This window comes from Grampus griseus (assembly GCF_964374135.1).
Source record: "Grampus griseus genome assembly, chromosome: 15".
Classification (NCBI taxonomy): Eukaryota; Metazoa; Chordata; class Mammalia; order Artiodactyla; family Delphinidae; genus Grampus; species Grampus griseus.
The window spans coordinates 59359228-59430166 of record NC_139009.1 but is presented as its reverse complement, the minus strand read 5'-3'; the positions used below and the strand labels follow the sequence as shown (position 1 = coordinate 59430166).

The following is a 70939-nucleotide window of genomic DNA, read 5'->3' as shown; positions in this document are numbered from 1 at the left end:
AAAGGAGAGAGACAATCTTCTTGTGGTGTTCAGAGAAGGCTTAATGAAAGATGTGGTGTTTTTGATGGCTAGTGAAAAATAGGAGAGTTGCAACAGGCTGAGATGACATGGGCAGTGTTGGGAATTCCCTGGTGATCCAGTGGTTAGGACTCCGCGCTTTCACTGCTGTGGCCTGGGTTCAGTCCCTGGTCGGGGAACTGAGATCCCGCAAACTGTGCGGCATGGCCAAAAAAAAAAAGAGATGACCTGGGAAGTGTTGTATTCATTGAGACATTAGTTGCAAGCTGGGAGCGGTCCCTGGAACCTGAAGGTAAGACTGCTTGAGATATTTATCAACTTAAAAAAATCATGTTTAAAAATCAAGAGTTACAAAAAAGCGTAACAGCTTAAATTCCCTACCCCAGTCTTTAGTCACTCAGGCATTCTTCTCAGAGGCATTCAGTAGTGTTAGTTTCTTGTGTAGCCTTCCAGGGGTGTCCTGTACATATACAGGTAAATGCACACACACCCACACATCCACTGTCTTTACATAAACGGCATCATACCGTACTGTTTTGTACCCTGCTTGTTCACTTATCATATTTTGAAGATGGTTCTGTATCAGTACGTGTAGAGCTGCCATGAGCTTACTGGAGGAACACTGAAAGCATTCCCCCTGTAGCCAAGGACAGGACTGTGATTTTTGAAGTGAACCTGGAACTGCTCCTTCAAACCCTGCCATTAAAAAGCTTCAAAGAAGGACTTCCCTGGTATCCCAGTGGGTAAGACTCCATGCTCCCAATGCAGAGGGACTGGGTTCGATCCCTGATCAGGGAACTAGATCCCACATGCATGCCTCAACTATGAGCCCGCATACCACAACTAAAAGATCCTGCATGCTGCAACAAATGAGCCTGCATGCCACAACGAAGATCTCTCGTGCCGCAACTAAGACCCGGCACAGCCAAAAAAATAATAAATAAATAAAATAAATTAAAAAAAAAAGCTTCAAAGAGGTGGAGGTGTCAGTTTAACTTTGGGCAGACTGTTTATTTTTGGCTGCGTTGGGTCTTCATTGCTGCGAGCAGGCTCAGTAGTTGTGGCGCACGGGCTTAGTTGCCCTGCGGCATGTGGGATCTTCCAGACCAGGGATGGAACCCGTGTCCCCTGCATTGGCAGGTGGATTCTTAAGCACTGTGCCACCAGGAAAGTCCTGGGCAGACTATTATTTTAATTTCCATTTGCTCTGCCCCCACCCTGTTGCTTTGGGACACCATTGTTTGCTCCCTTGGTCTTTAAAAATGGCCCATAAGTCTTGGGCAGGTGTCCATGGGGGTACTATTAGGGCAGAACACAGCCCTTGCTGGGGTAATTGGGAAAATCATTGGCCACTGACTGGACTCCTGCATTTATCCTCTATTTCTCCTCCTTCATACCCCCGGGTCTCCAGGGAGACCACCTCTGCCCAATGCTGCTTCTCCATGGGGTCTGAAGTTCAAGGCTTGACTTGAGAAGTTGCCTGGTGGGGTGATAGAAAACAGGTGTGATTATCTGTGGTTCTGGTGCTCAGAACTCAGGGCTCACCCCACTCCTTCTTTTTGTGCTCACAGGGCTGACAAGGTCTAGGGTCTGAGCAACAGTCCTTCCCTCACACTCACTATCAGATGGAGTAGTTGGAATTCTGAGGGGAACATGAGCTCACAGGCCAAAACAACCTGAGGAGAACAACTATCTTAAAAGAAAATAACAAACGAGACAATACATCTTTTGAAGAATTATAATAGATGGACAACCAATAATTCAAAATAAGCTTGATAAATATACTTAAGGAGACAAGGGAAGATATTAGTAACATGAAGTAAGAATAAAGAATTGTAAAAAAGCAAGAGGAAATATTAAGCGTGAACAATAGAATAATTGAAACAAAGAACACAAGAGATGGGATAAATAGTAGAACAGTCACAGCTGACAAACAATGAGTGAGTTGGAAGATCAAATTAAGAAAGCCTCCTAGAAGGAAGCTGTGAGGGATAAATAGGAAATTTGGAATAAAAGAGGTGTGGCAGTAGAAATACAAGTGCCAGGATCCAGACAACAGGAGTCATAGAGAGAAAACTAAATATGCAGAAGAGGAAATCTTTGAAAAACTAATAGAAATGTTTCTTCAAATGTTAAAAAGATGAACAACCTCAGTTTGAAAGGGTTTACAGAGTATCCCTGGAGTAACAGCAGGAGTGTTAAGGAAGAACTCAGTCCTAGATACGTTATAGTGAAATTTAGGAATATAAAGACAGAAAATTCTGAAAGCTTCCACAGAGTAAGAGCAGATGATCTCCAAACAAGTCAGGTTGACATTAGATTTCTCAATAGTAACACCAGATACAAACAACAATCAAGCAGTATTCCTAAAATATTGAAGGGAAAGAATTTTTTAAATTAATTAATTAATTTGGCTGCGCTGGGTCTTAGCTGCGGCATGTGGGCACTTCCTCGTGGCATGCACGTGGGATCTAGTTTCCTGACCAGGGATAGAACCTGGGTCCCCTGCATTGGGAGTGCAGAGCTGTAACGACTGGACCACCAGGAAAGTCCAAGGGAAAGAACTTTGAAATTAGAATTTTATATGTAGGCAGATTGTCATTCAAGTATCAGGGCATGGGCTTCCCTGGTGGCACAGTGGTTAAGAATCCACCTGCCAATGCAGGGGACACGGGTTCAAGCCCTGGTCCGGGAAGATCCCACATGCCACGGAGCAACTAAACCTGTGTGCCACAACTACTGAGCCTGTGCTCTAGAGCCCACATGCCACAGCTACTGACCCCATGTGCTGCAACTACTGAAGCCCGCACGCCTAGAGCCCGTGCTCCGCAACAGGAGAAACCATCACAATGAGAAGCCCGTGCACCTCAAGGAAGAGCAACCCCCGCTCGACACAACTAAAGAAAGCCCGGGCTCAGCAACGAAGACCCAATGCAGCTAAAAATAAATAAATAAATTTATTAAAAAAATATATATCAGGGCATAATAAATATTTTTCTCAGTATATGCTGTAGAATGACCTATACTGAAAACACTTTTGGAGAAACAATTCAAAAAAGGAGAAACAAACCTAACTATATGTTTTTTAAAACAGATACACCTTATAGAGAACAAACTAGTGATTACCAGTCGGGAGAGGGAATGGGAGAGGGGCAAGATATAGATAGGGGATTAAGAGGTACAAACTCTTATGTATAAAATATTTTTATTTTTTACTTTATTTTATTTTATTTTTGGCTACGCTGTGTGGCTTGTGGGATCTTGGTTCCCTGACTGGAATCAAACCCATGCCCCCTGTAGTGGAAATGCAGAGTCCTAACCACTGGACATCTAGGGAATTACCATATTATGTATAAAATAAATAAGCTACAAGGATTGTACCACACAGGGAATATAGCCAGTATTTTGTAGTAACTATTAATGGAATATAACACTTAAAAATTGTGAATCACTATGTTGTATACCTGTAAGTTATGTAATATTGTACATCAACTAGACTTCAACAAAAAAAGAAAAAAAACCCCAGACACACCTAAAGCGTAAAGACACAGACAAACTGAAAGTAAAGAGATGGAAAATGATATATCAGGCAAACAACGAACAGCTGGTGTGGCCATATTAATATCCTACCAAAAGGACTTTTAGACAACAAGCATCATTAGGGATAGAGAGGGACACTGAAAATGACAAAAACATTCACCAAGAAGATATAACAGTTCTAAACATGTATGCACTTAATAACATAGCTTCTGGTGATAGAGAAAAAAACTGATGGAATTACAGGAAGAAATGTGCAAATTCATCATCCCTATTGGGGGTTTCAGCACACTTCTAAATTATTGATAGGCCAAACATTAAAAATCATGTCTCTGTGGCAGATCTAAAACCACAGTCAGATCCCAAGCTTTATGCAAATCTGGACATATAGTTTCTAGCTTTCACTCCCAGCAACATAGGGGAGAACATAGCAGGAATAGAAATGGACATTGAAAACCAGTAAATAACATATGGCACATTAATTATTTATATTAATATGAATAAGTAAAAATTATTCACAGCTGAGTCACAATGTGTATTTTCCTTCCCTGTACTACTTAAAAATTAATAATTGCTTTCTCTTTTTTGTTTGTTTAGTTCTCTATGTACTTTAAAATATTCAACCTGTCAACTCTCCAAAACTCCTCTTAAAAACTTCAGAGAAATCTATCAGTTTCATCACCTTGAAGATATTGCTTCTGGGCTGGTCAGATTCCCCAGAGAGGGTTCTCCCAGTCTCCTGCTTTGAGGGAAAGCCCAGGTTTGCCAGCAGGCTGGGAGCTAGTAGGAGAAGACATCTGGACATGGAATTGGAGGCCTCAACATTTGGCAAACCAACTCAACTTTCCTTGGTTCCACTAATTACAGCTGAAAGAAGTTCGAATTTTCATAAAAGAGATCTACCAAAGGTTGAAGGAGAATAACAAAACAACAACAACAAAAAGACAAAAAAAAAAAAAAAAAAAAAAGGAAAGAAAAGAAAAGAAAAGAGAAGAAAAGAAAGACAGGAAGGAGAGACTTCCCTAGTGGTCCAGTGGGTAAGATTCCGCGCTCCCAGTGCCTGGGGCCTGGGTTTGATCCCTGGTCAGGGAACTAGATCCTGCATACATGTCACAACAGTGAGTTTGCATAATGCAACTAGGTCTGCATGCCTCAATTTAAAAAAAAAAAAAAAAGATCACTCATGCCCCAATGAAGATCCCTCGTGCCACAACTAAGACCTGGTGCAGCAAAATAAATAAATAAATATTAAAAGAAAGAGAGAGAGAGAGGGAGGGAGGGAGGGAGGGAGGAAGGAAGGAAGGAAGAAAGAAAGAGGAAGAAAGAAAGAAAGAAGGAAGGAAGAAAGGAAGGAAGGAAGGAAGGAGAGAAAGAAAGAAAGAAAAAGAAAGAAAGAAAAAGGGGTGGAGGGATAATTGGGAGATTGGGACTGACATATACATACTGCCATATATAAAATAGATAACTAGTAAGAACCTACTGTATAGCACAGGGAACTCTACTCATTACTCTGTAATGGCCTATATGGGAATAGAATCTAGAAAGGAGTGGATATATGTATATGTATAACTGATTCACTTTGCTGTACACCTGAAACTAACACAACATTGTAAATCAACTATACTCCAATAAAAATTATTTAAAAAATAAAAAAGAAGAGATCCTTCCCTTATAAAAATAAAAAGTATATATATATATATATATATATATATATATATATATATATATATACCAAAAAAAAGAAAATGAAAGAAAGAAAAAAAGAAAGAAGGAAGGAAAAATGCATTCTATAAAAATAGCCAGGTTCTAAAGGTCAGGCTTTTGGCCCTAACCAGACCCCTGGGTTCTTTCCTGGTTCACAGCTTCCTTCCCAGGATTACCACACTCCCACCCAGAGAAGGCTGATTTATAATTTTAACTCTGACTGGTTGACTGTGGCTGCCTCGTGTACTGTGCTGGGCACTCTTTTATTTTAGCCTTTTTTTCTGCATTTTTGAGCAAATACAAAAATAGAGAAAATAGTATAATGTCCTCACCCATGCACCCATTACCCAGCGTCAACAATTGACCAATCTTATTTGATCTACACCCCTATGGTTTTTCCTCAAATTGTTTTAAAGCAAATCCCAGATATTATATAATTTCTACTGTAAATACTTCAGTATGTATCTCTAAGAAGTAAGAACTCTTTAGAAAAACCACAATAATTATAACTACTATTAGTACTAATTCTTAACATCATCAAGTATCTAGTCACTGTTCACATCTTTTGTGTTATCTCATATGTGTCTTTCTATAGGTAGCTTGCTTTAATCAGCTTGCAAATGAACTCCACATATTCTGTTTGTTTGATACATGTTTAGGGACCTTGGTGTCTCCATTTTACATTAATGAATTAACTAATGAAGTCACTAATTAATTATTTCCATAAATATTTGACTATAGCATAATGATTAAGAGTAGACTCTGGAGCGAGACTGCCTGTGTTGGAATACTGGATTTGTCACTTAATAGCTTTTTTTTTTTAAAGATTTTTTGATGTGGACCTAAAAGAATAAATAAATAAATAAAAATATTAAATTTATTATTTATTTAATTTAAAAATATTTTATAATTTATTTATTTATATTTATAATTTATTTTTAAAATAGTAAATGTATTATTTTATTATAAATAAAATTTAGTTATTTTATTTACATTTATTTTTGGCTGCATTGGGTCTTCGTTGCTGCACTCAGGCTTTCTCTAGTTACGGTGAGTGGGGGCTACTCTTCCTTGTGGTGCACGGGCTTCTCTTTGCGGTGGCTTCTCTTGTTGCGGAGCACAGGCTCTAAGCGCGTGGGCTTCAGTAGCTGTGGCTCACGGGCTATAGAGCGCAGGATCAGTCGTTGTGGTGCACGGGCTTAGTTGCTCTGCAGCATGTGGGATCTTTCCGGACCAGGGCTCGAACCCGTGTCCCCTGCATTGGCAGGCGGATTCATAACCACTGCCCTGGGAAGCTCTGATGTGGACCATTTTTAAAGTCTTTATTGAATTTGTTACAATATTGCTTCTGTTTTATGTTTTGGTTTTTGGGCCCCGAGGCATGTGGGATCTTAGCTCACCGACCAGGGATAGAACTCACACCCCCTACATTGGAAGGCGAAGTCTTAACCACTGGACCACCAGGGAAGTCCCTAGCTTTGTTACTTTGAATAAGTTACCCCCTTTCTCTGCACCTGTTTCTACATCTAAAAAATGGGAATAATACTAACCACTTCACAGGGCTGTTATGAAGAGTAAATGAGTTAAAGCAAGTAAAATGCTGAGGACAGCACCTGACATAGGCTGGGCACTCACAGTGTGTTATTTGTTGTTGCATCCAGTTCTGAGCTAGGGGCAGAAGCTGCGTGGTGAACATGACCCAGTGCCTGACGAAACACACGTGGTACAGTAGGACCAGGGCTGTGCTGAGGGTGGCCTGGGGAGCTGGGAGAGCCCCAAGGGGAATCTTCCGTGACGAGGATCAGGAACATCTAAGAGAGGAATTCGCATCCAAACTGAGACTTGGAGGAGCCAGTGAGGTGGTGAAGGCGGGCAGTGAGGTTAGTCTGGAAGGCTAAGAGGCGTTTCAGCCACAGGGAACATCACGTGCAGAGACCTGGGCATGGGCAGCGTGAGCGTGTTTGGTCCAGTTAAGCTTGGAGCCTGCGGAAGAGAAGTACAGAGCAGGTGGACAGTTAGTTGTTATAGGCTAAGGCAGAGAGGAAGGCAAAAGCAGTTTACAGAGGGAGTGGGGTCCTGGCTAAGGAGCTTGCGCTTTCTCCCAGGGACTGTGTGTGTGTGTGTGTGTGTGTGTGTGTGTGTGTGTGTGTATTGAAGGTTGTGAGGTAAGGAGCAGGATTTGACCTGTTCTGGCTGCGGTGTAGGGAGTGGATAGAAGGCAGGGCTGGAGGCCTGGAGACCTGGACCACGTGCCATGATCCAGGAAGTGGTGGCCTGACCGTGTGGATGAAGAGAAGTGAGTGGATCCATTGTGTGAAGCAGGTAGAATTGTTAGATTGTCGAGGGAAGTGGAGGAGTTTTAGTGAGTTGAATAATGTCCCCACCAAATTCATGACCACCCAGGACCTCAGCATGTGACCTTCGTTGGAAACAGGGTCTTTGCAGATGTAATTAAGTCAAGGATCAAGACAAGATCATCCTGGATTTAGGTTGGGCCCTAAACCCAAGGAGAGTCTTTCTATAAGAGAAAACAACACACAGAGACTCAGAGAAGAAGGCCATGAGAAGACAGAGGCAGAGATTGAAGTGATGTTGCCACGAGCTGAGGACCACGTGTAGCCACAAGATGCTGGAATAGGTAAGGAAGGATCCTCCCCCATAGCCTTTGGAGGGAGTGGCCCTGCCAACACCTTGATTTCAGACTTCTGGGCTCCAGAACTGTGAGGGAAAAAGATTCTGTTGTTTTAAGTTAAGCCACCCAGTTTGTGGTACTTTTTCCCAGCAGCCCTAGGAAACTAGGAGCCCTAGGAGTCAAGGGTGATACTCAGGTTTCTGGTTTAGGTGACTTGGGGACATAAAGACAGGGGCAGACTTGGGGGCCAGGGAGGGGATAGGAACTGTGGTGGACAGATGAGGTCTGGTTCAGGTTTTACTGCCTTTGAAGGCTCTGTGTGATAAGCAAGTGAAGGGGAGTCTGGCTGACTGATTTAGGTTGAGAGAGAATTGGGGAGTGAGGAGGGAAGGAAGGTTACCCAGGGAGAATTTGTGTGGAGAGCAGGGAAGAGCATCAAGATTAGACCTACAAGGAAGACCGACACTAGATGAAAGGTAGAAGAAAAGGAGCTCAGGAAGATTTCTGAGTAGGAGCAGCCAGGGAAATAGGAAAAAACCAGGAGCATGTGGGACCACAAAATCCAAGGGCACTGGGAGTTTGAAGGGGGTGGGGTTTGTATGGAATGGTGCAAAGAGGTAAGAAAAGACAAAGAGAGGAAAGTGCCTATTGGATTTGGAAAGTGTCTTATTTCAGGCATCTATAACAGAAAACCACAGACTGGGCAGCTTAAACAGCAAACATTTATTTCTCACAGTTTTGAAGTTTGGGAGGCTGAGACCAGGGTACCAGCACAGTTGGGTTCTGCAAAGGCTCTCTTCCTGGTTTACAGACAACTGTTGTTTCTTTGTACCCTCACATGGTGGAGAGGGAAGTCATCTCTCATGTTTCTTCTTATAAGGGCACTAATCCCATTCATGAGGGCTCCACCCTCATGATCTAATTACCTCCCAAAGCCCCCACCTGCTAATACCATAACAGTGGGGTTAGGATTTCAACATATGAATTTTGGGGGATGTAAACATTCAGACTATAAGAAAAACAAAATGGTCATTTCACCATGACCTTGATAAGAACAACTTTGGTGGAGCAAGGATGTGTGCAGTCCCACTGCCGCCTGACTCCTGTTTTTGGGAACTGCCTCACAACAGGGGACCCTGGTGTTTCTAGAGGTTCTAGACTCTCAGGACCTAACTTGTCAGGGCTTGGTGTATGCAACAGTTTGGGGGAAAGAGGCCACCTCCACTCTGTCCCAAAGACCACGACTGATCCTCTGTGTCTGCTCCGTGGGGATAAGGCCCGCAGCTGTCTGTCTTCCATGAAGCCAGCACCTGTCTCTCTGTTCAAAGAATCTGGCAACTTTATCCATTTACTGAAGTCTTTATCCATTTACTGGCCTAGGGAGGAAGGGGTAGGGATAGGATTACTAGTATTACTGGCCACATTTATTGAGGGGGTCTGGAAATCCCTGGAAAGCCAGGATTCCATCGTATCTATCACTCCGTCCTACAGAATTGCAAGGAGGACCAGATTCACACCCATAGTAAAAATATTACTCTAAGCAGCACAGTCCTGCTGTGCCCAGCCAAAGGTAATAGTGCCATCTACGGGTCACTGGAGGCGAGAGCATCCATGTAATTGTAATAACACAAAGGGAATAGCAGCGGCAGGGCCCTCAGGAACAGGATTCCATGTTCTTCCTGCTGACTAATGAGAAGTGAACTCTACAGTGACATGATCTTTGTTTAATGACCAGACGTGTATAAGAAACACAAGAGATGGATGGACCAATATGTGAGCCTGAGTGTGAATTAAGGAGGGGGAAAGATAAAGCTTGTGGATGTCTGTGTCTCCAAAAGCAGAGCTAAAGGCTTCCTTTCCAGAACATGACCAAAAACAAAAAACAAGAAAACCTGGTGGAAATGGGGTTTGTAGTTGTGTGAGCAGAGGCAGTGGATCACAGCTTAGGGACAAGTTTAGGGCTGGATGCAATCAAATACAGCCCGGGAAGTCAAGTCTGTGTGTCTCAGTTACTTAATAATACCCAACACTTGCTTACCGAGTGCCAGCCTTCCTCAAAACTTGTATTAACTCATTAACTCTCAGAACAATCCTATGAGATAGATGCTATCTTAGCTCCCATTATATAGAAGGGAACTGAGGCACAGGGAGGTTAGGTAACTTGCCCAAAGATACACAGCATGAGGAAACCAAGATTGCAGCTCCAGCACTGTCCTGTGTTTCTGACATCTGCACCAACACCTGCTGTACATCCTTCTACGTGCACTACGTGTTCCCTGCCTTTCCAAATGCAGCATGAGGCTCATAAAGTAAGCATTTATTCGTGGTTTTGATTAAAGTGTTCATCACCACAATAGCACTAATACAGCCCCGGGTTCAGAGGCTGCTGAGAGGTGGGCCTCAGCTGCCAGGTCATTTGGGGTTCTCGAGTCTACTTTTTGAAGACTTTACCCAGTGAGGGATGGAAAGTTATGGAAGAATTTTAAGCAGGGGAGTGCCATGGTCCGATTTAAGTTTTAGAAACGGATTTAGGTCTTCTCCAAGGGTGATGGACATGGAGACTTAGCAATGACTGTGAATCCGGAGCCCCTCCCTACAGGTGTGTTCTCCTGGCCTGGCTTCTGGGCACAGGTTTGAGGGGGTGGTCTGTGAGTGAGAAGCATGGGGAACCCAGGTGAGTTGTGGTCAGATATCTTCTCTCTCGTTCTCTGCTCTCTGCCCTCAATGCCTCCCAAGGTGACTGTGTCCTGTCAGAGTGCTCCAGAAGACAGCATCACCTGTCTGCCCTTGCCTCTGGCCTTTGCCCTTACTCCATCTTGTTTCACTGGAAGAAGGACTAGGTGCTCGGTGAGTGGGGCCTGGGGACTCTGGTGACGTTCTGCTCAATGGAGATGCAACATTCGACATGTGCATTGCCCTGGTGCCGCTGACTGGGGGGGCAGGGGGCGGGGGCTATGCCTGCTGGATGGAGCAGACCCAGCTGGCAATGGGTACCCTGGTGAGCGCCTTACCTCCTAGTCCTGCGGGCACCCCACCCAGCCCTTTCCGAGAGTGCGGAGCCCCAGGCAAATCATCCTGCTGGTTTTTCTAATCTTGGGATGGGAACTAGGTTGGGGGACCCTTCAGAACAGGTCAGTCCAGGGCTCAGCAGACAAGGAGGGAACCACACTCTGGAGGGGAAGTCTGATCAGGTCTCCCCACTCCTTCCTCAAAGCACTGCCAAGGCATGGTCCTCCCCTGGGGTGCCTTGGGACACAGCTTTTCTTTCTCGGCGCTTCTCTGCTTTGGCAGCTGTCTGCTCCCCTGCAGCTCTGGGGAAGCCCACTGGGGAAGATCTGGCCCTTGTGCTTAAGCATCTTAGCAGCTGCCGTTCTCCTGCTGGCTTCATCTGGCGATGTGGAGGAAGAGGAAGGAAGGGGTGCTGAGAAAGGGGAAGATTGTGAGCAGGGAGATGCTGCTGAACTCAAGAAAGACCCGGCAGCAGCTGGGGCTGAATTTGGAGCAAAGGGTCTTTTGTAGGTTTCCTTGAGAGGTTGATTCTTCTCCCCATCCAGAGTGTAGAGCCCCAGTTGGGGGTGGGTGGGAACCGTCTGATCTGAGCTCTATAGTCAAGTGCTTGTGCTCTCCTGGGGGATATACACTCCCTACATCTGGGTCCATACTGCCCCCAGCATAGCCACAGCAATACTCTGCTGGCCCCGGCCTGCAGGGGCCCCCAGTGGCAGAGGGCTAGATGAGATGACCCATAGGTCCTTTCTGGAATGATCATCTTCTTTCTTCTTTCTCTTTCTCATTTTGTTTGCAGCATGAATTTGAAACAAATGAGGCCTCCAAGAAAGAGGAGGAGGTGTCCTGATTCGGCAGAAAAATTTGAGTCACAGATTGGTGAGAAGCTCATAGCAACCTTCAGAGAAATTTCATGCCCTTGAAGGTTTCTGCAAGAACCCTTTTACCCCTTTCTTGTCCTTAACCTCCACTCTGCTAGACCCGCCCCATGGCGAGCATGAAAATGAGCCTGTCAGATCTCCAACTCCGGGGAGTGTAATTGATGGAGGTCCTCAGCTGCTGCGCTCTGAAATCCATCACCTCCTGGGTGTTGAGGCCACACTTCTGACAGTGTTCTCACAGTCAAAGGCAGAGTGCAGTGGGGACACTAAGGCAGGATACCAAGGGGATGCCTGGGGGATGTAAGACTCCTTTGATGGGTCACTGGCTCCAGTACTCCCCATTGGCCTTGCCAAAAACTCCTTGGATGACGATCACACTGGGATGATTCCACCCAACCTCCTCTCTTCTCTACTTCACTGGGGTCTGACGGCTCCCCAGCCTCTTCTAGCCCTTCCAGATTTCCCCCACAGGCATTTCCCCTAATACATTTATTGCATGCTTCATTCTGTATTGACATTTACTTCTCGGAGGACTCAGACTAACACACTCCCTTTGGTTAAGAATGGGAACCCCCTTTTGGCCTCTTCCTTTCCGGGTGCCCATCCAGATCCCCACCTTCATTGAGCTGTTGGCAGTGAGGGGTGACAGGGATCAGGGGAGGCCTTTGAGGTGCTTGGTACCCCAGAGCAGAGGCCCGCCCTCTTTCACCTCCTTAACCAGGCGGCTGGTCTGTGGTGGCCGTGGCCCTGGATGGCCTCAGCAGTGTATGAAGGACGTGGATGTCTGTCTGCACACACTGTCCGCCTCATTCCCTGCCCTTTGACCTCAGTCATTCTCCCAAACTGCCTCCTTTGGGTGGTAGGTAAATGAGACAGGCAGGAGCTGTCAACGGTGTCTGTACCCCTTCCGCAGGCCTTCCTTCTCCACTGTCAGCCTCCCTTTTGGTGGCCTCACAGGAGAGATGGGGTTCAAATAGCCTCTAAATTTAGGAAAGCAGAGAACTGCAAAGGATAAAACATTGGCCACAAGAATAAAAGCCCGGATAGGTAACGGGGAGCCTTCACTAGGTTCCTTTATTTACTTATTTTAATTTTTAACACATTTATTGAATGTCTACTGTGGTAGACACTGCTAGTCATTTTTATGAATCTCCACAGTGAAGCCTGACAGGTCGTGCAGGTAGGTACTATTGATTATTAACCCTGTCCGGCTGGGATGATTTGCTCTGAGGTCATAAAGCTGGGAAAGAGTGGAGCCAAGATCTGAACAAAGGTTGTCTGACTTCAGAGCTGGTTATTCATTTAACATATTTATTGGAATGGCTTATATTGTTCTAAGCACTTGAGATGCAACAGAAAGCAAAACAGGTGAAGATCCTTGACCCCATGGAGCTTATAGTCGAAGCCGTATTATGCTTCCCCAACTGTCTTTGCCAGGAAAATCGTTGATTTCAGACGCAGGCTGGGTTTGAACTCTTGCGCTGTCACATATTATCTGTTATCCTGGGCAAACCACTGTGACTCTTTTCTCCAGTTTCCTTACCCATTTAAAGGGGGCTAAGCGGGTCCAGCTAAGAGAGGTTGTTTTGGATAGATGAGGCCATGTAATAATTTGTGGTAGGCTCTAGATGCAAAAGAGGACACACCCTAAACAGTACATAGGACTGAAAGGTGACTTTCATGACAAAGTACACCTGGGGCACAGGGCTGGAAGTGGGGGTAGGGCACATGTCAGACTGTCGTGTGGTGGCAGTAGTGGTGAGGGCCTTGGCCACGCCAGGGGCCGGGCTGGCCACACGGAATACTTCCTGCCACTGCTGCCTGGTGGTCGCCTAGCTGGTGTGTCCCCATGGATGCTATCATCTCTTTCATTTCTCCCCGAGGCTTCCTCTGCTGTCTTGACAGGCATCTTGGAAGGACCTTCACTTTCTAGCTTGGCTAAGATATATTTAAAACCCTTGATAATACTGACTATGTTAATTTGAGCAGTTTGACTCTGATGTGCCTTTCTTCATGTAGATTTCTTCATGTTTCTTTTGCTTGGGGTTTGTTGAACTTGGATCTGCAGGTTATAGTTTTCTTTAAGTTTGGAAAGGTCTCAGCTATTTTTCTTCAAAAAATTTTCTGTCCCTTCTCTCCTCAGGAAATCCAATTGGCTGCTTAAAGTCCGATAACTACTGATGCCCTTTTCATTTCTTAAAGTCTCTTTTCTCTCTGTATTTCATTTGCGATTCCGTTGCTATGCCTTCAGGTTTACTAATCTTTTCTTCTGCAATGTCCCATCTTTTGTTAATCTCATCCCATGTCTTTTTTTTTTTTTTTTTAGATCTTAGACATTAGTGTTTTCATCTCTAGGAGTTTGATTTGGGTCTTCTTTAAAAACTTCCATGCCTCTACTTCTTTTTTTCTTTTTTCTTTTGGCCATGCTATGTGGCTTGTGGGATCTTAGTTCCCTGACCAGGGATGTAACCTGGGTGTGCCCCCTGCAGTGGAAGCGCAGTGTCCTAACCACTGGACCACCAGGTAATTCCCTCTACTTCATTTTTTAAACATATGGAATACAGTTATATGTCTGTTTTAATGTCTTTCTCTGCTAATTCTAAGGGCTATATCAACTCTGGGTTGATTTCAGGGGACTGATTATTCTCATTATGGGTCTGTTTTTTCTTCCTCTCTGCACACCTGGTAATTTTGTGGGTTTTTTTGCGGTACGCGGGCCTCTCGCCATCGCGGCCTCTCCTGCCGCGGAGCACAGGCTCCGGACGCGCAGGCTCAGTGGCCATGGCTCACGGGCCCAGCCGCTCTGCGGCACGTGGGATCCTCCCGTACTGGGGCACGAACCCACGTCCCCTGCATCGGCAGGCGGACTCTCAACCGCTGTGCCACCAGGGAAGCCCCCTGGTAATTTTTGATTAGATTCCGGATATTATGAATTTTTCCTTTTCGGACACTGGATAGTTTTGCATATTTGTGAATCTTCTTTACTTTATTCTGGGGGTGCAGTAAGGTTACTGGGTAACAGGTCCTTTCAGATTTAGCTCTTACGGATTGTGAGGCAGGTCCAGAGAAGTGCCCAGTCTAGGGCTAGGAATCCTCTACAGCTGAGACAAGGCCTTCCTGAGAACTCTACCCCGGGCCCCGTGAATTACAGTTTTTCCATCTGGCTGATGGAAACAGGCACTATTCCAGGCTTTGTGTGAACGCCCACACTACTCCTTCTAATTCTCTTGCGCGGTCCTCTCCCTGGCCTCGTGTGCTTCTCTCACACACATGCATGATTAGTCCTCTTCTGGAAGCTGCAGGGGGCCCTCTTTAGGTCTCAGGAGCTCTGTATCTGAGCAGCTGTCTTCTCTTGGGTGCTCTGTCCTATGTACTCTGGCTGCCTCAGTCTCCCCGGACTCTCAGCTCTGTCTCTTCAACCCAGGGAGTCTGCCTGGCTCTGCCTGTTCTTCCTCCCTGTGCTGTGGAAACTCTCAAGAGAGTAGACTGGGGCGATCTTAGGGCTCACTTCACTTGTTTCCTTCATCTCACACATCACATCCTTCATTGCCTGATGTCCAGTGTTTTAAAGACCATTGTTTCCTGAATGTTCTCCGCCCCTCTCCCCGCCTCCACCAGGCGGGAGAGTAAACATTATCTCTGTTACCCTGTCTTGGCCAGCAGTAGAAGACTTCATTCAACCACTTTAGTTTTGAACTGGGCCAAGCCAAATTCCTGGATGGCTAAAGGCACCATTAGAAGATCCCGGTCCATCTCAGTGGATTTGGGCCCAGCCCCTGTTCCCAGGGTCACACAGTAAAGGCATCGTCCTGTGCAACCAGCTAGGTGTGGTTGGTATCACAGATATGTGATAGGTCTGGTTCATGGTCCCACAATGGAGACCTTAAGGATACACCCAGGGCCAACACTGGCAGGAAACCATCTCTCTGCTTAATAATGGGGCATCTTCTTGGTCTTGGTGAGGGGTTCCCAGAACATGGGCTTCTGGATAGAGTTGCTTCCTAGTTTCTATGTCCTCTATCAAGACATGTTTGCCCCAGGGCTCAGGTATCACTGTCAGAAGACAATAAACACTTGGCCCCAGGAGCTCTGGAACACTTATTGGCCCAGAAAATTCTTTGGTTCCAGCCAGGAGGGTTCAGGATATGAGCAGCTTCAGGGCTGTGAAGCCCAGGGGACACCTGGAGGCCAGGCTAGGCCATGGCTGGTGTACACATGCTGGGTTCCTGGTTCAGTCAGCACTCAATGCCCTGCCCATGAGGGGCTGTCAAATTGCACTCGCAGTTTTTTTTTAAAAAAAGAAATCCATAACTTGAATCTAATCATGAGGAAACAATCTGACACACCCAGAATTGGGGGCATTCTATAAGCGACTGGCCTGGACTTCCTACAATGTCAATGGCATGAAAGATAAAAAGAGGTGTGTGTGAGTGACTGTGGAGGTGGTGAGGCTGTTGTAGGTTACAGGAAACTACAGAGCCATGACAGTCAAACACAATGTACCAATCTTAATTGGATCTTAGAGTCGGGAAACCCCCCCAGCTACAAGGGACTGTTTTTTAAGAGGACATTTATGTACAGCTTAGATATTGCAGCCATGTTAAATTCCTTGGGTGTGGCAATGATATTATGATTATGTAGAGAATGTCCTTGTTTTTAGGATATAAATGCTGAAATATTAAATACTACTAGAAAGCTGCAATTTACTTTCAGATGGTTCAGCAAGGAGAAAATATACATACATACATACATACATATGTGTACATATCTGCAATTGCAAGTGCAAAAGGCCGAGGAAGAAACAGGTCTGGCATATTTCCAAACATAAAGAGGCCCGGGGGAATGAATGGGGAGAGATGAGAATGCAGAGACAGACAGGTGCCAGATCTTGAAGGGTTTTGTTAAAGATTTTTTATTTTCTTTTAAGGATAATGAGAATCAAGGAAGAATCCCTTTGAAGCAAGGGACTTGGTCAGATTTATGTTTTTTTTTGTTGTTTTTTTTGCGGTACGCAGGCCTCTCATTGTTGTGGCCTCTCCCGTTGCGGAGCACAGGCTCCGGACGCGCAGGCTCAGCGGCCGTGGCTCACGGGCCCAGCCGCTCCGCGGCATGTGGGATCCTCCCGGACCGGGGCACGAACCCGTGTCCCCTGCATCAGCAGGCAGACTCCCAACCACCGCACCACAAGGGAAGCCCCCAGATTTATGTTTTAAAATCCCATGATGCAGCTTATTTCTTCCCATATACCCGGCAAATGTCCCCAGGCCCCTGGAGTTGCCACACCCATGGAAAGGATTTTTATTCCTTGTAGCATGTAGCTGTTCCCCCACCCATCTCTCTGGTAGCCAAACATGGGGCCTTTGTGGTCCCTGTGGTTCTTGTCCCTGGGAAAGTACCCAAGAATCAGGGGGTTTCCCTGTCAGTCACTGTCTCCTGAGAAGGGGACCATACGTCACACCAAGAAAAGGGAACCCTGCCCATATCAGGCAGTTATGGTTGTGGAGGCAGCCAGGTCTCCTGTGGCCAGGGAAGAGGAATGGTTCATTCTGGAATTTACAGAGAGAACTTACAACAAGCAATAGCACTTTCTTGGTGGAAATTGGTATAAATGGACAAATAAGTTCTTGGAATAGAGGATCTCCAAGAGGAACAGGGACTCGTTTCTACCATTTTATACTGAGTTTTTGCATCTTTTCCCCACTCTGAGTCTCCCTGATGGCATTTGACAGTACCCCTGACATTCTGTCCCAAACCTACATCGGAATCTCCTCCTCTCCTTCCTGTAGAGCAAGCTTGGAAAAAACCACATAATTGGATAGATTGGGACCATAGTTGGAAAATACTACTTGTCCCTTAGTGATGTGCTGGCATTTGGACCTTATTGGCTCTCAAGAGCCTATCGTGTGCATATCTTCCCAACTCTGCATTCAGTGACATCATGATGGTAACTTGAAATTGGCTAATATAGGGATGTTTACACAACGGTAATTAGCAAATATTACAAAAGAGGGTTTCCCTCTAGACCCAGAGGACCAGCTGTTAAACATCTATGAGCACATCCCTGCATATTCCATTTACTTGAAATTCTCTTCTACCTTTCTTTTCCCCCATACTGAGGTTTCTCAGCACTTTCTTTTTCTCCTGGACTAGTGAACTTAACCTTGAGAATAGGTTTAACCTTGAGGATGGTGCTCATAAAAAAGATCTTGTAAACTTAAGGAGAAAATATTCCCTCCCGTAAAACTAGAGGAAAGCGGACCTATTGAAAGTGAGTTCTGATAAAGAGGTATATTGAGAATACTCACAAAGAGCATTAGTTTTATTCTCCTGCCAGTGGGAAGACTTGTTGAAAGTGCATAATCCTGCTCTGTTTTCATATAACAAAGGAGTCTTTTAAGATGCCTGGACTTCAGAGATTGTTATGTACTGTGAAGTGTAGCCTTTAACCCTTAAAAGTCCATAATTCTGATTGGTTGTCGCTCAATAGTTTGATGCCCTGATAACAATATTTACACTGATATATATATATTTTTTCTGAGTGTATAACTTGCAAGTTTTTAAGTTGGTCCAGAAAAGAGCCTTTGGTATTTCCTTGCCTACCTCCATGCATGCTAAATTCCTTATTCAAAGGGTCTGAGAGCATATGAAATTTACAGGATCACTTTGGATCATAGGGCTACTACAGTATGTGGTCTCAGGGCTGCCTGTCCATTTCCTTGTCTTTGATGAATTTCCTCTTTCATTCTCCTCTATGCTATTGTAAATACTCGGTCTGCCTTTCAGTTCCCCATATGCAGTTCCAAGCAGATAACTCTTTCTTAGTTCCAGCAAATGATCTTTTCCTCCTACTTCATCAAACAACCATAAAAGAGTGAGAGATAAATAGTCACAGAGAACCTTACAGACGGTTTTCTAGGAGCTGACTAGCTAACCAAACCCACTTCCACCCAACCGAAATGAAAAGAACAAAATGAATAAAAGTAGCCAAAAGTCACACCAGCAGCGCTGAGACAAGTAATGCCAAGAACTTTGAAAAATGGTATCTGGAGGCAACTATCTGGACTCTAAAATTGAATGAGATTATATAACCCAACATGATTCTACTGGAGAGTGATGGTAGGGCAAAAGGAAGCCACACAACATTCTGAAAAATTTTATTAATCCTTCCACACACTATAGCAAACCCATTATCCAGTCCTGTTAATTCTGTTCCTAGATATATCTGGAATTCTCTCAATTTCTTTGTATATCCATATTTTTAATATAAAGGAAAGTTACTCATGTGGATTATTTTTGTGCATATGATTATTGAACTCTCTTGTCAATGTAGATAAATCTTCCAGATGCTTCTTTCATATTTCATAGGTAAAAAAAATGTCATATGCAAATAATAACTTTGTCTTCTCTTAAAAAATAGTTGGGACTTACCTTAAAACTGAAAAATGTTGACTGACAGATATAAAGGAAATAGAGAAACTTCATGTGCATCTAGGTATGAAGACTATTTTTTTTTTTTTTTTTTGCGGTACGCGGGCCTCTCACTGTTGTGGCCTCTCCTGTTGCAGAGCACAGGCTCCGGATGCGCAGGCTCAGCGGCCATGGCTCACGGGCCCAGCCGCTCCGCGGCATGTGGGATCTTCCCGGATCGGGGCACGAACCCGTGTCCCCTGCATCAGCAGGCGGACTCTCAACCACTGCGCCACCAGGGAAGCCCTGTAGACTATTTTTAAGGACACCAAATCTTCCCAAATTATTTTACAGCTTTACTAAAATTACTGAATTTACTAAAATTGAGCTTTACTTACACTCTTTTATTTATTTATTTATTTTTGGCTGCATTGAGTCCTTGTTGCTGCACGCGGGCTTTCTCTAGTTGTGGCGAGCGGGGGCTACTCTTCGTTGCAGTATGTGGGCTTCTCATTGCGGTGGTTTCTCTTGTTGTGGAACACGGGCTCTATACACACGGGCTTCAGTAGCTGTGGCACGCAGCCTCAGTAGTGGTGGCTCACGGGTTTAGCTGCCCCGCAGCATGCAGGATCTTCCCCGACCAGAGATCAAACCTGTGTCCCCTGCACTGGCAGGCGGATTCTTAACCACTGTGCCACCGTGGAAGTCTACACTTTTTTTTTTTTTACTTACACTCTTAATAGGACTCTGTTTTTGTAACTTGCCAAAAGTTAATTTGAAAGAACAAGTTAAGGATGGCTAAGAAAATTTTAATTAATAAAAAGTTTAAAAAAGGGGACCTGTCATATTTTAAGATATTTTGTAAAGCAGTTATTAGTTTGGTAATATTGACAGAATTCAAAGATGACTGAAACAAAATAGACTCTTAACAGACGCCAGAATAAAACACTTTATAAATGTCAAACAAAGGAAACATCTGAAATTAATGCGGAAGGTACAGATTATTCAACAGAATGGTGCTGAAATTCTCTGCTTAGCATGGACACCTGTGAAGGGGCTGATGAGTCTTTGTGAGATTAAACCGGGAAGGTGGCAAGACTTCAGAGCAAACTAGAACTTGGAAATCTGAGGAAACTGCAGTCTCTCTGAATCTTCCTTTCATGGCTTTAGGCCGGGGTTTCTCAGAGTGAGAAGTGTCATCCATCATGTAAGCATAAAAGAAAAGCAGTAACGGAAACCTCTGATATAAACAATGTTAAACAGCTTTTCTATTTTTTTGTGCTGCACGGCTTGTGGGATACTAGTTCTCCGACCAGGGATCAAACTCAGGCCGTCGGCAGTGAAAGCACGGAGTCCTACCCACTGGACCACCAGGGAATTCCCTAAACAGCTTTTCTTAGCGTAAGATGTCTCAGAATCTTTAATATGCTCACAGTTACCATGAATCTCTAAGAAGGCACACAGCATGGAATATTTACCAAACTTATTTAATCTTGGAACCCTTTTTGGGCAGAGCATATTTCTGGACTAGTGTCCCATGCAACACACTTTGGGAAAACGGTGTCAGTCAATAGGAAAGGAGCTATCTTGGTGGATCTGTCACTCAGGGTTCTTGATTGGAATTACAAGCCCATGTCGGCATAGTTTAAGCATAAAAAGAATTTATTGGGAAGGGAACCCCTTGCTCTCAGACTCAAGGGGAAGACTTGGAAAATGGGGCAGGATCAGGGAAGGTTGGCCATCAGAGAAGACTCCGGAGATGTCCCTTGAAGAACCTCCGATATCTCCGAGACTGTGCATTACTGTCTCAGTCACGCAGCGGTGGCATCTGATTCACTCTGGTGAGAAGTTCTGGGCGTGTTTTTGATTTTCTGGGCACGTGTTCTGTGTTCCATGTGTGTGACCGACAGGCGGTAGGCCACTCAAGGCCCCGTGCACACACCTGCAACCCTAGGGCACTTAGGCTACAGAGTCTTGAGGTTTGTTTTTTGGCCACAAGGTGGCTCACATCTCTTTTCCATTTCTGGTTCAAGACTCTTAACTCTGGACCAATGCTGCCAGACATTTTCACTCAACAATCAGCCTGCACTCCAGCACGCCAGCCAGCTCCGTTGTGGCGACCCGCAGCCCCAGTGTCTTGGGACTGGACATACCAACATGACCAATACGCGGTCCTACACAAACAGCCTTAGAGCATCTCTATGAAGGCACCTCATGGGTTGATTATAACAATCTCAGACTTCTAGAAGTTTGGGCTTTTAAGGAATCACTTAGCTTTTTTTGGTGATTTTTTTTCCCTACTGTTAGATGAGAGGAACTATTTGGATTTGAGGTTAGTGATAATGAACCAGGTTATGACCTAGATTCATTTTGTATACCTAATCATTATGCTGAGGATTTGGAAAAGGTGTTTATTCCTCATGGACTAATTATGGACAGGACTGAATGGCTTGCTTGAGCTGTAATGAAGGAAATGGGAGGACATCACATCGTGGCCCTCTGTGTGCTCAAGGGGGGCTATAAATTCTTTGTTGACCTGCTGGATTACATCAAAGCCCTGAACAGAAATAGTGATAGATCCATTCCTGTGACTGTAGACTTTATCAGACTGAAAAGCTACTGTAGTGACCAGCCAACAGGCGACATAAAAGTAATTGATGGAGATGATCTCTTAACTTTCACTGGAAAAGATGTCTTGATTGTTGAAGATATAATTGACACTGGCAAAACAATGCAAACCTTGCTTTCCTTGGTCAAGCAGCGTAATCCAAAGATGGTCAAGGTTGCAAACTTGCTGGTGAAAAGGACCCCTCGAAGTGTTGGATATAGGCTGACTTTGTTGGATTTGAAATTCCAGACAAGCTTGTTGTAGGATATGCTCTTGACTATAATGAATACTTCAGGGATTTGAATCATGTTTTTGTCATTAGTGAAACTGGAAAAGCAAAATACGAAGCCTAAGATGAGAGTTCAAGTTTGGAAACGTCTGGAGTCCCACTGAAATCACCAGTAAAGTTGTCAAATGTTCTAGGTCTGTGGCCAGCTGCTTAGTAGAGCTTATTGCATGTACTTTCTAAGAATTTTATCTGTTTTGTATTTTAGCAATGTCAGTTGTTGCATTCCAGAACTCTTTATTTGCTCTATGAGCCTAGTCATAGGCTCAGTTCCCTTTGGGTGGATTGTTGTTGTGTGTTTTCTTAGCACATGACAATGGTTTAATATGCTTAATATTTCAAGCATGCTTACAAATGAAGACAATCATAATAATAAACTCCATCCACAAAGGACAATAACACACGTCAGAGAAAACATGTGAAGTCTTCAGTAATCTCACTAGCTATCAAGAAAATGCAATATAAAAATTGGCTATAATATGGGTACAAAAGAAAAAAAGAATTACTCACTCCCACTGTTGATGAGGGTCCAGGAGAAATGATTTGTTCTATTATATACAAACCTTTCGAGAGCATAATCGTCCAAACTTATCACAAAATCTATTTTTTTTAAAAAAATACATGTTTTGGTCCAGCAATTATGCTTATAGGAATTTATCCTAAGGAAATAATGATGGATACAACACAGAGATATTGCTGAAAGATATTCATTGTGAGGTTGTTTATAGTGATGAGGAACTGAAAGCATCCTAATTGTTTACTAATAAAGACTTGGTTACATAAATTGTTATAGCTATATAATACAATAGAATACTAGGGTTCCATTAGAAGTAATAATATAGACTTTTTTATGGGAAAGAAAATAGTCAACAATAATTTATATAATCAGTATATTTAGCATGGTGAATCACATCAAAACCATATGTATTTTATTTTTTTTTACAGTTGTCATATATTCTTTTTTAATTGATTCACAATGTTGTGTTAGTTTCAGGTATACAGCAAGGTGATTCAGTTATACATATATAGATATTTTTCAGGTTCTTTTCAATATAGGTTATTACAAGATACTGAATATAGTTCCCTGCACTATACAGTAGGTCCTTGTTTATGCAGCCAAGTTTTGGATGAGCCTGAGAAGAAAGCCTGGGGGCGCAGGTGGATGAAAGAAGCTGTGATTCTTGCCCCATGTTGGGTCTGTGGTTTCTAGAGCTCTGGGGACTTCTAACGGTTAACTAGCCTTCAGTAAGTGGTTTACTGAATGAGCGGGACTAGTTAGACAGTAACCTTATGATTGCCCTTCAAACTTGCTTTCGTTTCTTGTTCTTTTTCACCCTGGATGGAACCTCAGGCAGGTGTTATAGCTTTTCTAGTCACTTTAATATAATAAAAAAATCGAGTCAAAAAACCACAAAAGGGCAAATGCCCATCAGATTTGAGTTTCTCTCCTTCCCCAGTATGAGATGTTGGGGGGAGGGCTTGGCTTTTATCTTGTTCCCTTCCTTTCTCTCTTCTTCATTCTACCCACCCCACTCCTAAATTGTAGCTTGCTACAGGTGTCAGAAAGGTCTTCCTTGATGGGAACAGTTGAAATCTGGTATTCATGCCTCTGGACGCAGCATATTGTAAATGTCAATTCATTTTCCTGGGCATGTATTTGGGGGGTTTCAGGAGACCTGCATTGCCCAGGTCTCTCAATGGCCTTCCTCTTGCACAGGCTGTCTGCTTATGGCCTGACCTCAGCGCCTGCTTTCTGAGTCCATATTGGCTCAGTCCCTCTCAATCAATTAAGAAGAGTTTCCTGCAGGCAGAGGATGCAGGGCAGGGGGCGGGGGTGGAAGGGAACGGTGGAGGTAGGTCTGGTCCATTGACACACATTTTTTTCCCCATCAAACTCTGGAAGAGATTTCATCTTTATATTTTGCTTTTCTTCCCCACTCTGCTGTCCCAACGCAGTAGTTAGCTAAAGCTTCTTGCCTTAGATTTTCTCCCCTTCTTCTTTTTTTAAAAAAATTTTATTTATTTTTGGTTGCATTGGGTCTTCGTTGCTGCACATAGCTTTCTCTAGTTGCAGCAAGCGGGTGCTACTCCTCGTTGCAGTGTTTGGGCTTCTCATTGCTGGTTCTTCTCTTGTTGCAGAGCATGGGCTCTAGGCGCATGGGTTTCAGTAGTTGCAGCATGCGGGCTCAGTAGTTGTGGCACGTGGGCCCTAGAGTGCGCGGGTTTCAGTTGTTGCGGTGTGGGCTCTAGAGCACAGGCTCAGTAGTTATGGCCCACGGGCTTAGTTGCTCCGCGGCATTTGGTATCTTCATGCACCAGGGCTCGAACCCATGTTCCCTGCATTGGCAGATGGATTCTTAACTAGTGTGCCACCAGGGAAGTCCCTCCCCTTCTTTTAAAATAGATTATTTTTTAGAGCAGTTTTAGGTTTACCGCAAAATTGAGCAGAAAGTATGGAGCGTTCTCACATACTCCCTGCCTCTAGAGGGCGCCTCCAGCCTGTTCCACTCTCAACACACCCCACCAGAGCGGTGCATTCGTTACAATCGATGAGCCTGCTCGACGCATCGTTATCACTCAAAGTCCATAGTTCACAATAGTGTGAGCTCCTGTTGTCGTACATTTTATGGGTTTTGACAAATGTGTAATGACATGTATCCACTATTACTGTATCACACAGAGTAGTTTCACTGCCCTAAAAATCCTGTGCTTCACCTATTCATCCCTCCCTCCCCCATAACCCCTGGCAACCACTGGTCTTTTTACTGTATCCATAGTTTTGTCTTTTCCAGAATACCATAGAATTGGAACCATACAGTATGTAGCCTTTTCACATTGGCTTCTTTCACTTAATGATTTACTTTTAAGTTTCCTCCCTCTCCTTTCATGGCTTGATGGCTCATTTATTTTTATTTTTTGAATCCAAGGATAAATTGATTTTATTAAAAAAAATTTTTATTGAAGTACAGTTGATTTACAATGTGTATTAGTTTCAAGTATACAGCAAAGAGATATATATTCTTTTGCAGATTCTTTTCCATTATAGGTGATTACAAGATATTGAACATAATTCCTTGTACTATATACTAGGTCCTTGTTGTTTGTCTCTTTTATAGTAATATGTGTCTGTTAATCCCAAGCTCCTAATTTATCCCTCCCCCACCTTTCCCCTTTGGTAACCGTAAATTTGTTTTCTACATCTGTGAAAATAACAGACAGAAATTTTTTTTTTTTTTTTTTTTGCAGTACGCAGACCTCTCAGTGTTGTGGCCTCTCCCGTTGCGGAGCACAGGCTCCGGACGCGCAGGCTCAGCGGCCATGGCTCACGGGCCCAGCTGCTCCGCGGCATGTGGGATCTTCCTGGACCGGGGCACGAACCCGTGTCCCCTGCATCGGCAGGCGGACTCTCAACCACTGCGCCACCAGGGAAGCCCTCTACCCATTTTTTTAACCAAGTTGATTTTGTTATTGGTGTTGAGTTGTATAAGTTCTCTATATTTTTTGGATATTAACCCCTTATCAGATATATCATTTGCAAATGGTTGGTTGTCTTTTCATTTTGTTGATGGTTTCCTTTGCTGTGCAGAAGATTTTTCGTTTGTTGTAGTTCCATTTGCTTATTTTTGCTTTTGTTTCCCTTGCCTGAGGAGACACATCCAGAAAGATATTGTTAAGACTGATGTCAAAAAGAGTGTACTGCCTATGTTTTCTTCTAGGAGTTTTATGGCTTACATTCAAGTCTTTAATCCACTTTGGGTTGATTTTTATGTATAGTGTGAGATAGTGGTCTAGTTTCATTTTTTTTTGCATGTGGCTGTCCAGTTTCCCCAACATCATTTATTGAAGAGACTATTCTTTCTCTTGTATATTCTTTGCTTGTCTGTATAAATTAATTGTCCATATATGTGTGGGTTTATTTCTGGGCTCTCAGTTGTTTCACTGACCTATGTATCTGTTTTTCTTTCAGTACCATGATAGCTCATTTCTTTTTAGTGCTGAATAATATTCCATTGTTTAGAAGTAACACAGTTTGTTTATCCTACTATTTATTTATTTTTTAATTTTATAAAAAGACTTTTGGCTGCATTGGGTCTTCGTTGCTGCTTGTAGGCTTTGTCTAGTTGCAGCGAGCGGAGGCCACTCTTCATTGCGGTGCATGGGCTTCTCATTGCGGTGGCCTCTCCTGTTGCAGAACATGGGCTCTAGGCACGCGGGCCTCAGCAGTTGCAGCACACAGGCTCAGCGGCTGCGGCATGTGGGCCCTAGAGCCTGCCAGCTTCAGTAGTTGCAGCGTGTGGGCTCAGTAGTTGGGGCACACGTGCTCAGCAGTTGTGGCTCGCAGGCTTAGTTGTTCTGAGGCATGTAGGATCCTACCAGACCAGGGATTGAACCCATGACCCCTGCATTGGCAGGCGGACTCTCAACTACTGTGCCACCAGGGAAGTCCCATCCTACTATTTATTTATTATCACCGACTGAAGGCCTTAGACCTTTCATTCATGTGTCAAGTACCAGCCTGTTTATCTCTCAAACTTCAGGGATATATACCAAAATTTCTGTTAAGGCTACCCTAACTTAATATGGTGAGGAAGTGTGGTAGGTACAATAATGGCCACAAAGATGTCCACATCGTAATCCCAGAACCTGGAAGAACATTAAGTTACATGGCAAAGTGGAATTAAGGCTGCTAGTAAGCTGGCTTTAAGAATTCCCTGATGGTCCAGTGGTTAGGACTTGGTGCTTTCACTGCCGAGGGTGTGGGCTCAGTCCCAGGTCAGAGAACTAAGATCCCACAAGCCTTGTGACACGGCTAAATAAATAAATAAGCTTGCTTTAAGATACGGAAACTATCCTGGATTATCTGGGTGGGCCCAATGTAAGAGGCCTTAAAAGTGGAAGCAGGAAGCAGAAGACTCAATGTCAGAGTAATGGGTTGTGTTAAAAACTCAACCTGTGGACACTGGCTCTGAGCCAAGCGAAGTGGGGGGTGAGAAGGGGGCGTAGTTTCCCAAAGGAAGGGGACTCTTCGTATCAGAAATGGAGATGGGAATGATGCTGGGGAAAAGATACAGGAGCTGTCCCATTCAATACTTATATAAATATATACACAGTTATAGTTAGGTATAGCTATGGATATAGATGTAAATATATATATACATACATGTAGATAGGAAGAATGAACTGTGTGTACAGCTTTTTTTTTCTGTATGGTAGATACTTTTTTTTTTCTTTTCACTCGCCTGGATTTTTTTCTATAATGAATATCATTAATAAAGAAATAAAAGATACAAAAGGAAACTACGCATACTTTTCCCGAGAGCCCTGTGTTACTTTCCTGCCATGAGTTTGCCCTCTCACTAAGGACACAGGCAAGGGCTCTTTGACCCTGATAGTTCAGAGCAGCCTCCTCTGCCTGGCACACAGTGATCTTTCCATGCAGCCAGGTGGCCCCCCATATCCATACCACATTATTTACGATCGCCCCAGACGTAACTGCCTGTTCACTGAGGTCTAGCCCATTGTCACTGTGCCAGAGAAACATTGCCCTCACACAATGTTCTAAAAAAGAGGAACTCATTCCCAGGGTCAAGAGAGAGCTGGGGAGGCCCCCTGTAGTCTTGGGAAAGTCTTCCCTTCTCCCTGGGATGATGGATGCCGTGTTTTCCCAAGAGAAGCACTGTTTCTGAGGGCAGGGTCCATGGTTTTCTTTCTCTTTGCAGCTGGTGCAGAGCAGGCATTCTAGAGGAAAGGATGGTTGAAGGGCCCCACCTACCATTTCTTTCTTCTTGGTTTCTCTGCCCTATCCCCTGTTCCCAGGGCACACATCCAGAGAGTGGCATGGAATCCTTTGGTTATCTGGGACCTGCTGGTCAAATACTGCATCACATTATATACAGGAGTCCCCTATGAATCAGTCTGACCAGCTGTCGTAACTCTCTCCTTTCTCATCTCATTCTCCCCTCCCCTCCCTTCCTCCCAGCCTCCTCCAACCCCTCTCCCTGGTTTGTTGTCTACTTTAGTTTCCTCTGTGCCTTGGATGGAGGGACTCAGATCACCACTCCTTGGAGATGACCCCCAGCACTGCTGGGGCATTTCAAACAGTGGTCTGTTTTCCACTCCCATTGATTATGCCTATGGTCTACCTCCAAGCATAAGGAGAGTCCCAACCAGAGAAGGGGAGAGCGGCCAAACTGTTTCCTTCCTCCATCCTTATCCAGAGGAGGCCTTAGAACCCCAGGAGCATGGCAGTGGGGCAACAGAAACATGAGCACTGACTTCCCTCTCTCTCATCACAGCAGTGATTTTTGGTCACTCTAGATCTGGCCCAAAGTTCCTCCTCTGTTTGGAAGAGCGGGGATCTCCTAAATGTCTGGGAGAATCGCCCTCCTTCCTGGCTGGAAAGTGAGGCTGAGGCACCCACCTCCCACTTGGTCTTTTCCGGGAGACTGCTCAGGAAATACCTGCGGATAAGCATGGCCAGAGGAAAATAGCTCATGACCCTGCAAAGTGGGAAATGAAACTCCTCATGGTCAGGACTTTTACAGAAACCATCTCCGAAACCCCAGAGGGCCCACAGGATTGCGGTTGCTTCTTGCCTATCTCCCTCATGCTGGATCAGCCTTTTGTACAGCTATCAGCAGAACACTCACCTGAAGCCTCCATTTCCATCACTTGGAGTAAATGCCCTCCAAGCCCAGTCCCATCTTACGCAGTGAGTCCCGTCCCAGCTTGGCGAGGCTTCCAGATCCTTTCCTGGGACCACTGGGAGGGCACATGGGCATTCTACCAATCACTCATGCTACATAACAGAAGAGGTTGGGGAAAGTCAACTTTTCAACAGAGAGGGAAGGGGACAGACATTCCAAGGTGTTATGTGGCAGCTGCTCTCCCTCAGATGCCTCAGGAGGAGACCAGGACCCCAGTGGTACTTTCTACCAAGAATCCAAAGTAACTTGGATCCTGGGGATTCTCCATCCCCAGGCCCTGGGACGTGGATGTGAGGCCAGGAACCAGGAGCAGAAGGGCTGACGTGATCCTGGGATTAGGCTGGGTAACAAGCCTGAGAGCCCAGAAACAGAACATTCTGACTCCTTCTGAGCCCTGGTAGAACCAAGGCTCTTCAACTAGGTGAGTGGCTTGAAGAGAACAGGCGTGGTTATAAATGTTCAGAGACTGGCAGTGAATTAGGAGTGAGGCCTTCAGTTTGTGGGGTTAGCTAACGTCAAAGCTCAGAGCAGACGGCGGGCCTGGACGTTATGTGGGTAGGGAGGAAATGAGACAGGATGAGAGGAACACCACCCTTGTGATCCAGCTTCCTTCCCAACACTTGGAAAGGGTGGTGTGGAGTCTTCTCTGGTTTCCCTCAACCAGTCAGAGAAACAGCTCTAGTCTGAGGCCTATTCAGCCTGGAGAGGGGAGCAGCAATGGGTCTGTAATCACAATGAACTGGTCAGAGAGGGAGCTGGGATCCTCTCCAATATCAAAGGCAGTAGAAGCCTCTGCAAGTAAAGGTAGTGATCTCCTTGGCCCTGACCATTTAGCCTCCAGCCTTGGTCCCTGACACCAACCTGTCATCCAGCTCCATGGCTCAGGGTCAGGGAAGCCCGGTCAGGTTTCTAGTCCTGTGGCCAGAGTTGTTATGCATTTTTGGGTAAGGTTTAAAACCACACTTGCCTCATGCCTTTACTATGGGAATGAATGAGAACTGCTGGAGGCCACAGAAAGATGCAGTAGCTTCCAGAAGACAGATTCCAGTCCACAGGCTGGAATCTCAGAGTTGAGTCATGACCAGCCATCAATTATTCTATTCATTTCTCTTTCATCTATTCATCCATCTTCCATCCATCCATCCATCCATTTTCCATCCATCCATTTTCCATCCATCCATCTTCCATCTATCTATCCACTCATCCATCCATCCATCAATCCATCCAATTAACTGGACTGACTTCCTTCTTCTTCTCCTTTTCTCCCTCTCTTCCTCTCTTTCCTACCTTCCAAGAAATATTTGTTTAGAATCTGTTATATACCAGGTTTCTCAGATGTGGCAGATTTCTTCAAAGTGTCAGAAGCTTCCCAGGAGAAAACTTAGTCCCTCATGGAGCCCCAAATCAGCTCCTCTCTGCCCTAAGCATCTCCCATGAATGAAAGAGCAGCTCCTGGTCTGATATTGCTGGGCCTCCCACATTGTCTGAGACCCTCACAAATGCAGGAAGCAGAGAGGAGAAGCCAAATCGTACATTTAGTTTGAATCTCCAAGCCCCATTTTATAGAGGGATATTCTATCATCTAAGATGCCCTAAACAGAAGTAGAATATTTTTTTGCAGTGGTCTGCTTACTGGTCTCCCTGCTTCCAGATTCCCCACACCCTGATCTCTGCCCCTCACCACGATCAGGCTGATTTTTCTTCAGTGTTCCTGTCCTTGTCTCTCTCCTGCCTAAAGTCCTTCACTGGCTCCACATCACCTATAAGCCAGAGTTCAAGCTCTTTAACACGACCCAAAAGGATCTTTATGATCTGACCCCAGGTGCCTCCTTAGCCCAGGCCCTCCCTGCTCAGGTCATATATTGATACTCTATACTCCAACAGTGCCAAACTACCTATAATTTGCCAGGCACTCCATACTTTCCAATATGTTAATCCCTCTACCCGGAACTTCTTAAAATTACTCCAGTCTCTGTATTTCCCTTGAACTGTGCATATTCTTCTATCGTTATGCTTATCACCCTGTATTGTAATTTATATGCTCAGGTCTGCTTTCTTGCCAGATGGTGAGCTCTTTGAGTACAAGGACTGTGAGTTCTTCAGCTTTGTGTCTCAGTCCTAGCACAGTGCCTGGTATCTAGAAGGCATTCAATATGTATCTGTGGGGTGAATGGAAGGCAGGATGGAAGATGGATGAGAGCCGTCTTAGAAAAAGCTTAGCCTGAGGACAAGGTAGTTAAAGTGCCCATGTAATAGACCCCCTGGAGAAGATGACAAATGGCCTCTTCCTGAAAGCTCAGGCCCTTGAGGAGAGAACCGAGCTGTAGCCTAGGTGCTTAAGCCAGAATGGGGAACTTTGGGATAACACAATGACTTCTGGGGGTCACTTCCCTTTTCCTCTAGATAAAAGGACTTTGGGGAGAGAGCTGGCCGGGAGCACCTGTGCCAGGAGGGTTACGGTGCAGAATCTGCTCAGGGCTCTGTGCCCAAACCCACAGTTTGCTGGTCCAACAAACGCTCTCCTCTTCTTCCTGCAGAGCCTCCTCCCAAGACGCGTCCATCTCTGGTTCTGGGAAGACTTCTCACAGTCCGTGCTGCAGTCATCTTCCTGATGCTGGTCCTGGTCGCCTCCGTCCTGCTGCAGGCCATTCTCTGTAAGTCCTCAGCTTCCACCTGGGCTCCATCCTTCTCCATGGCCAGTCGGCTCCCTCTCTCCCCCGCTCTCTGGTGGTCTCTCCTGCCTCTGGCTTTTTCATTTGTCTTGTTTCCCCTCTTTCCATGTGCAGTCAGAGAGTCCCCTCCCACCTCCACACCCCCGCCGTCCCCCGTAAGATCAGCTGCTGCTCCTTCCTTTACAATTCTGGGGAGATTTTCCTGACGGGGATCAGCATGCTTGTGCTCTAGGACACGCTCTTTAGTCCCCAAGAAATGTTCGCCCATCTTCATCCTGTGTCATTTCCTCCTTCCTCTCTGAGTTTCGTGTCCCTTTGATCGAGAGCCTTGTGGGTAGCCCCCAACAGTGAGCATGATGTTTCCTGACCCCACAAGGGATGGTGTCCCAACTGTATCCTCAGCCCTAACTGACTAGATGGAGAACCTGGCCAACAGGTTAGGGTTAGGGTTAGGGTTAGTGTTAGGGATCACTGCCCCCCCACCACAGGACCCCTTCTCTTCACTCTCCTGCTCCCACAAAGGTCATGTCAAGGGAGACTTCCTACTTCTTCACTGGATGTGTGATGTATCTTTCTCCCTCTTCTGGCTTTGCCAAGCCTCATGGCCTCTGCTTCTTCTTCCTCTCATTAGGTCTCCAGAAAGCAGGTGGAGGGAACATCTGCACTCTCCCTTCAAGGCCTCGGGACATATTTGGTCTTGGACTTGGACTTGGTCTTGGACTTGAGCAGAGTCTCCTCTGCTTTGAGCCCACTTGGCTTATTTTTGGTTTCCTCTGTGGCCTGTGGCCTGAACAGAGTGTGACAGGGGGTGGGACAGGGGAAGAGAAGAAGTGGTTTCGTAATTCTCCCTTTTTGTATTCTCTGGAGAAGAGATCACCTCCAGATTAGAAGTCTGCATAGGCTCTCCCTTCCATAGCCGCGAGGGGCTTATGGGTAGTCATAAGCCGTGCGGCCTAGAGGGACATGGGAAATACGACAAAGTGGTGTTTGAAGGCATCCCTTTACCAAATGCGCCGTGAACATGCAAAGAAAATTTAGAACTGGATTCTAACCCCCTCTTCTGCTTACCCGTGAGAGTCTCTAACAGAGAGCCCGTGTTTTGTCGATCTTTGCATGATCTGCCTCTCCCAGAGTTCCTGGTGCACGGAAGGCGCCCATCGCATGTTTGTTGAATGAATTCATTATGAATGAGTGGAGGGTAGGCAACTGCTCCTTGGGTTGGGTCCTTGGGAAGCTTGAGCCCATCCCTTCCCTCCCCTTCCTTTTATTACCCTGGCAACAGCCCCACTCCAGTCCCTGGGGATCCCCTTGGCTGACCTCTTGACTGTCTCGTATCCAGATCCCTGGTTTATGGGCACAGTATCGGATGTCAAGACCAATGCCCAGTTGCTGAAAGGTCGTGTGGACAACATCAGCACCCTGAGCTCTGAAATAAAGAGGAATAGAGGTGGCGTGGCGGCAGCTGGCTTTCAGGTCCAGATGGTGAATGCCAGCCTGGATCGTGTGCGTTCTCAGATCCGGAGGTTGGAAACCAGCGTGAAGGAAGCCAATGCATGGCTGCAGATGCTAACAAGTAGTTGGGAAGAAGTCGATAAGTTCAATGCTCAAATCCCGGAGCTAAAAAGAGATTTGGATAAAGCCAGTGCTTTAAACGCAAAGGTCCGGGGACTCCAGGGAGGTTTGGAGAATATCAGCCAGTTGTTGCAACAGCAAAGTACGTGACTCAGAAAAGAACGTTGCAAGTTGACCAGTGGCCCGTGGGACCTTGCCAGTCTTAGGCATGACATCACTGGGCTGGTGTGTGTGAAGGGAAGGGAGAGAGGAGCAGGGCAGCCATGGCTGGAAAGTTAAGAAGAGAGGGCTCAGCACTGGGTTTGGGGAGGGCTTAGGGGCTGTTCAGGAGAGAAGGCACTAGGGACCAGCCAGGGTTCCCACACCAAGGCATAGAATATGAAGGCATTAGGGAGTCTCTTTGTCCTGATCCAAAGCCAGCCATTTTCCATTAGTCTCTACCTAGAGCCCAGGGGCTCAGACACTTGTGATGGCCAATGGAAAATTACTCCTCCTCACAAGAGAGACAGATTCCTGATTCAGCCTCTCTCGCTCTCCCCTCTCTGAGCCCAGAGACTCTACCAATCTCAGTCAGACTTTCAGGATCTGAGGGAATGTCCCCAAGCTCCTACACAAGGACCCAAAGACCCCCAGAGCCCAGCCCCATTCACTCTGTCTCTGGGATCCCACTCAAGGATCCCTAGCCAGCACCAGAGAAAACAGGAACACCAGAGTACATATTTCACTCTTGTTCTCCAGATGACATCCTACAGATGGTTTCTCAAGGCTGGAAGTACTTCAGGGGGAACTTCTATTACTCTTCTCAAGTCACAAGGACCTGGTACAGTGCCCAGCAGTTCTGCTTGTCCAGGGATTCACACTTGACTTCAGTGACCTCAGAGAGTGAACAGGTGAGTGCTGTCCTGTGGGCTCTAGGAAAGGGGTGTATTGGTAGCTGTATCAGGCAGGATGGGCAAGATTATGCTGCAGTGACAAAAATCCCCAAATATCAGTAATTCTTCAGAATTACTTCTCACTTGTACACTGCATGTCCAATGAGGGTCAGCAAAGGGTTCTGCTCACTGTGGTTACTCAGGGCTTAGGTCAAAGGAGATTTCATCTCAACATATGTTTCCACAATTGCTGAGGTGAGAAAAGGGAACATGGCACATTGTGTGTTGGCTCTTAAAGCTTCTGCTCGAAGCAACGGACATCGCTTCAGCTCACATTTCATTGACCAAATAAATGCTGTAGTATTTGTAGCTTCAAAGAGGGCAGGGTAGTACAATCTTTCCATGTGCCCAGAAAATAGAAATATTTGTGAATAGAATTAATGACACTGTCTAACCCAAGAAGTCCCGTACCTGTTGAGGCAGAATATTGAACGAGCTCCTTTCATCTGGAGGTGGGCTAGCAGAGCAGGTGAGATCGTGGGCTCTGGAGTCAGAGTCTAGAGTCCTAACCCTGTGTCTGTGGGTTCAGGGGCTGTCGCTGAGGATGGGTGAAGAACACCCAGAGAGACAGATGCTCCAACTCGGAGTCGTGGCAGCACCTCTGCTCATTCTGTCTCTCTGCAGGAGTTTCTCTACAGGACTGCAGGCGGACTTCTCTATTGGATCGGCTGAGCAAAGCAGGGAGTGAGGGGTACTGGTACTGGGTGGATAACTCGCTGTTCAACAAGGTCCAGAGTGTGAAGTAAGCCCCAAGAACCCTCCTTCCCAGACTGACTTTCTTGGGCCAGGGCCAGGGCATGAAGAGTGGAGTGATAGTTCCTACTGACCACAGGGTTTGTGATTCTTCCCCATCCTCGGGCGGCAGGAGCATTGAACAGAGATCTAGCTGACCTCTGCCACTAATTGGCCGTGAAACGGGACAAATTCATGGCCTCTCAGTGCCCTCTGGGGTTTGGCACCATGGCCGTCCACCCAGACTTGGCAGGGACCTCGTTCTAAGTTTAGGTCTTTGCACTGTGTGTTCCCGTAGGGCCTTGAGAGTTGTGGGCTGGTGTGGCCCTGACTTGGGGGGTGATTGCAGGCTTAGAGGTTGACAGATCACTGGTCCCCTTCCTCTCAGGCATGGGAAAACTTGAGATGCTATCAACCGGCACCAAAGCTGGGGTTGAACTCTCTCAGTTATTCATTGGAAATACGTTTTTCTTTGTTTTTTTCCTTTCATAGGTTCTGGATTCCAGGTGAGCCCAACAACACTGGGAACAATGAACACTGTGCCGATATAAAGATGTCCTCATCGCAGTCATGGAATGATGCCTCCTGTGACAATGAATTTCTTTTTATCTCTGAACGACCCTACATGCCATCAGAACCATGTCAGGACTGGCGCCCAAGCTCGAACTTTAAACTCCAATGCTTGTTGAATTCAAGGAAATGCGGCTCTCTCCTTCATACTCCAGGGTGATTTTGAACTTTAATTTTTCTTGTTTCGAAATTGTCTTGAAGGCATCCGGGAGTCTATCTGCCTTGGCTAGGAGTTCTCTGACCCCACAGAGTCAGCTGAAATGGAAAGGAGATCTTGGGTTGAAATGGGAGCTGAGGGTGGAGAGGATTAGAAGTTCACTAATTCACCCAGTGAGGTGAATCAGAACCTGCAATCTGGGGCAGCACCCTGGGGCGTCCCATCCCTTCAGAGAAGCCTCATCTTCACTGCATGAAAGTCGCTTCGACCACCCAAGCAATTGTCTGGAGACTGAGACTCAGGGCTTTTCTGGTTGACTCCCCAGAATTCCCAGTTGCCTGCTGAGGTGGCTGTGTTCTCAGTGGGAAGAGCTCTGCTCTTGGAGACCCTGTTCATGTCATGTACCCATCGCCCCCTACATCCACATCCTCTGAGATCTGAGACCCTTCCTCCCTGGGACGGGCTTGACTGGTTCAGATCTCGGGCTGACATGGGAATGTATCTCCTTAGAGCTGGACCAGCGTCCATGCGCTTCTCCCTCCCCCTCACTCGCTAAACTCTGGGACCCAGTCCGTCTGCCGAGCCCTTCTGCCTCCCCTCCTCTTTCTTCTGCATCTCCTCTCTCCCCAGAGGGCAGGGGAAGGGGCCTTCAGTGAAGAGGGCACCTCTGAGCTTCATTAGAATAAAATGCTGCCTGGGAAAAGGTCAATCTCTTTTGTTGTTTTCTTCCCGCGGGTACAGGTGAATGTGCGGGGAACAACATCTGCTCTCCCGGACATGAAGTTCTGGGGTGTCCTCAGGAAACAGTTGGGGGTTCAAAATAACAGAGTAGGAATGTTCCAGCCCCAGAAATGCCATGAAATATGAGTGGTACTGATCTCTGGCTTTTATTGAAATGCAGCAGAGCTAGCACTGCAGTGTCTGCAGTGTCACGACCCTCCTGGTGGTCTTTCCTCCCAGATGTTCATGGACCATCTTTTGTTCTCTGCCTTTGCTCCCGATGGGGAGACACATCAGGTTTCCCACTCTTCACAGAGACCGTGATCACAGACATCGGGTCCAAATCCCCCATCCAGGGGCCGAGGCAGGAATCCAGGCCCGCACCAGACAGGAGAGGAGCAGAGAGGAAGCAGAAAGGGTGCGGTGTGAGTGTGGGGTGGGCTCAGCAGAGCGGCCCTCCCCTCCTTGGGGTCCTAGTTAGGTGTCCTCTTTAGGGTCCTGGGGAGGGGACGTTTTCCTTCAGTGACTGTGACCAGCAGCCTGGTGTTCTGGGTGCAAAGGGGTCGGGGCTAAGGTCAGGGGCATTAGGAGGAATCTTGAAGGAACATGGGGCAATTGGGGTTTTCAAAATATGGTGATGGACGAGGGATGGGCAGTCAGCAATGGCGTCCACGAGGGAGCATTTGTTAGGCTAGCTCCAGGGACATCTGAGGTCTGAGGGGGCAAGGGCGTCAGGGAAGTGAAGACGGGCAAGTTCACAGGGGTGGATGTGTCGGCATGGAAGGCATCTATGTCTTCTCTAAGAAATACTTGGTTGTTTCTACTCTTCATAATTCGAAGTAGCAAGTTACGGGAGGATGTTATTTCTTCCCAGTGTCGGCTATGTGCTCACAGCACAAGCTGATGTAGAAATGAAATACAAGTTGTGGGCTCAGGGTTGCCTCTAGGGAACTATCCCATTGTGTGTCCAAACATGACACTGCTCTCCATCTTGCTGTCACGCCTGGCGTGTTAGTCGCCACGTCTGGGCTGCCACGTTGAGTAGCACGTGACCCTGCCCCACGCTCCAGCTCCTTCCCTGAGGTGGGCACTTGTCACCAGGGCAGCGGTTTCAGAGGCTTGCATTGTAAGGCCTAAAATTTCACTTATTGCCGTGATATTTTCTGAGGCTTACAGGGCCTCAAAAAGCCTGACTTTGAGTTTCCCAGCTCTCACCAGATATGTCCCCGCACCTGGCCAATTCCCCTTAACTGGACCAGCTGCACTCCACCCAGTCTTCAACCTACTGGGTTCCGCTAACCTGCTAGTCCAGAAACTGTTCAAACAAGCCCATCACATCCTCCTGCAGAACCAGGGACACACTATCCTCTTGTTGCTGCAAAGCCGGCCTCTCACGGCTCTTGCTGGTTCCCTCTGCTCCTGGGTGTAACCCCCGTGTGGCCCTGCATGGTACGCAGTGTCCTCCTCCGGACTGTGACAGTATGTGACTAGTAAACTGCCATGAATATTATCTGCCCAGCGTCAGATGTCATGTGTTTGGCCATCTTGTATTATTTGGGGCAGGAGATGCCTCCCTCACTGACTGAATGCATCCCCTCACAATTCATATGTTAAAACCCTAATCCCCACTGGGTTGGTATTAGGAGATGGGGCCCGTAGGAGGTAATTAAGTCACCAGGGTGGAGCCCTCATGATGGGATTCGTGCTCTTATAAGAAGAGACATGAGGGGCTTCCCTGGTGGTCCAGTGGGTAAGACTCCATGCTCCCAATGCAGGGGGCTTGGGTTCCATCCGTGGTCTGAGAACTAGATCCCGCATGCCGCAACGAAGATGCCACGGGCCAGAACTAAGACCTGGTGCGGCCAAAGTAAATAACTAAATTTTTTTTTTTTAAAAGAAGAGACATGAGAGCTTGCCTCTCTCCGTCTGCTCTCCATCCTGTGAGTTTACAACGGAAGACAGCCATCCGCAAACCAGGAACAGAGCCCTCACCAGGGACTGAGTCTGCCAGCATCCTGATCTTGGGTTTCCCAGCCTCCAGAACCGTGAGAAAGAAATTTCCCTTGTGTAAGCCTCTTAGACTGTGATGTTTTTGCTATAGCAGCCTGAATTGACTAAGACACTCACCACTGGGGTAAATAGGAAGTGATAAGAACAAGGCTGGCCAGGAATCTCTGGTTGGTCCTGATGTGAAGGGATGAATGGGACTCTCTGAACACTTCTCTGGAAAAGAATTTGAACTTGGAAATACCCAGGGATTGAGGCAGTTAACAGAGAGAAGTTGAGTTGGAAGGGCCCTGAGTTAGAGAAAGGCTGGAGGGGCCACCACGGGGCACCTGCAGAAACTAAGAATACGCAGAAGCTGTGAGGCAGAGAAGCAAAGCACATGAGGAATATATCTGGCAGAGAAAAGAGAATGGTGCAGAGGGGGGAATAGGCGAGACACAGAGGGGAGGGCAGCAGAGTGAAGGCCCAAGAGCCAGGCTGCTGAGGTTCCTGGAATCACCTCAGAAGCAGTCCAGCCCTCCTGACACTCCTGGGTCCTGTGCACGTGTATCCTGCGATACGACCTGCCCCCATGACCCTGCTCATTGCTTTTTCTGCAAACTGAAGGAGCCTGGGTCAGTGAGGATGTATTTTTATTTGGAGGCTGTGCCCCACTCTGTAACCAACCAGTGTAGCATTGCCAGGCCCTCCTCCCTTCAGGAAACTGGGACGGCTGCTGCTTTGCCTTGCCGTGTGACCTTGGCTCACTTACCCCCGCAGGCAGGGCTTACCTCTCCAGTGAGGTCACTACACGGGTACCTGCCCTTCTGCTGGCAGTGGGTCCTTACCCAAGAAGTCCAGCATTGACAGAGCTTTAGTCCTTGTCTCAGGTCATGGACACGATAATATGTCTAATGAAATTCCAGGATTGTTTCCATTATAAGCTGGAAAGTTGGGAGCCAAGGATGGGTGAGAATTTTGCCTCATCCAACTTGGGTATTTATTTTATTATAGTATTATACATTTTTTCTGATTCTGCAGGCTAACAATGATTGACATGCCTTCTCTGAATGTTGCAATGAAATGCTGTTGAAAAAATCTATATTTTTGTATTTGAATACAAAGAAGAGGAGAAAAAATCTTTGACCCACTCTTACTGACTGACTGATCCTAGCTCTTGTGAGCAGGTACACGCTATAATATTTTATTTTTCTGTTTTATGCTTTATTTGTCTATGCATCTATGTATCTATCTATCTTCCTTCTTTCCCCTCGTTCCTCCCTCCCTCTTCCTTCCTTCCTCCCTTCCTTCCCCTCCCCTCCCCTTCCCTCCCTCCCTCCTTCCCTCCCTTCCTTCCTTCCTTTCTTCCTTCCTTCCTTCCTTTCTTCCTTCCCTCCCTCCCTCCTTCCCTCCCTCCTTCCTTCCTTCCTTCTTTTTTTCTCTTTCTCACATCATGCCACAAAGCTATCTGTCTCCAGCCCTGCCCTTGGCTGCCTCTGCTTTGGCGCTGATGCCAGGCGGACTCTCCCCAGTGGTGATCTGGGTAGCTCCAAGCTTAGAACCTCACAGCTCTGTAACTTCAGAGGAAAGAATTTCCCCTTTCCAATAGTTTCAGCAAAAGCCCAGCATTGGGTCACATGCCCAGCCCTGAAGCAGTAATGGAGGTCAGGGAGATGGGTTATGTTGATTGAGCCATAGGCTTAATCCTGGGCATTGGGTACGGGCTCAGCCTCACCCCTGCCAGAAGACTGAGCACGAGGGCAGGATGGTTCTCAAGACTAATCCCGGGAGAGATGCCTGAAGGAGCGAGACTGTTAGTTCACAGCTGCCCAGGGCCCTGCTTGCAGCCGTGGGTCTCTTCCTTCCATCGAAACTGTGGGATCAGCCACTCCCAGCTGTTCACCCTGTGTTGTCAGGGGTTGATATGGCTGATCAAAAACTTCTGGGGTGTCTGAAGCTAAGGGTCTGCATCTCTAGGAGGACGGCCCTGTACCATTCAGCAGAGACAGGGACAACCAACCTGTGAGAGGTCCTGACCAATGAGTGGTTCTAAGTGTTAATGTATAAGATGTCCATTTGATTTTTTCTGGCCAGAGAACAGAGAAACCTCTCGGCAAGGATTAGAAACCTCCTGGTGCTTCTTTCCTGCTAGCAGATTATGTTCTTGTGGGAGAAGTAAGAGCTGGGAGCCTGGAGTGGGGAGGGGATTGGGCACAGGGAAGGGGGCGAGAGGAGGAGTCCTGCTGATCAAGCCTGGAGGACTGTGCCCCTTCCTGGCCCAGACCTCGCCCTTCTAGCTGAGCAAGGGTTCTCCAAAGTTCTGCTTTTGAGGTTCTCTCAGCTTTTCAGGCCCAGGAGGAAACAGCTCCTGAGAGGGCTGACGTGGGCCCTTCCTGTATGTGGGGAAACAGAAACCAAGGCAGGCCCTTTCTTTTCTGCTGCTCCCCTGGGCCTCTTACAAACCTCTTGGAGGGTACCTCTGGCAGCTCCCCTCCCACTTGGACACTCCTGGGGTCTCAGGCAGTGCTGTTATGGACTTCACATTTTCCTGTGTCCTCTCCTATCTGCTCAGCTTTCAACTGGCAGGAGGTAGCAGGCTTGTGGATGGTGGCTCTGTATTCTCCACACACACACACACACACACACACACACACACACACACACACGCACATATACACATACCACGCATATACACACACATATATACACATATAAACACATACACATATCACACACACACACACCACACACACACACACGCACATATACACATACCACGCATATATACACACATATATACACATATAAACACATACACATATCACACACACACACACCACACACACACACACGCACATATACACATACCACACATATATACACACATATATACACATATAAACACATACACATATCACACACACACACACCACACATAAACATACACACATATACGAACACCACACACCACACATAAACCTACACATATACACACATACACATATACACACACCACACATATACACACACACACATATAAACACATACACACATATCACACACACACCACACCACACATAAACATACACACACACACATATATGCACACCACACACCACACATAAACCTACACATATACACACACCACACATATATACACACACACATATAAACACACACACATACATACCATGCACAATATACTCATGCACACACGTATACACACATACATATATGCATACACACATATATCACACACATATACACATAATACACATAACCATATACGCAATATTTGGATACACAATACACAAATATACACATATACAAATATACACATGCACACATATATCACACAATACATATATACACATATACACACACACACACACACTGCCATAGCATCAGGAGCTGGGTGTAGGCAGGCACGCCCCTCCTCGCCCTGCCGACGAGCTGTGCTCCCGGCTGGCTGTGGCTGCGTTGACAGTGGCCGTCCATGACACAGGCTCCTGCTGGACCTAAGCTGCTCTCCTGGACTGGCCGCAGGAGGAGGCAACGTTCAGTGTGGCTTCTGCACCATGGAAGCCGGACGGTGGGCTTCTCAGGTGGTGCTCGGGGCCCTATGGGAGGCTGACTCCAGCATTTGGGAAAACACTGTGGGAATAAGATGCAGGGACTGAAGGTGAAAACGGGAAAAATCAACACAATTTGGATGGAACAAGCAACTTGCAAGGAAACTGACATCTCGTAAATGGGCCGCTGGTGAGATAGGGGACAAAGACATAATTAGATTTTCATGAGATAAAGAAAATGTGATCCATTTCGATAAGATTGTAACTCTGGACTGATGGGGAACCGACGAGCGAGAATCTACCGTCATCCTCAGAACAGACTTCAGGAGGGCTGCCTTGACTAGCCATTGGGGCTACTGATTCTGTCCAGCTGGTCACCCCCATGGGGGTGGGAACTTGGGGCTGCACAGCTCCACTGGGATGGCTCACTCCTAGGTCTTGGTCCAGAAGCAGCAGGAACCCCCTGACGCAGTGTTTGTTCCTCCTGGGAGTTACAGGTCTCATTGTAAAGCAGCACGTTGGCTTACCCTGCAGTTTCTTCTGAGTTAGTCCTGAACCTGATCAACTGAGGGGAGCACGGATGCAGTCAGCTTGAGGTGAGATCTTGGATTACGTTAGGTCCTCTTTGATGTTTTCTGACATCACTTCTGACACTAGATGTGTGGTGTTTTCTGACATCGGCTGAGTGTCCTACAATTCAATTCAATTTTGACACTCACCCCTGGAGTTAGCACAGACCCCACAGGTGAGGGGCTCAGTCCCACAAGACCACCCCAACTTCAGATGCCAGATGCAAGCAGGCTCTCCAGGCAGCCACACTTCTGCCCAGACGACGGCAAATCTGGGGAACCCCATGACCCGTCTCAGGTCGATAATTCACTAGAATGACTCACAGAACTCAGGAAAACACTGTAATTACTTTTTTTTTTTTTTTTTTTTTTTGCGGTACGCGGGCCTCTCACTGCTGTGGCCCCTCCCGTTGCGGAGCACAGGCTCCGGACACGCAGGCTCAGCGGCCATGGCTCACGGGCCCAGCCGCTCCACGGCATGTGAGATCTTCCCGGACTGGGGCACGAACCCGTGTCCCCTGCATCGGCAGGCGGACTCTCAACCACTGCGTCACCAGGGAAGCCCTGTAATTACTATTAAAGTTTATGATGAAGGATACAAATGAAGAGTCCCATGCAGGGGTACAGAGGTACAGAAGGGGCCTGGCAGCATGGGAGCCTCTGTCCCCATGGAGGTGGGGTGCAACGCCCTTCTAGTATGTAGGCGTGTTCACCAGCCAGGAAACTTCTTGAAAACTCCTTGAATCTCTCTTGGTGTTTATGAGCTTTTATAACCCAATAAGAGAGGTGAGAGTTTAGTCTTTCTGAGACTATCTCCCATCTAGAAGCTAACTAGGGGTGTATTCTCAGTTCCCTTGTTAGCATAAACTCAAGTGTTGTTGAAAAGGGTTTGTTTTGAATAACAAAAGACACTCCTGTCTCTCAGAAAATTCCAAGCGTTTTAGGAGCTCTGTTCTAGGGACCGGGATTGAGACGAAATCAGTTTTTTATTCCACTAGAATCCCTTTCTTGTCATGCCAGGTGTGAGGTCCTGAGTGGGCAGAGAGTCACCTCAGCCCTTCCTTTGACCTGCAAACACCTGCTTACACTGACCCAGCCTCCTCCCTTACCTGACCTCCTGTTATTTAAGAGCGTCTGGGGCTGGGATTAAGAGTCAGCCATGGGTCACAAGGATGTTTTTTCTGCAAAGCTGAGAAAGAACCCCTGACCCCCTCCTAAGTGGCCGGTGAAAAGTGTCTGTGACATTGAGGCAGAGGTTAGTGTTTGGGGCTACACTGGAGCACGGAGAGGGGGAGGACGGGCCTGAGGGGAGGGCAGAAGCTGGTGCGGAGGGAGCGGGAGAATGGGGGTGCAGACTGGCGCCTGGGAGACTTGAGGGGAAGAGCCCAGATGGGGCGCTTCTGCAAAGTCAGCAGCGGAGGGAGGCAGGCAGAGCTGGTTAGGAATGACTCAGGAGCATATAAATCCGGGTATCGCAGCTTCACTTCCCACCACTGCTGGCCCGCAGCGTGACCTTTAGGAGCCCGGGGCAGGGAGTAGTACTGGAGGATGAAGGAAGCAGAGATGAGGGGTGACGAGGTCCGCTTCTGCACAGGCAACCAGAGTGTCTCCCTGTGCTCCCGAGGTGAGAAAACTGGGGCCCCAGCCCGTCCTCGCCAGGGACTGGCCTGCTGGGCCCCAGCCCCCTGCCAGTTTCCTCAGCCCCTGCTTGGCAGGCTCAGTGCTGGCTCAGCTTCCAGAATTAGCAGGCAGGGCAGAAGGTGAGGCAGGTGAGGACAGAGAGCCTGCGGCCCACACCCAGTCTCCATGTGAAATCTCCCCGGACCCTTTTCCTTGGGGATGGCAACCTGGCGAGAGAAAGAGAGTGAACTTTGAATTTAGGGGGACTGGTTTTGAATCCCATCTCTGCACACTGGGCTGGTCCCATGAGGCCTTAGGGACTCGTCTCTCCCCCTTGTAGTGGGTTTCCCTGTACACTCAGCCCCCAGACTCCCAGGCATAGCCTTTTTAGGACACCCATGGGGGACTTTCTGACCCAGCCAGGGAGGCTCCAGGACTGACCCATGTCAGCCCCCCCAGGGCTCTGCGTCTCACCCCAGTCAGGATCGATGGAGAAAGGCTGGCCCTGGGGCGCTGAGGTCAGAGTTCCTGCTGGGTCTCCTGCCCTCCCTTCTTTCTGCTTTCATTCAAACGACACCTTGGTTGTGCCAGGTTCTGTGCCCTGTGCACGCCTTCCAGGCTCCAGGCCGTGGTCTTCTCTTAGCCTTTATGTTGCTACCACAGCCTCCACGAGCCCTGGTGCACGTCTGCGAGCACTCATTGCCCTTCCCCAAGGTTAAGTGTGGCAAGTGTTCTCAGCCCCAGCGGGCAGCCAGGAGAGGGAGTCCAAGAGGCGGAGCCTGTCTGCCCGCACAGCACAGTCTCGTCCCGGACCCTGGCTTCTCCCCTGCAGGGCTGGACCCCGGGGCAGTGGCTCCTGCAGCCCCCAAGATGCCGAGGCGTTTGCAGGCCATCCTGGCCTTTCTGGCCGCGACCGTGGTCTCCTCTCTTGTGGCTCTCTTCGTTGTGGGTAAGCTCCTAGGTGACCCGAACTCGGCTGACTCTCTCTCCTTCCTGCCTCAAGGTCCCAAAGAGCCCCAGATGTAGGCCCTCTACTCCCAGGAGGGTCACTCCACCTCTAGTCCCAGGCCCGAAGCAGAGCTTTCCTGGGACCTGACCAAGGCCTGTCCAAGGGGAACCTCCCAAGAGATGAGGCCCATGAGGGGAGCTCTGAGGGGTCGTTGGTGCCGTCTTCCCCCATCCCCTCTGGAACCCTGAGTGGAGGTAGGGCAGCCTGTTCCTCCAGGCTCAGTGCTGAGGGATTATGCCGACCTGGGAATGGGGTATCTCAGCTCTACAGCACCGAAGACCTGCACTGGAGACATACGCCTCCCTCCAAGAGTTTCCGGAACACAACAGTACTGGGCAGTTCCTCAAGGCACACGACTGTAAGTAGCCACAGTAGGGGGTGGGTGGGAGGGAGCTGGGACCTTGGATGCCCAGACCCTTCGGACACGCTTCTTCCCTGATACCCTCAGGGCCACGCTCCTCACAGAAAGGCATTATCTTGCTTTTTCTTTAAATGGATTTTTTGAGGTATAATTGGCACATAATACAGTATACATATTTAAAGACTACAAACTAAGTTTTGACATACGTATAAACACGTGAAACATCATCACCATCAAGATAATGAACATATTCAACACCGTCCCCGCAAAGTTCACTTGTACCCTTTGTCATCCTCCTTTCGTTCCCAGGCAACCACTGACCTGCTTGCTGTAATATAGATTACTCGGCTTTTTCTAGAGTTTTATATAAAAGGATTTATAGTACATACTCTTTTTTTGACCTTTATCGGTCACGTGATTTGCGAATATTTTCTTTTAGTCTGTGGCTTGTCTTTTTATTCTCTTAACAAGATTTAAATTTTGCTGAAGTCTAATTTATCCACTTTTTATTTCTTTTACGGATTGTCCTTTTGGTCTGTATTAAGAAATCTGCCTATACCAAGGTCACAGAGACATTCTCCTATGTTTCCTTCTGGAAATTTTATAGTTTTTGGGTTTTACATTTAGGTCTATGATTCATTTTGAGTTAATATTTTGAATAATGATGCAAGGTTTGGTTTGAAGTTCATTTTCTCTTTTTGCATATGGGTATACAATTGTAGAAACAATTATCCTTTCTCCTTTGTATCTTTGTTGGAAATCAATTGTCCGTACATGTGTGGGTTCGCTATTCTGTTCCATTGATCTAAGGCCCTTCTGGTCTTACCTCAGCACAGTGGCTGAGGTCTCACACACTTACCTAGCCAGGGCTTTAGAAATAGGGCAGGAATCCTCCAGAAAGGGTCCTTGCCTACTTGGGTTCTTCTCCCTATTCCTGAAAGGAGGCTGGAATGGGAGCCTCACACCATGAATGTCTGAACTTACGTCCTAGCTCATGAGGTTCACAGAGGGTGTTAGAAGAACCGGAGACAGCTGCAGGTGGGTTTGGTGGGAAAAGCCATGCAGATGGAAGGGGCTACAGAGTTTCCCTGAATGACCCCAATGACCAAAGCCTTTCACTCAGGTCTCCCACATCCTCAAATGGTTCTATAGGGACCCTTGCCCTACATAACATTGGGGGTGCCAGCCCTTTAAAAGGCTGTTGCAGCTCGGGGTTCAGTGTCACCTGGAGGACTTCCACCATAGCCTTATGATTGAGCAGAATGCTTCCTCCACGGGTACCTATTTTATTTTGTTTCTGTTTTTTTTTACCCCATGGATTTGTGATCAGAAACTTTCTAAAATTTCTATATTTGTGGCCTACATGTTTTTGTGGGGGTTTTTTGCGGTACGCGGGCCTCTCACCATTGTGGGGCATGAACCCACGTCCCCTGCATCGGCAGGTGGACTCTCAACCACTGCGCCACCAGGGAAGCCCTGGCCTACCTGTTTTTTAGGTAGTAAAAATTGTGTATCAAGAGGCTTCACGCTTAGTGTACAAATACAGTGTAGGACTAAATATGGGCTTTATTCTTACCTATTTTCTTTACCATAATGACCCATCTAGTGGTGAAATTTCAGTGGAATTAAACATCAACAGCTGTCAATGATATCATCAGTTATTTTCAAGTTCAATTACAATGGCAAAATAATCCAGTAGGCAAGTATTTCAATCCTTCTGCTCCCCAGTTCACATGGGATAGTTAAGTAGGCCTTTATTTCGTTTTTGGGTTTACATTCTCAGGCGGCCATTCCCAGGCTCTGGGTGGCTACAGGCTTCTTGAGGAGAACTCATAGACATTTCCCTTGGAAATCTTAAGAACACTCTGGTTGGCCCATGTAATGAATGGCTTCCCTATGTAATGGGCCTCTTAGCTGCCTTCTCCATTTCCTCCCTCCAGATCCCTACCACTTTGGCAGGGAGGCAGAGCTGCAAGAGGCTATCCAGATGTTTAAAGGGCATGTGGAGAATTCCAGCACCTGGAGCGTGGAGATCCAGATGTTGACGTACAGGGTGGACAATGTCAGTTCTCAGATCCAGATGCTCGGTGGTCATCTGGAAAATGCCAGTGTTGGCCTCCAGATGGTAAAAGACACCTTAAAGGATGCCAGCACCTTGAGTTTCCAGACCCAGATGTTAAGAAGTTCCTTGGAGGGGACCACGTCTGAGATGCAGAAGCTAAAGGGAGATCTGGAAGACACACAAGCTTCACATTCCCAGATCCAGAGTTTCTTAAGAAGCGGTTTAGAAAACACTAGCACTGAGCTCCATATGTTAAGCAGAGGCTTAGAAAATGCCAACACGGAGATCCAGGTGTTGAAGGCAGGGTTAGAAACGGCAGATGCTCAGGTCCGATTGGCAAACAGTAGTTTAAAGAATGTTAATGCCCAGATCCATGTTTTGAGAGGCGATCTGGATAGTGTCAATGATTTAAGGGCCCAGCAGAAAGTTTTAAGAAGTAGTTTGGAAGGTGCTACTGCTGAGATGCAGAAGCTAAAGGGAAGTCTGCAAAATACAAATGCTTTAAACTCCCAGACCCAGACCTTTATAAAAGGCAGTTTAGGCAACACCAGTGCTGAGATTCAGGTATTAAGAGGTCATTTGGAAAGGGCTGGTGATGAGATTCGCCTGTTAAAAGGAGATTTGGAAACTGTCACTGCCCAGACCCAAACAGTAAATGGTCGCCTGGAACAGACAGACGCTCAGATGCGAGTATTAAAAACAGAGCTAGAAAGCGCCATTGCCTTAAGTTCCCAGATTCAGGTGTTAGATGGTCTTTTGAGAAACGCCAGCCGAGAGATACAGACCTTAAAACAAGGAATGAAGGATGCTGCGGCCTTAAATTCCAAGACCCAGATGTTAGAGAGAAATCTGCAGGAGGCCAGAGCTGAGGTCCACAGGTTGAAAGAGGATTTGGAGAACACCAAAGCAATGACTACGAAAATCCAGGAGGAGCAGGGTAGCCTGGAGACCCTCCGCGCAGCGTCTGCTTCACAGGAGCAGCTCCAGAGGACCCAAAGTAAGTTAGAGGCGGGGCTGGGGAGGGTAGAGTCTCCTGTCCCTTCAGCCTTTTGATTACTTCTACATGCACCCCCCTGGGAAGAAGTGTGGGTGCTGGAGAGGGTCTGGACCCCACCAAAGGCGGCATAATCCCTGCTTATCATCTGACCAGAGTGACAAAACAAACATCTGGGAAACAAATGAGATCTGGTGGAGGTGTGTAACAGAGACAGAGTGTGCTAGCAGGGCCTTATTTCCGACTTCCTGCTAGCCCAGATGCTGTGATTTTCCTCAAGTTGTTCACCTTCTCTGACCTTCACTTTTCTCATCTGCAAAGTGGAGACACTAATATCTGCTTCACAGTGAGGATCAAATGAGTTAACACATATAAAGCATTTAACTAAGTACCCAGCATTCTTGCATTCATCTGACAAAAATGTTTTGAGACCCTAGGATGTGTCAGGAGCATAAAGATGAACAAGATGTGATGCCTACCCTTGAAGCTTGCAGGCGGGTAGAGCAGCCTTGCACAAAAGGCGTAAAAGGTGCTATGTTGGGAGCAGGTCTAAAAACTGGGGTTGGGGAGGAGCAAAAAAGAAGGAAAAGAAGGGATCTTCACCGGGCTGATGTCCTCTGGTGTAGACAAGGATCTTCCAAGGGGGGAGGAAATCTTCCGGGGGAGAAAGGATCAAAAGATGCTTCGATGGTAATTTGGCCCTTGAACTGAGTCCTGAAGGACCAGTAGGTGCTCGCCAAGCAGATAGGATAAGGGAACAGCAGGTCACAGGCATGGAGATGTGAACCATGAGGTTCCAGAAACTTCAGGCAGTTCTGTCTGACTGGACTGTGGGCAAGTGGGTGGTTGATGAGGCACAGGCTGAAAGGACAGTAGGCAGGGGCCAGAGTGGTGGCTTTCAAACTGTTTTGAATGTAACTACAGCATGAAATCCATCTTACATTGTGACCCAGTATAATTATGTGTCACACACACACACACACTCACACACACACACACACACACATTTCAGAAAGCAAAACTTTTACCACATGAATGGTAATATTTTATAATCTATTATTTATAATAGATTATAATCTACTTTAATATTTTATAATATTATTTATTATTATTATAAAATATTATTTTATAATCTATTCTCCAAAAAACCCTACAACCTGAGTACAACCCATTAGTGGGTTGATGACTGTGGCTGGAAAAACACTATGTGAAGAAGGAAGGCAGACCTGGAGAGACACCAGCTAGATGCAGAAGGCCTCTGAGCTTGGATTTCTTTTTTTTTTAATGTATTTGTAAATTTTTAAAAAAATGTTTACTTATTTGGCTTCATTGGATCTTAGTTGTGGCACACGGACTCTTTAGTTGCGGCATGCGAACTCTTCGTTGCGGCATGTGGGATCTAGTTCCCTGACCAGGGATTGAACCCAGCCCCTCTGCATTGGGAGTACAGAGTCTTAGCCACTGGACCACCAGGGAAGTCCCTGAGCTGGGGTTTTGTCCTTCAGGAAATGAGGATCTATCGAAGGGCTTCAAGGGGGCTGGCTAGATGGGTCTCCAGGCTGAGACAGGGAATAAAAGAGGAAGACAAGCAGCAAGATTTGGACATGCTGAGTCTGAGATGCTTTGGGGGTATTCAAGTGGCCATCATCTGCAGGCTGTCTGGAGAGTAGGAGAGGGGCCCTGCTGTGCAGAGAGATGCAGGAGCCCTGGGTGTGCTGGTTCTGGTTGTGGCAGTGGGAGTGGGGAGTTTGCATGAGATAAAACGCTTCGTGAGGAGGAGGCTGAGGGTGGAAACAGGAAGTCAACCTTTAGGTGGCAAGAAGGGAAAGAGGTGTTTTTGAAGGATACTGGAGAAGGCAGTCTCAGAGGCAGGAGGAGAACTAGGAGATGTGCAGTTGGGGAAGCCAAGGAAGGAGAGCATTTCAAGAAGGGAGTGGCTAATTCTGGCAAATATCTAAGAGAGGCCAGGTAAAAAAATCAATAAGCAACCGCTAACTTCAGGCAATTAGTAAGTCATTGGAATAAAGTTTCAGTGGAGAGTTGTATGTGGCCTGGAGGCCAGACCATGGTCAGTGGGGCGTGAATGAGAGATCAGGTGCCCAAGTCATTCAGGGGTCTTAGCTGAGAAGAGGAGAGAGATGAGGCCAAGGTGAAGGGGATGGAAGGGTAGAAGGGGGGATTAAAAAACAACCTGTATCTTTCATACTAATATCACAAAACTTACATATTAATTATAGACAATGTGGCAAATATTGAAAAATAGAAAGATGAGACTATGACAACTTGTATTTCTGTAAAAATGTCCATTTCTACAATAAGAACCCACTGCTAATATTTTGGTGTACTTCCTTGAGAGGGTTTTTCTAAATTAGGATAGGCTTGATCTGCGGGTCAGAAAAAGGCACCAGCGAAGAGGGAGGAGATTGAAGGAGAGAGAGACCCGGGGGGTGGGGTGGGGTTGGGGAGACAGTGGTGGATGGGGGGAGACAGAAAGAGAGAGAGAGGAGAGAATGAAATGCACAGCTGAGTGATTGGCCTTGAAGGGTTGGGATAGTACTTGAACCTCTGAGGCTGGGAGGGGAGGAGGTGTGGAAGTAGATGTTCACCCAGGTTTGCAGATGTGGGTACACGACACTGAGGGAGCTTGACATTTAGTGGTGTCTCTGCAGAGCAGGAGGTCCCTGGTGAGGGAAGAGGGAGGGAATTGTGAGGGAGGGGGCCATTTGGAGCATCTGCTGAAAAGATGGGGCTGACAAATGAGGGGCTTGACAGACAGCGCTGAGGACCAACTCTACTGTTTTGCTCTGCTGCCCTCTGTCAGGAGCCTGGAAGTCTGCTCTTCTTAATGGCTCTCCTATGCTGTCCTCTTAACTCCCTCCTATATCTTGCTACTGCTTTGGTACGGACCAATGCTTCTCCACCTTGGGGACACACTGGAATCACCCAATGAGCTTTTCAAAAATGAACGAACCTCCAGAACTCTGACTTTTCTTTGGGGAGAGGGGTGGTTCTGGGATGCAGCCTGGGCATCAGAGTTTCTTAAAAAGCTCCCTAGGTGGTTCTAATGGGCAGTCGGGGCTGAGAACCATTAGTTTGACTTCTTCTTAAAGGGCCACACAGTCGATATTTTGGGCTTTTGGCTGAACAGTCTCTGTTGCAACATCTCTGCTGTTGTAATGATGAAGCAGCCAAAGACAGTCTGTAAACTAAAGGGCATGGCTGTATTCCAATAAAACTTTATTTATAAAAAGAAGCTGCTGGTAGGCTGTAGTTTACCTAGTCCTTGGTTTAGACTGCTGTTTCTCAGACTTTGGAGTGTATCAGAATCACTTGTTAAAACGCAGATTGTCAAAAAACAATTTTGGATTCAGCGGGTCTGGGGTGAGTCTGAGAATCAGGATTTCTACCAAGTTCCCAGGTGCTGATGCTGCCGGTCCTGGGACCACACTTTGAGAACCCCTGGTTTACACACTCACCATTTATTATTCAGACATTGCAGTTGTGTTGTAATCGGTGTCTCTGGCCCGATTAAGATTGCCTTCTTCCTGTTGAGCGTCCACACCGTTACCAGGCTGACATTTTTACAGTGCAAATCTAAGCATATAACGATCCTTCTTTAAAACCCTTCAGGGCTTCCCACTGCTCACAGGAAAAATCTTCCAAACTCCTTTACATGGGATGTGCGATTTTGTGCTGGTGAAACTGTCCGTGTTCATTTCCCATCCCTTGTGCACTGACCGTTCCAGTACTTGAACAGATCAGGCTATGCCATGCTGTTTCACGCCTTCATGCTTTTGCAACTACTCTGTCCCCTGCCTGGAATGCTCTCCTTGGCACTGCCTATCTGGAACGCTCTTCCTCAGTCTTTTAAGACTCAGCTCAAGTGACCTCTCACCTAAGGTGTCCTTCCTGAGCCCCACTTCCAGCCCAGGTGAAATAGACCACACCCTCTTTTGTGCCTCTAACATGCAATGGTTTTCAATCAATGCATCTTCAACACCGTTTTGAGCATCTGTCTCATTTACTAGACAGTGATTTCCTTGAGGGCATGAATCATGTCTTACTGATTTCTCTATAACAGTCCCTGATCCATAGAAGTTGAGGAATGTTGAACAGAAGAATAGATGAATGAATAAGTGAGTCTATTTTGGCACCATTTCAAGCAGCTGTGATAAGGATGATGTTAAAGAAAAGAGAATGTCAGGACAGGAGAGATGAAACAGCTGAACGAATCAGGGTGTGTGCTCACGGGATGAGCTATTAGAGTCTGAAATTGTGAGGTCAGGCAGACCAGGGGATGAAAAGGTCCCAAGTGTGGTCCTGGATGTGGGCAGCTGAAGTGGATGGAGATGAAATCAAGGAAATGCGGGACGCTACAGGTTGGCTGCGAACTCTCCCAGGGAAATGGCAGGAATCGAGGTGCAGAGAACTGTCAGGTGATAGCAATGAGTTGGGAAAGAGGGTAGTATAGCTAGGAAGCAGGAGCCTCGAAAGAGCATTGCTGGGTAGCAGAGCTGTCTGAATATCCCCGGAGTGATGGAGCCAGATGTCCTGAGCCGCTGCTGGGCAGTGGGCTGGGGGTGAACCCTCCCAGGCCGTGCCCCTGTAGCACTGGGCATCAAGCATTGCATGGGCTTGTGACCCTCAGTGGTCAGTCCCTGGACAGATCAGGGTCCACAGCCAACTCCTGGTTCTCTCTCCTCCCCTACCTTTGCTCCAGATCAACTCCTCCAGCTGATCCTGCAAGGCTGGAAGTCCTACAGTGGGAGCTTGTATTACTTTTCTTTTGCCAAGAAGACCTGGCAGGAGGCTGAGCAGTTCTGTGTGTCCCAGGGAGCCCACCTGGCCTCGGTGACCTCTGAGGAGGAGCAGGTCAGAGCTGTGGGCTTGGGTGGTGCTGCAAGGGTTGATGGGATATCAGGGACTTCGGTGCTTTGGCCTTCCCCCTCTTGGAGTGGGCATGGCGGAGATCTTCATGCCTCCTCTGTCAGTCAGGGAGCAAATATTTAGTGAATTGTGACGAGCATCTTGCTCTGGACGTACAAGCACTGACAGCAAACCCCAATGTCCTTAGTGAATGAGGGAGACACCCAGAGGAGTCAGCAGAGAGGAAGGGCAGGGGGAGGTGGCACCCTTAATGTGTTGGGTGCAACCTTCCCTCCCCATTCCCTCATTTTTCTCTCAGTCTTCCTCTCTAGTTGTCAATCTTGATTTTAATGTCAGTTCCTCTAATGGCTATGGAAGGTCCATGAGCAGAAGATGCAGGCTTCTTGGGAAGGCCAGACACACATATGAGTTTGAGGACCACCAAAGGCAATAGAGCCCTAGAGTGGCCCATATGCCGAAGCTTCTTATCAGAAGTTACTAAGGTTATTGACAAGGGCCCACTGTAGGTTTGGTCAAATTTAACTTACAGACCTGTCCAACCCTTGTGATTCTCCTGAGACTGTTCTTGTCTGTCCGCCAAAGGACATGCTATTTTGTAAAACACATCTTCTTAAAAAAACTGTGACCAGATCTGTCTTTGTCCCAGTAAGGCCACACTCCTCACCAGGTCAACATGGGAGAGCTGGACTTCCCTGAGGTGACCTGGCTGCTGCCCTAGATCTGGAAAACCATGGAACGCATAGGGAGGGGGCCCAGCTCCTGGAAAGTGGGCTTTATGTCCCTGGGACTAGGGAGGGCGTGGCTTGGATTCCTCTTCCATGCGGCCTGGTGAACAAGCTCCTCACACGAGGTCACACGACCCTGCCTTTCCTCCACAGGCGTTTCTGGTACAGTTCACGAGTGCCTCTTACCACTGGATTGGGCTCACTGACAGCGATTTTCAGGGCTTCTGGCGCTGGGCGGATGGCACACCATTCAACAGTGCCGGGAGCAGTGCGTGAGTCCAGCCACTGTCTGGTGCCGTCCCAGGCACTCTCTTGGGCAGGTCTGGCTAGAGACTCTGTCCTGTGTGTGTATCCCTGCCCATGAAGTGTTAGTGTTCTGTGTGATATATGTGTATGATGTGTGTGTGTGATGTGTGTGTATATATGATTGTGTGTGTGATGTGTGTGTGTGTATCATGTGTGTGGTGTGTGTATGATGTGTGTGTACACCAGCATAGCTGTGATCCTCGCCTGGACCCCTAAACGGGGGCATCAGAACAGGACAGGTCCTGGGACTGGTAGGCAGCCTATGAGTGGGTCTTTCTGTTTTGTTGTGTTTTGTTTGTTTTTGCCTATCCTATACCTTACTACTTAGGCCTGGTCCCAGGGAGCTTTGCCCCCATCTGAAGGTATCTGAATATGAATTCTGGGGTGGGGACTTGCAGCTTTAGACACCCTTCTCATCCCTCCATTCTCAGTAACTAAGGACAACCTCAGCAGAGCCGTCCTGAGGACACCACTGGCCCCATCCTGGGGCTACCAGGGTATTAGGGACCTGTGTCACTTCAGCTCCTTATGCCACAGCAGGGCAAAGGGACACTTCTTTCATCTAGCATAATAAAGCCCTCTTGTTTCCAGGTTTTGGGACAGGAATCAGCCGGACAACTGGCTACACGAGAATGGGCATACGGAAGACTGTGTTCACATGCAGCGGAAGTGGAATGACATGTACTGTACCGCCCTCTACCAGTGGGTCTGCAAGAAGCCCATGGGCCGGATGTAGCCTGAAGGCAGGCGGAGCTGAGCCCCTTCTCCAGGATGCCTTGGGAGCCTCTGAACTCAGCTTGCTCTCTGGGGCCTTCCACTTGGCCTTTGTTTCTCCTGCCCTGTCCTTTTGAAAAAATCTTTCCAACATGTTTACCTCATGTGACCCAGCACAAGCAATATCTCCTCAAGGCAAGAGCCTTGTTTTGCCTCTGTATCTCCCTTGGCAACCAGCACAGGCCTGTCAGACAGCAGGTCCTCAATAAATACTCGGATGAACGAAAGTTTAGACTTGTCTCTGTGACAGCTGCCAGGCTTGCTGCTCCCTGCCTTGGTTCTCCTTCCCTTGGGGTACCTTCTGTCTTGAAACAGGCATATCTTGTTTAAGGGCTTTATAGCTAGGAACTTCCAGTTGGTTTGTTGAAAACAGCAGAGGTTTAACACAAACTACAGGGACTTGGGAGGGGTACGAATTCCCAGAAAGTCATAGACACCCCAGGTGTTCTCTGTACTTTCTTTGTAGAAGGTGGGGCTGGAGCTGGATTTTTCCAGCCCTTTAAATAACTCCAAAAACTCATTTCTCTCGGGTTGCTGGCTTTATCTTGTCTTCGGACTTTTAACTCTCAGAGCCATTTCTCTGACTCTTCCTGTCCCCATTCACCCTTCCAGGGACTCAGCTTTCTGCCAGCTCAGCTTAGAATGAGAATTTCTAGACCAATTTTATTTTGCAGCAAGTACTGGAATCGCATCGTAGGCCTGCCCAGGGAATGCTATGCAAAGTTCTGGAGCTCTTTCTCTTCATTACTCTCCTTTCCACTCTGCTCCCCAATTCTGGAATGCTCAGTCTCCCCAAACTCCCATCTTTCTCTCCTCAGCCTAGTGAGACTGCCGCGCCCTGTGTGGCACCCTTTCCCCTGCCCTGTGGTTTGGAAAAATCCACCAGGAAGAAATCCAGGGAGGGTCTTGGGCTCATCCAGTCAAATCCTGGTTTTGCTCGGCCTGTTATCCGATGTCTGAAAACAATAGTTGCATGTGTTTTGTCCAGTTTTCAGGTTGCTTACAGCAGAAGGGCTGGTCCAGTGACTCCATCATGACCAGAATTAGAAACCTGTTCTTTTATGACATATTTGGCTGATGTGGACTTTAATCCGTTTTTATTCATATTTTTCTTTTGGCTTTTTCTTTTATGGTTTCTTCGCTTTTTTTTTTTAACATCTTTATTGGAGTGTAATTGCTTTACATTGTTGTGTTAGTTGCTGCTGTAAAACAAAGTGAATCAGCTCTACGTATACATATATCCCCGTAAGCCCTCCCTCCTGCGTCTCCCTCCCACCCTCCTTATCCCACCCCTCTAGGTGGTCACAAAGCACCGAGCTGATCTCCCTGTGCTGTGCAGCTGCTTCCCACTAGCTATCTGTTTTACATTTGGCAGTGTATATATGTCCATGCCACTCTCTCACTTCGTCCCAGCTTACCCTTCCCCCTCCCCGTGTCCTCAAGTCCATTCTCTACGTCTGCATCTTTATTCCTGTCCTGCCCCTAGGTTCTTCAGAACCATTGTTTTTTTTTTTTTAGATCCCATATATATGTGTTAGCATATGGTATTTGTTTTTCTCTTTCCGACTTACTTCACTCTGTATGACAGACTCTAGGTCTATCCACCTCACTACAAATAACTCAGTTTTGTTTCTTTTTATGGCTGAGTAATATTCCATTGTATATATGTGCCACATCTTTATCCATTCATCTGTCGATGGACCCTTAGGTTGCTTCCATGTCCTGGCTATTGTAAATAGAGCTGCAATGAACATTGTGGTACATGACTCTTTTTGAATTATGGTTTTCTCAGGGTATACACCCAGGAATGGAATTTCTGGGTTGTATGGTAGTTCATTTTTAGTTTTTTAAGGAACCTCCATACTGTTCTCCATAGCGGCTGTATCAATTTACATTCCCACCAACAATGCAAGAGGCTTCCCTTTTCTCCACACCCTCTCCAGCATTTATTGTTTGTAGATTTTTTGATGGTGGCCATTCTGACTGGTGTGCGGTGATATCTCATTGTAGTTTTGATTTGCATTTCTCTAATGATTAGTGATGTTGAGCATCCTTTCATGTGTTTGTTGGTAATCTGTATATCTTCTCTGGAGAAATGTCTATTTAGGTTTTCTGCCCAATTTTGGATTGGGTTGTTTGTCTTTTTGATGTTGAGAGGCATGAGCTGCTTGTATATTTTGGAGATTAATCCTTTGTCCATTGCTTCATTTGCAAATATTTTCTCCCATTCTGAGGGTTGTCTTTTTGTCTCGTTTATGGTTTCTTTTGCTGTGCAAAAGATTTTAAGTTTCATTAGGTCCCATTTGTTTATTTTTGTTTTTATTTTCATTTCTCTAGGAGGTGGGTCAAAAAGGATCTTGCTGTGATTTATGTCATAGAGTGTTCTGCCTATGTTTTCCTCTAGGAGTTTTATAGTGTCTGGCCTTACATTTAGGTCTTTAATCCATTTTGAGTTTATTTTTGTATATGGTGTTAGGGAGTGTTCTAATTTCATTCTTTTACATGTAGCTGTCCAGTTTTCCCAGCACCACTTATTGAAGAGGCTGTCTTTTCTCCACTGTATATTCTTGCCCCCTTTATCAAAGATAAGGTGACCATATGTACATGGGTTTATCTCTGGGCTTTCTATCCTGTTCTATTGATCTATATTTCTGTTTTTGTGCCAGTACCATACTGCCTTGATTACTGTAGCTTTGTAGTATAGTCTGAAGTCTGGGAGCCTGATTACTCCAGCTCCATTTTTCTTTCTCAAGATTGCTTTTGCTATTCGGGGTCTTTTGTGTTTCCATACAAATTGTGAAATTTTTTCTTCTACTTCTGTGAAAAATGCCAGTGGTAGTTTGATAGGGATTGCATTGAATCTGTAGAATGCTTTGGGTAGTATAGTCATTTTCAAAATGTTGATTCTTCCAATCCAAGAACATGGTATATCTCTCCAACTGTTTGTATCATTTTTAATTTCTTTCATCGGGGTCTTATAGTTTTCTGCATGCAGGTCTTTTGTCTCCTTAGGTAGGTTTATTCCTAGATATTTTATTCTTTTTGTTGCAATGGTAAATGGGAGTTTTTCCTTAATTTCTATTTCAGATTTTTCATCATTAGTGTATAGGAAGGCAAGAGATTTCTGTGCATTAATTTTGTATCCTGCTACTTTACCAAACTCATTGATTAGCTCTAGTAGTTTTCTGGTAGCATCTTTAGGATTCTCCATGTATAGTATCATGTCATCTGCAAACAGTGACAGTTTTACTTCTTCTTTTCCGATTTGCATTCCTTTTATGTCTTTTTCTTCTCTGATTGCTGTGGCTAAAACTTCCAAAGCTATGTTGAATAACAGTGGTGAGAGTGGACAACCTTGTCTTATTCCTCGTCTTAGTGGAAATGGTTTCAGTTTTTCACCATTGAGAACGATGTTGGCTGTGTGTTTGTCATATATGGCCTTTATTATGTTGAGGTAATTTCCCTCTGTGCCTATTTTCTGGAGAGGTTATATCATAAATGGGTATTGAATTTTGTTGAAAGCTTTTTTCTGCATCTATTGAGATGATCATATGGTTTTTCTCCTTCAATTTGTTAATATGGTGTATCACATTGACTGATTTGTGTATATTGAAGAATCCTTGCATTCCTGGGATAAACACCCCTTGATCATGGTGTATGATCCTTTTAATGTGCTGCTGGATTCTGTTTGCTAGTATTTTGTTGAGGATTTTTGCATCTATGTTCATCAGTTATCTTGGCCTGTAGATTTCTTTTCTTGTGACATCTTTGTCTGGTTTTGGTAACAGGGTGATGGTGGCCTCATGTAATGAGTTTGAGAGTGTTCCTCCCTCTGCTATATTTTGGAAGACTTTGAGAAGAATAGGTGTTAGCTCTTCTCTAAATGTTTGATAGAATTCGCTTGTGAAGCCATCGGGTCCTGGACTTTTGTTTGTTGGAAGATTTCTAATCACAGTTTCAATTTCAGTGCTTGTGATTGGTCTGTTTGTATTTTCTATTTCTTCCTGGTTCAGTCTTGGAAGGTTGTGCTTTTCTAAGAATTTGTCCATTTCTTCCAGGTTGTCCATTTTACTGGCATATGGTTGCTTGTAGTAATCTCTCATGATCCTTTGTATTTCTGCAGTGTCAGTTGTTACTTCTCCTTTTTCATTTCGAATTCTGTTGATTTGAGGCTTCTCCCTTTTTTTCTTGATGAGTCTGGCTAATGGTTTATCAATTTAGTTTATCTTCTCAAAGAACCAGCTTTTAGTTTTATTGATCTTTGCTATTGTTTCCTTCATTTCTTTTTCATTTATTTCTGATCTGATCTTTATGATTTCTTTCCTTCTGCTAACTTTGGGTTTTTTTGTTGTTGTTGTTCTTGTTTCTCTAATTGCTTTAGGTGTAAGGTTAGGTTTTTTATTTGAGATGTTTCTTGTTTCTTGAGGTAGGATTGTATTGCTATAAACTTCCCTCTTAGAACTGCTTTTGCTGGATCCATAGGTTTTGGGTCGTCGTGCTTTCATTGTCATTTGTTTCTGGGTATTTTTTGATTTCCTCTTTTATTTCTTCAGTGATCTCTTGTATTGTTTAGCCTCCATGTGTTTGTAGTTTTTACAGATTTTTTCCTGTAATTGATATCTAGTCTCATAGTGTTGTGGTCAGAAAAGATACTTGATATGATTTCAATTTCTTAAGTTTACCAAAGCTTGATTTGTGACCCAAGATATGATCTACCCTGGAGAGTGTTCCATGAGCACTTGAGACAAAAGTGTATTCTGTTGTTTTTGGATGGAATGTCCTATAAATATCAATTAAGTCCATCTTGTTTAATGTATCTTTTTTTTTTTTTTTTTTTTTTTTTTTTTTTGCGGTACGCGGGCCTCTCACTGTTGTGGCCTCTCCCGTTGTGGAGCACAGGCTCCGGACGCACAGGCTCAGCGGCCATGGCTCACGGGCCCAGCCACTCCGCGGCATGCGGGATCTTCCCGGACCTGGGCACGAACCCGTGTCCCCTGCATCGGCAGGCGGACTCTTAACCACTGCGCCACCAGGGAAGCCCCTAATGTATCTTTCAAAGCTTGTGTTTCCTTATTTATTTTCACTTTGGATGATCTGTCCATTGGTGAAAGTGGGGTGTTAAAGTCCCCTACTATGACTGTGTTACTGTCGATTTCCCCTTTTATGGCTGTTAGTATTTGCCTTACGTATTGAGGTGCTCCTCTGTTGGATGCATAAATATTTACAATTGTTATATCTTCTTCTTGGATTGATCCCTTGATCATTACGTAGTGTCCTTCTTTGTCTCTTGTAATAGTCTTTATTTTAAAGTCTATATTGTCTGATATGAGAATTGCTACTCCAGCTTTCTTTTGATTTCCATTTGCATGGAATATCTTTTTCCATCCCCTCACTTTCAGTCTGTATGTGACCCTAGGTCTGAAGTGGGTGTCTTGTAGACAGCATATACACAGTATACCACATCTTCTTAAGCCAATTGTCTATTGATGAGTACTTACAAGTTTCTTGATTGCATTGTTCCCATGAGCTCTCATTTTCTTTTATGAGAACCACATTGCTTTAATTATTGTAGCTTTGTAATACATTTTGTTATCCAGTAGGGCGAGTCCCCCCTTTAATTTTTCAAAAATTTTTAGATCCATTTGTGGGCGGGGCTTGGTTATTGGTGGAGTTCACTAAAGGGCATAAGGTGGTTAGCTGCGCTTTTCACTGGAGCATCCCTGCTGCAGTTAATCCAATGGCTGTGGAGGGCTCTTCAGAAAGGAATTCCCCAAACATTTGGGAAATAGAAGCTCAACTGCCAGCATTTCCGCAGAGGGGAAAGGGGTCTAGGCATCTCACTCTTTGGTACAGAGATGGCCCCTGAGTGCCCCTGCTTTCAGTCTGGCTGTGCAGACCTCTCTGGATATAAACTGCCCTTCTGCAGTACAGGGGATTGCCTAGTTACAGGAGGTGGAGGAGGGGATGTGTAAGCTCTAAATGGTCTTCATAAAACTTTCAACTGATTCTCCAATTTTTAGTCTGCCCTGCACCCCTGCCTTCAGAGGTAACTGCTACTTCAGGGTTGTGAACTTACTGGGGTTGTCCTCATTTTTATTCACTTTACTCACTAGTGCCAGTTTGAGTTCCATTTTCTCAGTTCTGCTGATTCAGTTACCACTCATTCACCCACTACCAGCTTCCAAGTTTTGTTGAAATTTCTTATCTGCTGTTGATTTTTCTTCCATTCTCTTTGTCATTGTGGGTATTTCTTATTTTTATTCCTTTACTGTCATTATAGTAGATTTTCAGAGAAAACAGACATGAATGTGGGCATTGAATCTACCTCTTTCAACAGAAAACTCATTATATTCTCTAATAGGATATTATAGTATTAAGGAAAGCTATTAATTTTGCATATTTATCATATATAAAACATGTTATTGAATACATATGTAATAACTCTAGTTCTTTCTTTTTTCTAGTTAATTGCATTGGGTTTCTGGATAAAAAACATTATTTGCAAGTAATGGTAACTGCAATTGTACTTTTCTGGAATTTATACCTTATTTCTTTTTCTTTTGCTACTGTATTGGTAAGACCTCCAGAAAAATGTTAACTACTAGTAGTGATGGCTGGCATGCTTGTGTTGTTCCTGACATTAATATGACTATTTCCAGTTTTACACTAAGTTGTTTGTTGTTGATTTCTGATAATTACCTTTTATAAAGTGAAGGAAATTTCCTTTAATTCCAAATAACCAGAGGTTATCTAAATTAAGGATGGATACTGAATTTTGTCAAATGGGTTTTCAGCATATACCAAAATATTAATTAAAATCTTATCCTTTTGGGAATTCCCTGGCAGTCCAGTGGTTAGGACTCCATGCTTCCACTGCAGGGGGCACGGGTCTGATCCCTGGTCTGGGAACTAAGATCCCACATGCTGTGCAGTGTGGCCAAAATAAATAAGTAAATAAATAAACCATTAAAAAAACTTATCCTTTTATATGTTAGTATAATAAATTACATTAGTAATTTCCTAATGATCAATTATCTTTGCAGTTTTTGAATAGAAACCTATTTGGTTATCGTATTATTTTAATATATTGCTAGATTTGATTTCCTGATAGTTGATTCCTTGGTATTTTGCAGCTATATCAATATAGATATATAGAGAGATGGGTTTATTGTTTTATTTGTATGCATTTCTTTCTTTTAGGGTTTTCCTAGCTTACACAAAGAAAAGTAGAAGCCGGTATTAAATAATATGTCCCACTTTCTTAGAATTTACTGAGAGTTTCCTTGTGACTTAGTGTATTTCACTTTTTATGAATGTTCCATAGGCATATTTGTTAGACTAGACTTGTAATTTTCATTATTCAGATAGTCTATATCCTCATTTATGTTCTGTCTACTCAGCCTATAAATTTCTCTGAGAGGATTTTAACTCTCCCATGTTTAACATTTATCTACGGTTATCCACATTTATCTATGCTTTGTCACATTCTCAGATTTCTAATAGCTTTTTTTAAAATTAATTAATTAATTTATTTTATGGCTGCATTGGGTCTTCATTGCTGCACGGGCTTTCTCTAGTTGCGGCGAGCAGGGGCTACTCTTCGCTGTGGTGTGTGGGCTCCTTCTCGTTGTGGTGACTTCTCTTGTTGCGGAGCACTGGCTCTAGGCGCGCACACAGGCTCAGTAGTTGTGGCACATGGACTTAGTTGCTCCACGGCATGTGGGATCTTCCTGGACCAGGGCTCGAACCCGTATCCCCTGCATTGACAGGCGGATTCTTAACCACTGTGCCACCAGTGAAGCTGCCCTCTAATAGCTTTTGATTTAGGTATTTCAGTGTTACTTTGTTTAATGTCTAAAAAATTCATAACCATTGGGATGTCCCTGGTGGTCCAGTGGTTAAGACTCCACACTCCCAATGCAGGGTCATGGGTTCGATTACAGGTTGGGGAACTAAGGTCCCACATGCCGCATGGCTTGGCCAAAAAAAAAAAAAAAAAAATCGCAACCATTACATATACTTGAAGAATTTTACTTTTTATCCATATTCATTCAATCAAGGATTATTTATTGTGCTTTCACTATGTACCAAACACTCTTCTAGGTTTTGGGGATTCAACAGCGAACCAAACAGATAAAAATTCCAGCCTTCATGAAGCCGGCATTCCAGTAGGGAGGAGAGGTGGTTAGGACATCTGCCCCCTTCTCAGAGCCACAGGAAGGAGTCCTGTGGTGCTTGAAACCTGGGGCTGGGGACCTTCTGGAGTAGCAGCTGCTCACCCAGCCCTCCATGGTCTGTGGTCTAGAGCTAACAGAACAGGAACTGGTAAACCTGAAGGACTCTCTCCTGCTCACATTCCAGGGTCAATTCTTATGCCCGGGCTGGCCCTTTCTCTCCTCTAGAGGAGGTTCTGAAAGCTGCAGTCTCCCCAAGAAAGAGAAAGGCAGAGGAATTAAGTTCTCTGTAGATGGAGCAGAGAGAATCTGGGGAGGCAGAGTGAATCCGCAGTTGTCCTGGGGGAAGCAGTCAGCTTGTCACCCTGTCCCACTCTGCCTCCACTCAGATTGCATTGATGGCAACAGCAGGCTGTGACGATTCCCGCCATCTGGTGTGTGCCCACAGCCTTGTCTCCCAGGGCCATGGTTTCCAGTCTCCCTCAGTAGGAGGACCCAACCTGATGAGGCTGGGGTCTGTCTACACATTGTGATTTAGGGGACAGCTGGACTCTGGCATAGGGAGGGGAAGGCATAGACTTTTTGGCTGTCATGAAATGACCTTCGAGGCCTAGTTTTCTAGAATAATTTCTCAGTCGGGAGGGAGAACGCATTCTGGAGGAAGATGGTACAGCATCTTGAGGATGGAGGTCACTAGTTTAGAGGAAAAGCTACCCCTACTTATTATAGTTGTAAACTCCAAGTGTGCTCTACCAACTAATGTCTCAGCCCTCCATGCTCCAGAACTCTTACAACACTTGCTCCCATGGGCAATGCCCAGATTTGGGCCTGGGCCTTGGCCAGGTCTCCCCGTAAGCCTACACCATGCCTACTAGGAAGACCCTCTCTCTTTGTATTTTCTCACTTATAAGGGCCAGTTATAAATGGCTCTACCTCAATCTGCTACTAGCGATTCCTGCAGCTCAAAGCCAAACACCCCCAAGGACCTGCACTGCCAATGAAGGCTCCAGGCCTCAGTTAGAGTCACAGAAGAGTGAGGAGTTATGGGCTGCTTTTTGGGGGTGGTGGTGGTGATTTAGGATAGAACAAGGGGCTGTCAGCTGGGCCTCAAGAAGGCTTCTTCCTGCAGGACAAGTGTCCACGCAGCAGGGTATCCACAGCACAGCTGTGCCCCTCAGATCCCCTTACCCTCCCCCAAAGCAGTCTGGATCCCACTTCCTCTCAAACCCCCCAGAGCCCTGCTTTTGTTGCAATCTTACCCTTCTTCAATCTGACAAGAGCTTCCCAGTCTCAGTTGTATAGATCCCAGGACGAGGAATCTGGGCCCTCTTCAAGGTGGCTCCACTGAGCCTCTCACGGCATCCTCGCTGTAGGGTCACTGGAACCGAGCCCTGGGCCTCAGTGCCCCTCAACCAGCTCTGACTGCAGTTCCTGCACTGTTGCTCAGAACATCCCTCTGCCTGGGTCACTTAGGATTTGTCTGTGTAATAGCCGAGTTTCTGGACATTCCATCTGGTTCATAAATCATCATTGCTGTTCTCACCATCACTTCCAATGGGGTGGGAGTTACACGAGGCAAGAGAGGTTCGTGGTTGTAGACCCAGGCTCTGTGGTCAGACTCTCTGGGTCCAGTCCCAGCTTTGCCCCTTTCTAGCTGCGAAAGCCGGTTACCTGACTTTTGTGTCTCAATTTCTTCTTCCGTGAGTAAATGAGAATCCCTTACTCTTGGGGCTGTTGTGTGAATTTAGAAAATTAGCATATATGTTGAGCTTAGAGTAGTGCATGGCACCCAGATCCCACTGTATAAGCCTTAGCTGTTATTGTTACACCAATAGCCTGATGGCCTCCTCACTACAACTCTGAGGAAGCTCCTATTATAATCTCTGCTTTATAGATGGCAAGGTGAGGCCTAGAGTTTAGCTGTTATTGTTACACCAATAGCCTGATGGCCTCCTCACTACAACTCTGAGGAAGCTCCTGTTATAATCTCTGCTTTATAGATGGCAAGGTGAGGCCTAGAGTTTGGATGACTCGCTCAAAAGTCCTAGGAACCCCTGTGCTGCAGAAGCTCTTCCCCTCTGAGCCACGATGAACCCCTGGGCCCTGCTTAAGTCTCAGCTCTTCCGTGTGACCCCACAGGCCCTAAGCTTCCATCCACCCCTTTGCGAGGCTGCCAGGCACCTTTGGCATCTTGTCAGAGCTCCAGGCTATGGCTGTGGCCTTAGCCCAGCAGCACAAATGAGAAGGGCACGAGTTGAGGGTCCCTGTGGGGAAATGACCTTAAAGCAGCTTCCTGGGGACACAGCCCGTGGGTCTGTTCCTCTTCTCCGCTGTTGGTGGAAAAGCACTTCTGACCCACTGTTACCTCTGCTGAAGATGTGGCCAAGAAGTTGACCCCAGCTCATGCCCAGGGGGTGGAGGAGGAGCTCAAGGGAGGTGAGGTGTGGGGCACAGGGAGCAGGACCTTGGGACAGGAGCAGGGCCCGGGTGCTGGGGTACCAGGCTAACCGGAGGCACAGGGCTGGGCCCAGAGCCCTTGGGATGGGGGCTGCTCAGACCTCGAGGAAAAAGGACTGCCACGGAGACGGCAAGCCCGAGCTCTAGGCTCAGCTCTGCCACTGACCAGCAGCATGACCTGGCTAGGTACTCAACTTCTCTGGCATTAACTTTCCCACTTGTACATCAGAGTAAAGTCTAAGTCCCAAGAATGTGGTGAGGTAGAATAGTATATCGTATGTAATAAATAATATGTAATAATAATAATACACATTATGGGAAAATGAATACTAATATGAAATTGCCAGATTGACTTGGATAGGCATTCTGGGCAATGCAAACATGTCCCTTTAGAGTTTTTGATCCTTGTAAAATGTCATTCTTTGCCTTCTCTTACTAAAGCTGGTTTTCACCGCTCTCTCATGTCTGACTGACCTAAGGAGATTAAGGGAACTGTGTCTGAGCCACGATCTGGCTGGTGTGGTAGAGGCTTCCAAGCACCCACAATGGGTGTTTCCATCAGCAGGAGGGGGTGTTCTTCTCAGCTGGGTCCCAGGGTAACGAATAGGCAAAGACTGATGAGGTGAACGTGCTGGGGCAATTTCTCTGTCTCGGGGTGGAAGATAATGTGGACCAGACTGTCCTCACTCCCTTCTCCAGGGTGCCTTTCTGCATCGCAGAGGCAGGAAGGCCGAAGCTCCATTTCCCAGAACCCCTTGTACCCATGGCTCTGGATGCCAGTTAAGATGATTTAGTTAGGGCTTCCCTGGTGGCTCAGTGGTTAAGCATCTGCCTGCCCGCAGGGGACACAGGTTTGAGCCCTGGTCCGGGGAGATCCCACATGCCGCGGAGCAACTAAGCCCGTGCACCACAACTACTGAGCCTGCGCTCTAGAGTCGGCGAGCCACAATACTGAGCCCACGTGCCACAACTACTGAAGCCCGCGGGCCTAGAGCCTGTGCTCCGCAACAAGAGAAGCCACCGCAATGAGAAGCCCACACACCACAACGAAGAGTAGCCCCCGCTCGCTGCAACAAGAGAAGAGCCCATGCGCAGCAACGAAGACCCAGAGTAGCCAAAAATAACTAACTAACTAACTAAATTTATTAAAAAAAAGATTTAGTTAGAAACAGGTGTGTGAGATTACCAGCATGGAAGTGAGGCAGAGCGCCCCTCCCTGTCCCACCACCTGTTTCCTGTGGACATGCCAGGGCATGGGAAATTGGGGTTTCTCTGCAGCAGCCTCCCGGGCCCCTCCCCCAGCTTCGGAGGCTTGAGTGGCAGCTGCAGGGGCAGGGGCTCCCTGCTGCCTGGCTGCTGCTTTAGAGGTGTGTCCTTGGACTCAGAGCCCCTCCTGCTTCTCCCGCCCTCCCACTGACTGTGTAAGCACCTTTATAAACCCCTTGGCATCTGCTTGAAATACCCAGAAGAGTTTCTGACCCTAGAAGAGTTTTCTGGACCTTGACTGGTGCAAGTGGCCTGAGGACTTTGCTGCTGTGAAGGTGATCCCTGTCGGACACCAGCCGCGGCAGAAGCCTCAAACGGGACAGCTCCATTTTGGGAAATGACCCCCAGGGGCGATGATGAAGGAGCAATGATTTGGAAGGAATCTCAATCCCTGAGTGACCATGAGGGGCAGAGATGCACTACTGACCTCCACGTTTCACACTGTTAGAGGCGAGAGAAATAAACTTTTTGTTCATCAGGCCATTGCATTATTGTGTGATGGAAAGGTGTCGGCCCCTCAGCTCAGACTGGTGTATGTAATTGCTCTCCCTCAGAACAGATGGCTCAGTTGAGGAATCAAACAGCCAAGGGGCCAGAAAATGATAGTTGGAGTTGATGGAGGGGAGCAGGTCTGAAAGAGTAAAGTCTGGGTTTCTCACACTGGGTTTCTGACGCACACCAGCTTGCCGACTCGAGCTTTTGGCAATAAAATAATGTCGGTGATGTTCTTTTTGACGCCCAAGGAAAGTTAAGTAAAGGGGTAAACCATCTCCATTTTTAAAAAAAATAAATTTATTTATTTATTTTTGGCTGTGTTGGGTCTTCGTTTCTGTGCGAGGGCTTTCTCTAGTTGCGGCAACCGGGGGCCTCTCTTCATCGCGGTGCGCGGGCCTTTCACTGTCGTGGCCTCTCTTGTTGCGGGGCACAGGCTCCAGACGCACAGGCTCAGTAGTTGTGGCTCACGGGCCTAGTTGCTCCGTGGCATGTGGGATCTTCCCAGACCAGGGCTCGAACCTGTGTCCCCTGCATTGGCAGGTGGATTCTCAACCATTGCGCCACCAGGGAAGCCCACCATCTCCATTTTAAGCTTCATCCCCACACACCTGGCTCTTGCTGCCTTCTCTCTGCCTGTCAGCAGACAGCACCAAATGAACTCAGAGCACATAATTTTCCTTCTTTAAAAAATATATTTTAAAAATTATAAAAGTAATTTCATGCTATGAAAATGCAAGCAACACAGAAGATGAGATTCACAGACCAAAGCTCCCCATTCCCAGGCCCACTGCTCAGGGGAACCCTGGTTAAGCATTTGGTGTGTCCTCTTCTTTTCCCCTCACCCTGCCCTTGAAGGCAGTTGCCATGGAGATGGGGCTGAGGAGGTGGCTGATGTGGCTAGGAAATTAGTTCTATGTGGGAACCGAGCAAATAAGTAACCAGAGTGAAGTTTCTCACTGTTGAAGAAGGGAATTAAGGGGGAAAGGGGGAAACTAGAGAGAAACCTGAGGTATTGGATTGGAACTGGAGGTATTAGTGTGAACTCATGCTTTTTAAATATATCTGTCCATCTATATAGAGATAGATACAGCTGTATGTGTGCGTCTGCTTCTGTGCATGCATACATCTATTTCCTGTCTGCAAAAAGAGCCTAGAAGTAATGACATCCCAAAAGTAATGAACATCCAAACTTGGTTTCTAAATTCTATCTTCCACTAAAAGGAGAATTGACCCATTTCAGGGCAGGGGCTAGGAGAATTCGGGATGAGCCTGGAACATGTTGTCTTTTTGGCACAAGTAAGTAAGTGCTCAAACAATGAAGGGGTCATGTCAAAAGGACAGAGGAGCCAGTTTGAAGGGGCTCCCACAGGCCAAATCTGGGACAATATGAGCATTAAAATAAATGATATGAATGAATTACATCTTATTGAATAAAATAGAAATTCATGAGCTCATGCTGACATAACACAAAATGAAACACTTACTGGGGAGAAGGGAGAGCTCTTCCTCAAAGAGGATGCTGACCATTTGTCTGTTATCAGAGTGGTGGTTAATTCAGGCAGGAGTCAGTAATGGATGCTAAGGATATCTCCTCACAAAATATTTATCAATTAAGAGGGAAAAAAATGTCAATTTATGGTGAAGGAACCTGGCAGACACCACCTTGACTGGGTGATCAAAGTTAACATTGCCAGCGGTGGGACAGGTCAACATCACGCCTCCTGATGTGAGGCACTGAGAAAAGCTCAGCATCTTTCCTATCGAGTCCCTGCCAAGAGGGCAGGACCTGGGTCTGGACATGAGGAAACACTGGACAGACCCAGGTTGAGGGACATCCTCCACACTGAAAGGCTTCTACTCTCTGAAATTGTCAAAGCCATGAAGACAGGACAAGACTAAGGAAAAGCTTTAGAAAATGAAAACGGGAATACACATAGAGAGAAAGGTAGTGGTGGAGCACATGTGAAAAAAGTTAAGTGGGAAATCTAGGTGAGGGGATATAGGACCTTTTTGTTTCTGCTCTTGCAACTTTTATTTATTTCAAAATGAAATTGAAAAACGTTTTGTGTGTATCCATCAATTTTTTTTTTTTTTTTTTTTTTTTTTTTTTTTTTTTTGCGGTACGTGGGTCTCTCACTGTTGTGGCCTCTCCCATCGCGGAACACAGGCTCCGGACGCGCAGGCTCAGCGGCCTTGGCTCACGGGCCTAGCTGCTCCGTGGCATGTGGAATCTTCCCGGACCGGGGCACGAACCCGTGTCCCCTGCATCGGCAGACGGACTCTCAACCACTGCACCACCAGCGAAGCCCCTATCCATCAATTTTTTTCTGGTAAACGTATATATGTTCGTATGTATATTTGCCTACACGTGTGTACACATGTCCAGACGCTCAGGTCCCAACTCAGATTGGTTGAGTCAGAATGTGGGGGACTGGTACCCGAGCAGGTGGATTTTTTAAAACTCCCCAGGTGACTCCAGTGTGCAGCCGATTTGCGAGCCAGCGCTGTAATCCAGGCTCCACGGAAATCACCTGTGGGGCTTATTGAACCGAGCGTCCCGGAGCGGTTTCCCCAGAGCGGGCGGGGCAGGTACGCAGGCGCGCAGGGGAATGGGGGCAGGTGGCCGGGCCGCCGCCGCCCCCGACCCCGCGTGGCCCAGGTACCCGCGCGGGAAGACCCGGCCTCCCGCCCCCGCGCGCCGCCATGGACGCCGCGCCGGCGCTCCTGAGGGCCCCACCGGCCGAGGTGCTGGAAGACGTGCTGCGGGAGCAGTTCGGGCCGTTGCCCCAGTTGGCCGCCGTCTGCCGGCTCAAGCGGCTGCCGTCGGGCGGCTACTCGTCCACGGAGGACCTGCAGTTGGTGCTGGAGCGGCGGCGCGTGGCCAACGCCAAGGAGCGCGAGCGGGTGAGCGCCGGCCCCGCGAGGTCCCTGTCCCGAGACCCGGCCGCCTTCCTCCCGGCTCCCCCCAGACCCGCCACCCATTTCGGACACGTTCGGGGGCCCAGGGCGCCCACTTCCCGCCCGGGGGCCCGGGGCGACTTCGACCTCCCGAGGGCCGCTCGTGTTCGCCTCCACCCGCGCCGGGATGGCGCCTCACCTGCGACCCACCTGGACCGGTGCGGGAAGCGGGTCTGGGGAAGGCCGAGGGGGCCGCTTACCACTTCAGAAACGTCTCCCCCTGGCAGGCGCTTTGAACCCTCAGAGGCGGCAGTGCGCTTACGTCTCACTACCTCCTGCGCTGGGTGGGTGCTTGGGGTCCCCTTTTCCCAGCGCTCTGCCTCCAAGCACAAATAGGGCGAGGCACAGGGAGCCTAATGGAAGTTACTCTTTTCCTTACTTTAAACAAAGAATTTAAACAAAGCCTGGGTGTGCACCCAGACTCCCACTCAACCCCCTGGCGGGGGACAGAAAGTGGATCTTTCCCACCCTGGCGGGTACGCGGGTTCACCCGCGGGGATGGTCCCTCGGGCGGAGTTGGAGCGCCATCTACTGGTAGCTTTTAGTATTACTAACTAAACTCGGGCCCCAAACTTGTGAGATT

At 46.7% G+C, this 70939-nt stretch overlaps 3 protein-coding genes and 1 pseudogene across 5 annotated transcripts in view; all 4 read left to right on the top strand.

Annotated features, from left to right (window-relative positions):
• The first annotated feature begins 10796 nt into the window (after positions 1-10796).
• LOC309834120 (hypoxanthine-guanine phosphoribosyltransferase-like) lies at positions 10797-22146 on the top strand (annotated as a pseudogene). Its single transcript has 2 exons — positions 10797-10956; positions 21537-22146. The product of its transcript is annotated as a hypoxanthine-guanine phosphoribosyltransferase-like (transcript).
• Positions 22147-26659: 4513 nt separating this feature from the next.
• On the top strand, positions 26660-36016 carry CD207 (CD207 molecule; the record flags this gene model as incomplete). Its single annotated transcript, XM_082672753.1, is given in 7 exon segments — positions 26660-26675; positions 31324-31440; positions 32798-33172; positions 33769-33920; positions 34587-34629; positions 34632-34704; positions 35187-36016. Coding segments are annotated over 7 exon segments (1014 nt in total). The 3' UTR covers positions 35425-36016.
• Positions 36017-43768: 7752 nt separating this feature from the next.
• On the top strand, positions 43769-55217 carry CLEC4F (C-type lectin domain family 4 member F). Of its 2 annotated transcripts, XM_082672503.1 has the most exons (7): positions 43769-43892; positions 44721-44837; positions 45160-45255; positions 47199-48317; positions 53035-53186; positions 54080-54198; positions 54824-55217. In XM_082672503.1, the coding sequence occupies exons 1-7, from the start codon at positions 43817-43819 to the stop codon at positions 54966-54968; spliced, it is 1824 nt and encodes a 607-aa protein (XP_082528629.1). In that variant the 5' UTR covers positions 43769-43816; the 3' UTR covers positions 54969-55217. The 2 variants fall into 2 exon arrangements, with proteins under 2 accessions (XP_082528629.1, XP_082528630.1); XM_082672504.1 differs by lacking the exon at positions 45160-45255.
• A 14884-nt stretch (positions 55218-70101) lies between these two features.
• Positions 70102-70939, top strand: part of FIGLA (folliculogenesis specific bHLH transcription factor) — a gene marked incomplete at both ends in the record, with an annotated part of 14550 nt that continues 13712 nt past the window's right edge. The window contains one exon of the mRNA XM_082672296.1: positions 70102-70302. Coding sequence (XP_082528422.1) covers positions 70102-70302 — 201 coding nt within the window. The remainder of the gene's footprint in view (positions 70303-70939) is intronic.

Bases quoted from the DNA above. Each gene is read 5' to 3' on its own strand.
- CLEC4F (XM_082672503.1), top strand. From the start codon at position 43,817: ATGAAGGAAGCAGAGATGAGGGGTGACGAGGTCCGCTTCTGCACAGGC. The intron at 43,893-44,720 runs GTGAGAAAACTG...TCTCCCCTGCAG, and splicing joins TGTCTCCCTGTGCTCCCGAG to GGCTGGACCCCGGGGCAGTG. The intron at 45,256-47,198 runs GTAAGTAGCCAC...TCCTCCCTCCAG, and splicing joins GTTCCTCAAGGCACACGACT to ATCCCTACCACTTTGGCAGG.